The 70,750-nt window shown below is 42.5% G+C and overlaps 1 protein-coding gene across 6 annotated transcripts; it reads left to right on the top strand.

Moving 5' to 3' along the window:
• Positions 1-10,435: 10,435 nt before the first annotated feature.
• On the top strand, positions 10,436-65,860 carry limk1a (LIM domain kinase 1a). Of its 6 annotated transcripts, XM_048557242.2 has the most exons (16): positions 10,436-10,734; positions 11,132-11,228; positions 27,721-27,859; positions 28,826-28,935; positions 29,728-29,934; positions 36,891-36,996; positions 39,233-39,411; positions 41,480-41,654; positions 44,295-44,381; positions 47,374-47,505; positions 48,430-48,489; positions 50,470-50,535; positions 56,904-57,075; positions 58,091-58,146; positions 58,577-58,734; positions 60,195-65,860. In XM_048557242.2, the coding sequence occupies exons 1-16, from the start codon at positions 10,677-10,679 to the stop codon at positions 60,343-60,345; spliced, it is 1,953 nt and encodes a 650-aa protein (XP_048413199.1). In that variant the 5' UTR covers positions 10,436-10,676; the 3' UTR covers positions 60,346-65,860. The 6 variants fall into 6 exon arrangements, with proteins under 6 accessions (XP_048413199.1, XP_048413201.1, XP_048413203.1 ...); XM_048557244.2 differs by lacking the exons at positions 10,436-10,734; positions 11,132-11,228 and adding an exon at positions 18,042-18,228; XM_048557246.2 differs by lacking the exons at positions 10,436-10,734; positions 11,132-11,228 and adding an exon at positions 26,438-26,613.
• Positions 65,861-70,750: the final 4,890 nt, after the last annotated feature.

Here is a 70,750-nt window from a genome sequence, read left to right as displayed (position 1 = left end):
TGTATCCCTCTGCTCCATGCCCATTCATGTATCTGTTGAGATACATCTTAAATGATGCTATCGTGCCCGCCTCTACCACCTCCATTGGCAACGCGTTCCAGGCACCCACCACCCTCTGTGTAAAGAACTTTCCACGCATATCTCCCTTAAACATTTCCCCTCTCACCTTGAAATCGTGACCCCTCGTAATTGAGAGCCCCCCCCGGGAAAAAGCTTCTTGCTATCCACTTTGACTATACCTCTCATGATTTTGTAGGCCTCAATCAGGTCCCCCCTTAACCTCCATCTTTCTAATGAAAATAATCCTAATCTACTCAACCTCTCTTCATAGCTAGCACCCTCCATACCAGGCAACAAACTGGTGAAACTCCTCTGCACCCTCTTCAAAGCATCTTTTGGTTGGTGATGTTCCCATACATCTTTACCTATGCTATTCTGGCTGATAATGGTCGCATGTTTGAAGATGTTACTGAAGGCCTCACAGTACCAGGGACCCGGGTTCAATTCCACCCTCAGGTGACTGTCTGTGCAGAGTTTGTACATTGTCCCTGTATGTGCGTGGGTTTCCTCTAAGAGATCTGGTTTCCTCCCACAATCCAAAGATGTGCAGGGTTAGATGGATTGGCTATGCTAAAAATTGCTCCAAAGTGTCCAGGTTAGACATGTGTAGGTGAGACGTGTTCACCATGGGCAATATGGTGTAGGAGAATGGGTCTGCGTGTGGTGCTCTTTGAAGGGTCAGTGTGGACTTGTTGGGCCAAATGGCCTGTTTCCATACTGTAGGGAGTCTAATAGAAGATGTTATGACTGAGGTTGGAAGTTCCAGTCACACTCCTCCACAGATCATAATAAATTCTACATTTCGTTAGAGGGATGATATGGCCAATGCATAGGTCTCAGACTGTGCCTGGTTTAGTACTAAAAACAATCATGTCTCTTTTGTCAACAAAGAATAGTTGATTTATTACAAAATAAAGCAAAACCAACATGCAAAGATTATTGACAAAAAAAGGTTGAGGCTGCACAAAGAACAATACAATTTATTTCATAACAACCCAAATGTAACATGAGGCAATATGGGTAAGAGTCGAACTATGGTGATGCATGCGATATAACCCATTAAATTGCAAACGCAATCAAGATCCCATGGATTTCTCAGCAACCCATCCACAGACTGTGCTCCCTCAATTGGTACGATTGTGGGTCATCAAATCTCTTTAAAATTTCACAAAATAAAAACCAAAAGAACTGTGGATGCTGTAAATCAGGAACAAAAACAAAGTTGCTGGAAAAGCTCAGCAGGTCTGGCAGCATCTGTGAAGGAGAAAAACAGAGTTAGCATTTCAGGTCCGGTGACCCTCCTTAGTACTCAGAACCCGAAACGTTAACTCTGTTTTCCCCTTCACTGATGCTGCCAGACCTGCTGAGCTTTTCCAGCAACTTTGTTTTTGTTCCAGCTCTTCACAATTGATGACCTGGCCTTGAAATTTCCCCAGAGAGCCCCCTATCATGTACTGCCTCAATGATTGCTCATGTTCTGGGCTTTAACCATCCTTTCCTGGCATGATATTCCTCTAGATTCTTTGAAATTGCACTCCATCAATTATTAGCAAGTGTGTTTGCCATTTATTCACAAACAGCAAGCATCACAAAACCAATACTGCCTAAGGGTTTGTTTCTGTCTTTTAATCTGGCTCAGTCGCACAAAACAGCTACTGCTTGTGGGCTTTCAACCCTCACTTAAGCTCGTACTGTTGGTGGCACACAGCTTCTTCTGAGGCCCTACAACTCCAACAGTTAGCTGTTAAATCTAATTCCTCAAACAGCTCTTTTCTGCTTGGAGCTTGCTTCGGTCATTATCTGTTTTCTTCACCAGTTAACTGTGGCCCCAGAAATGCTCTTCAGTGGCTGTGCTGAGTTAAATATTGGAAACCTAAGAACCAGATTTTGATCACGTTCCAAAGGCAGTGTTGAATGTAACTACTACATTGGAACAGTTTAATGTAGCAATAAGCAGTGGAATTCAAATGTAACAATCCCTTGGGACTGTCAGCTTCTGAATATCACAATACTCATCAAATGCTGGTTCCTGGATCGAACTGATACTGCATAAAAGGAATGCTCTGCACCTCAGCCCTCCCCTTAGAAGAAAGGAAGCTACACCATGCTGAAGGTTTTTTATATTTGCTTTGAAAATACGAGTTTTTATCATAAACCTCAAACAAACAATTTATTACTGACTATAGATAGCCCTTTCATTTACGTGCTTACACGTCATATTTCCAAAACTATTAAATTTCAACTCAAACAAAAGTAAGTACATGTGACAAATAGGATTAGTAGGGTTTAAACTTCATTGCAACAACATAATTGACTATTAAGATCTTCTCTTACACTCCTCTCGATTTAACTCCGCACAGAATTTTCCAGCTAGGTTCACTACTACTTTCAGTTCTTTTTCCAAATTCAACTGCAGTAACTTCTCATCTTCAAGTTCAAATTACTTTCTTATGTGTTAACAATTCATCTCTTCCAATCAAAATTCTTTCTGGTTGTTTCAAGAATATTATTGAGATGCTTTTTTTAATGTTGAATTGGAGGTTTTTTGTATTGCTATTGGCTTTAATCTCTGATCACTTTGAGAACTTCCACCTTCTTCTGACCCCTATTCTGACGAACCAGAACAGTTAGTTGAGTGAAGATTAAAAACCTTGGCTAATGCCCCCCTGAAGTTTCAACATTAGAACAGCAATAAAAATTATCCAAATTTATCTTACTCCTTCCAAGCAAAGATGAGGTTCTCTCATTCTAGAACTTCATTTAATGCTTCAACAGATTTAGTCTTCCACATTACTCACGAGCTGTAGGCATTGTCAAAATCAACATGTTGAGAGATGGCAAGACACATTTTTGCAGGAGGTGGAACTTGAACCGAGGCCTCCTACCCTAGAAACAAAAACAGAAATTGCTGGAAAAGGTCAGCAGGTCTGGCAGGAGGGTCACTCGGCCTGAAATGTTAACTCTGATTTCTCTCCACAGGTGCTGCCAGACCTGCTGAGCTTTTCCAGCAACTTCTGTTTTTGTTCCTGATTTACAACATCCACAGTTCTTTAAGTTTTCTCCCAGTTCAGACATTGGGACATTATCACTGTGCCACAAGAACCTTTAAGAATGAAGAGTTGTCATAAAAACCAATGACATGGGCCAACACAGAGATTGAAACTGTGACCTTGGTTAGAACCTGGTTTTAATAATACCATCGGGCCTAACCATCCACAAACTCATGAACTCTATCCTTTCAATCCTACTTATCTCCTTTATTGATAGAAATGTTCTTTCAATTGGTCATTTAGTTTATGTTGGAAAGCATGTATTTCTGAATGTAACAAATTTCAAAATTATCTTCCTTAATCCGTTTGTCCAAACACAGACTTGTTGTTTTATTGTTGGTATGAATCAAGACATTGGGGCGTATTAGCCCTTTTTATCAAAAACAGAAGTTGCTGGAAAAGCTCAGCAGGTCTGGCAGCACCTGTGAAGAGAAAACAGAATTAATGTTTTGGGACTGGTGACCATTCCTCAGAGCTCATTTCCTAGTTAACTCACTGCCACATCTCTTCTAGTCATGCCCATCTAGAAGACGTTCTGCTCCTATTTCTGATGGGATTAAATAAATTTAGTTTCTAGCTCTCTTTTAGCTGGCTACACTCTAAATCTTACCTTCCACACTGCACATCTCATCTTTCTTTTCCTCCACATTGGATATTAATGTAAAACTTTTATTTCTCTTCTCATATTGAAGATCCATTAGTTCATTAGCCATGGCTTTTGGTTCTGCACTCAACCAACTGTTCTAGTTTGCCATGAATTCTGCTTCCAGTTCAAAACACTTCTTATTATATTTTATAGAGAATTGAAGCTTATTAAGTTCAAACCGAAGATCTATCAATTGAATTTGCTTCTACAATTTGGTCAATGAGACACTTTAAGTCCCTATTCAATTGTTTTACTGCCTGTGATTAATGCTGAAGTGTTCCCACCAGTTCACGTTTCTTCATTAGACCATTTTTTTCAAATTTGTCTTCCTTGTTGGAAAATTAATTCTGCACATTGACCATTTTCTCCTCTAATTGTTCATTATCAGCAATAAGCTTCTCCTGGTTAGCCACAGCAATTCTGAGGAGTTTGGCAAGATCAGCACGATCAATAAACTGCTGCAATCCAGTCACTACTATGGAACCACCTACACCGGCCAAACATAAAATATAAAATAAAAGATTCCAGGATGGTGGGTTTCCTCCCTGGCTCCAGGGTCAAAAACGTATTGGGAGCATGAGTGGCCAGTTCTACACATTGGTACTGACGACAAAGATAGACAAAGGGATGAGGTGCTATGCCGAATACAGGGAGTTAGGCAGGAAGTTAAAAAGTGGGATCTCAAGGGTAGTAATGTCTGGATTACTTCCAATGCCATGTGCTAGTGAGAATAGGAGTAGGAGGAGAGGGCAGATGAATGCATGACTGAGGAGCAGGCACAGGGGGGCAGGGATTCAGATTTTTGAATTATTGGGATCTCTTCTGGGGCAGAAGTGAGCTGTACAAGAGTGACATGTTGTACCTACACTGGAGGGGGACCAATATCTTAGCAGGGAGCTTTGCTAGAGCTACTCAGGATGGTCTAAAACATTGGCAGGGGGTTGGGTGCCTAAACAGTGGTGAGAGAAGAGAGAAGTTTGAGGCTAGTCCAGAAATTAAGGAGAGCAAGTTAAATTGACAAGGCACACGGGGCATGGTAGGGAATGAGGGAAGACATGATGAATTAAATTGAATTTATTTCAGTGCAAGAAGCCTGACAGGTAATGAACTCAGGGCATGGATGGAAACATGGGACTGGGAAATCATAGCTATTGCAGAAACATGACTGAGGGAGGGCAGGACTGGCAGCTCAAAGTTCCAGGGTACAGATCTCTAAGGAAGGAAAAGGTCAAAAAATCACACATCACCAGGTTATAGTCCAACAGGTCTATTTGAAGAGGCAAGCTTTCAGAGCCTCACTCCTTCTCACTCCTTTTTAACCTTGTCCTCCCCAGTCCAACACCGGCACCTCCAAATCATAGGAATCATAGAAGGGGAGGCAAGAGGGGAGGGGGACTGAGCGTTTTTGTTTAGGGAAAACATTATGGCAGTACTCAGAGAGGATATTCCTGGGGGATTGTCCTGTGAATCTGTATGAAGGGAACTGAGAAATAAGAAAGGGGTGATCACCTTGATGGGATTGTAGTGTATGACCCCCAATTGTCAGCAGGAAATTGAGGAGCAAATATGTAGGGCGTTGGCTGATAGATGTAAAAATAATAGGGTTGTAATAGTAGGGGATTTAACTTCTTAAACATAAGCTGTGACTGATATTATGTTAAGGGGTTTGATGAACAGGAATTTGTTAAATATATTCAAGAAATGTCAATCAATATGCACATGGCACCCCTACAGAAAGGGAAATTTGACCTTCTCTTGGGAAATAAGGCAAAGGCAAGTGACTGAGATGTCAGTGGGGGAGTACTTTAGGATCAGTGACCATAATTCTACTTGTTTTAAAATAGTTATGGAAAAGGATAGGTATGGTCCACTGGTTAAAGTTCTAAATTAGGGCAAGGCCAATTTTGATGGTATTAGACAAGAACTTTTCAGAAGTAGGCTGGGGGAGGCTGTTTGAAGCTATAGGAATGTCTGCCAAGTGGGAGGCTTTCAAAAGCAAGATAACAAGAGTTTTGCATCAGCATGTTCCTGTTAGAGAGAAGGGCAAGGCTGGCAGGAGTAGGGAGCCCTGGGTGACTGGAGAAACCATGGCTCTGAACAAGGAAAAGAAAGAGGCATATATCAGGTGCAGACAGCTGGGATCAATTGAATCCCTTGAGGAGTATAGGTAGTGCAGCACTACACTTAAGAGGAAAATTGGGTGAGCAGAAAGGGAACATGAGGTATTTTTGGTAGATAACATTAAAGAGAATCCAAAGAGTTTCCACAAGTATGTTAAGTACATCAATTGTTGGAGAGAGAAAGAATCTACATGTATTTGGAGAGATGACCCTAAAAGTTAGGGCCAGTCAGCAAGGCTTTGTGCTTGGGAGATTGTGTTTGGTCCAAATGCAGGCAGATGGAAACAGTTTAGCTTAGGAAACCTGGTTGGCATGGACGAATTGGGCCGAAGGGCCTGTTTCCACGTCGTATAACTTTATGACTCTAATTCCCATGGTGACAACTCAATTTACCAAGTCATTTTGTAATTGTAAAGAGTAATTGTAACATCTTCACAATTAATAATAATTTTGAATAATAACTTCAAAAGCAGTTATTTCCCTGAGTTTCTTATATATGCTGTCAACTGTAAGTGACACCATCCAATGTGAAATTTATCAGAGGAGCAAGAAAGTTGACATTCCAGGTTTACACTCTTCCTCAGTACTGGGGAGGGGGATAGGAGCTTGGAATTAAATAGAGGGGGGGGTGGGGCTGGGGGTGGGAAGGTAGTGAGATGGTGATAGGTGGATGGATGCAGGTAGGGGGTAGTAGGGATTGGTCAGTGGGAAGGGTCGGTTGGATAGGCGGGAGAGAAATTGATAGGTTGTGTCAGGTCCAGGAGGTGGGGATGAGAGGGAGGGTTGCACATGGGATAAGGCCAGGGTTGGAGAGATTTTAAAACTGGTAAATTCTATGTTAAGGCCATTAGGCCTGACGTGGAATATGAGGCGTTGTTCCTCCAGTTTGTGTGAGGTGTTATCGTGACACTGGAGGAGGCCCAGGATGAACATGTCGCCTGGGGAATTAAAATGGTTAGCAGCCAGAAGGTGTTGATGTTGTAGCGTTATGCGGTGCAGATGTTCCACGAATCGTTCACTGAGTCCGCGCTTGGTGTCACTGATATAGAGGAGCTTGAACAGTTTGTCAGCTTTACTAACACCTTACACCACAACCTCAAATTCACCTGGACCATCGCTGACACCTCCTCCCCCTTCCTGGATCTCTCTGTCTCCATCTCTGGTAACCATCTTAGCACCAACATCTATTTCAAAGCTGCTCTTTGAGCTGCTGTGTTCCTCCAGCTCCACACTGTATTGACTCGCTCCAGCATCTGCAGTTCTTGCTATCTCCAACCAGTCAAAGTTATGTTGTTTTACTTTCTCAAGTGGTTTGTACCTCTATTCCGGCTGCTTCAAACCTCAGGGGCAACTCATACGCATTGAGAGTAGTTTTTTGGATATCCTGTAAACTAGTCAAAACATGGCATAAATTTTGAGAGCTTCATCTTGCTCTGCATGAGCAGAGTCTGCTAATTATTTGTTATGTAATCTAAGAAAAACTTCAAAATCCCTTTCTTCAAATTTTGGGATTGTGAGGGCAATTTTAAACAAGTCTGGATTAGCTTCTTTGCTGAGTTCATTGAATATAATAGCAATTTATTGTCAAGTGTATAGTTACAAAAAAATGTGAAAAGTTTTATAAGTCACCAAACCACAGTGGCTAAATTAGTGACAGAAGTTATAAATAACTTCTAAAAAGTAAAAGTTTGGCACAGTTGAATTAACAGCTCCTGGTTACGCTGGAAAACTGGGCTGAATTCACCACACTACGATGAGAGGAGACCTCCAAGCTGGGCTGTTGGAAGACCTGGAAACCACTGAAGCAGACCTCCACGCTGGGGCAAGAATGCCACACGAGACCACACCAACCCTCCTGGACAAGACTGCCACACTGGGAGACCAGCCTGCCCAGTGCTCAGCCCATACTGCCGCTCTGGGCTGTTGGAAGCCACCTCGATTCTGGTCCTGGGCCAGGAGATACCTTCTGCTGAAGTTGTTAAAAGAAAGTAAGGTAGCATTAAAATGGAAACACTTTTTTGTACAAAAAGAAAGTAACACAGCTGGCGTAGATGAGTTCTCTGCTCCTGGGCTAAGAAACTCTTGTGTTGCGCTGCTATTCTGCTGCCATCTCAAAACTTCCTCAGAATCTTTTCTTCGTTATTCATACTTTTTTAAAATTGAAATGTCTTTTCTTCCTCTCTCTACCTCCTCCCTCTTTTTAACCCTTTGAAATGTTCTTTTTCTTTCCCTCTCATGTGCTTCCTAAGGGACCCATTGAAATTCGAGCTCTAGCCCCTTTTGTTCGTAGTAAGTCTTTGCTCCCTCTACCTTGTCTACTTCTTGTTCTGCACATCTCTTGGACTTTTCCAATTCAACAGCCAGAAAAATTTGGCCATTAGTTTTAGCATTTATTGTCTCTTGGCTTTTGACCTGAATTCAACTGTCAGGGCACAATTTTCACATCCAGTGGAAACTACCTTTAACTATTAAGATATATCCCAATCTGCTGTAAAAACACTCTCTCCAAAACAGGACATTGCAGGGTCATGGAGATATACAGTACGGTAACAGACCCTTCAGTCCAACTTGTCTATGCCAACCAGATACTTTATAAATCTAATCACATTTGCCAGCATTTGGCCCATATCCTTATAAATCCTTCCTTTTCATAAGACCCATCCAGATGCCTTTTAAAATGTTATAATTGCAGCAGCCTCCACCACTTCTTCCGGCAGTTCAATGCATACACACACTATCTTCTGTGTGAAAACATTCCCCCTTAGTTCTCTTCTTTACCTTTCCCTTCTCACCTTAAGCCTATACCCTCTAATTTTGGACTCCTCCACCCTGGGGGAAAAGACCTTGTCTATTTACCCCATCCATACCGCTCATGATTTTATAAACCTCTAAGGTCACCCCTCAGCCTCCGACACTCCAGGGAAAATAGCCCCAGCCTATTCAGCCTCTCCCTGTAGCTCAAATACTCCAGCCCCAGCTACATCCTTGTAAATCTTTCCTGAACCCTTTCTAGTTTCACAACATCCTTCCTATAGCAGGGTGCCCAGAATTGCACGCAATACTCCAAAAGTAACCTAACCAATGTCCTGTACATCTACAACATGACCTCCCAACTCCTACACTCAATGCACTGACCAATAAAGGCAAGCATACCAAATGCTTTCTTCACTATCCTGTCTACCTGCAATTCCACTTTCAGGGAACTATGAACCTGCACACCAAGGTCTCTTTTTCAGCAACTCTTCCCAGGATCATACCATTAAGTGTATAAGTCCTGTCCTGATTTGCCTTTCCAAAATGTAGCATCTCACATTTATCTAAATAAAACTCCATCTGCCACTCCTCAGCCCTTTCGCCAATCTGATCAAGGTCCTGCTGTACTCTGAGGTAACCTTCATCACTGTCCACTACACCCCAATTTTGGCCTCATCTGAAAACTTGCTAACTCTCCCTCCTACATTAGTACAATTTTACACTAGTATATATAGGAAACTCATGCTAGTACTTTTGCATAATTTATTGACCGCCACTCCAATGAGACATTTTTTTTCAATGCTGGAAGTAGGTCCCCAAATATTTGTTCTAACTGAGCTTGGAGAGATGTACCTATGCCTCGGTAATTACATTCATCCACTGGGCATGATAAATATCAATAATAGTATTTGGATTAACTTCAGAAACAAATTGCCAGGTTTCTTTGGTTAATGAAGGTTAATGGGTTTATTACAAAATAAAACATACCAAAAATGCAGATGACCAAACAGGTTTAGACTGTGCAAGGACAGAAATGACTAAAACCAGAGTAATGATACAGTAGAGAAGATAGCCATTTGACCCATCTTGCCTATGCTGACCCATGCAAGACACCTAGCTGCCCTTTCTAATCCCATCTTCCTGCACATGGAACAATGAAGCAATTATGGGTAACTGCCAAACCATGGTTAAATACTTCAGAGAACACATTAAACAGATGGGCGTGAAAGTCTTGTATTGAGAATGATAGTTATTTAATAAATTCTAATAATTGGGTGATAAGGAGTTCCTGCAACAACCAATTAAACACAGTGTCAGTCTTTAATTTGGTGATGTGCGCGAGGTCTTGCAAATACCGTGTCCATACCTCTCAAGTCTGACCTGTTGTATGCCATACCAATGTTAATATCGTCCCCCAAAACAGCAGCAACTGAACAAATTCAGGGGCGACTGGCTGCATCAAAGTTTCCCATTCATTCGATAAGCCAATCAGACATGGAGCTCAAATACCATTCACATGACATATACCTTTCAATAGATTGAGAGAAATATTTGTGGTTACTCACTGAAATGACTGATAAAAGGTAATTTCTGTAACAATGGTACACTGTCATAGTGCCAGATGATGAACCAAAAAGACTCTGTGAGTTTCAGTACTTTTGAAAATAAAAAAGAAAGCCCGCAGAATGCAATTCTAATGTGAAAGCTGATCATTTTGGGGGTGGGTGTTGAATTGTGCACAATAATACATAGGGTTGCAACGTTCTGAACTGTCTCTGGGGATGTGTGTGTGTGAGTGAAAGAGAGAGAAAGAGAGTATGAGGGAGAGAGAGGCGGCTGTGCTGCAGGAGTTGCATTACTGTGTAGTTTGCAGCGATCCTTTCATCAGGTCTCAGGATCAGCTGCCAGTTGGCCAACCTGCGTCTGTCTCACTCGGTGTCTGCTTGAGTCTAAGGGAGGGAGTACCACAGAGCTGTGGTGGTTGGATGTTCGTTTGGAGCTGGTTCCACATACTCGGCTTCACGGGAGGCAGGCTGTCGGGTCTGGATGTGGTTGATGCTGCTGTGCTGTACCTGGAGGGACGATCGGATGGGAGAGGAGGAGGGTGGGTTGTACTAGACACTGCAGCACTTCTGCCTGGTTTTAATTAAGGACTTCATTGTCCCGAGCTCGATTCAATTGCATGTTATCATTCGAGTTGGTTGGAAACTGCATTTTAGTATATTCCGCCAAGTTCATGCTGTTTGCATTTTTTTTGTCTCTGCCTGTGTGTTTTAGTGGGCTCTGTGCTGTATTGTCTGGCTGCAGGACGCAGGCCTTGCTGGGCTGTATTCGCTTGTATTGTGCTTTGTGTGTCTCTGTGCCTGCAGTTGGTATGGGCCCTGCGTTGTATTGAGTTATTCTGTGTGTCACTGGCCTGTCTGGATGCAGCAAAGATGTGCTCGATATTGGCCTGTGTGCAGTTGCTGGAGTGTGTGCTAACATTTTGTTTTGGTTTGCAGGAGGATGTTTTCCATGCTGTGCAGGATGTGGTCGCTCTATCTATGATGGTCAGTACCTCCAGGCCCTAAACACAGACTGGCACAATGCCTGCTTCAGGTAAGAATCCAGCCCCCCCCTGTGTGTGTGTCCGCGCGCGCCTGTAGAGCCAGTCTGTATCCTTGGACACATCAATAACCTTGGACCTTTATCCTCTGCTCATTTAAAAGCCATGGACTGGAAAGGTGGCTCGGTAACATCACCTCAAGGGCAATTAGGGTAACAATTGCAGGCCAAGCCAGTGTAAACCCATTCTGTTAAACATTTAACAAGGAGGACCCTCAGAACACTAATGGTAATTCCTGTCAAGTTGCCCACGTGTTGGGGGGGGAATAGTTGGGGGTGGAATATTGTAAAAGAATTCTAAATTATTTTTTCCTTTTTATTGATGTGTTACTGAAAATAATTTTTGAACACTGCAACATTGGAGTGGAGTATCATTGTTGTGGAAGTAGTTTGAATTAAGTGTCACAAATGTAATTACAGTTTTATTTCCAGGCAGATGTACAATAATTGTGTACAGTATTGTTAAAACAATACACAATGGATATTTGTGTACCTCCATGCATTATATATATTGAAATAAGTACCATTCGTCCACTGTTATTAACGTTCCCCATGCTATTCTTTTAACAAAAAGACAAAAATAAGGAACATTCAAAAGTTCTGACAGCATCTGTGAAAAGATAACATTTAAGGTTTCGACCTTTTTTTGTTCGAAATGGAATAGAAACACAAACAGATACTGCATGAGAAACCGAGCAAGTCTAGCAACATTTATGGACAAAAAGCAAACATTTCTGGCTCCATGAACCTTCATCAGAACTTGGAGCAGCAAACAAAAGATGGTCTATATGGTGAAGGCAGCGGGTGGGGTAAAGGTAGAGATTGAGCTCGGAGGAGGAGAAAGGCAGTTAGCCGAACAAAACATGGTCTATATGGTGAAGGCAGCGGGTGGGGTAAAGGTAGAGATTGAGCTCGGAGGAGGAGAAAGGCAGTTAGCCGAACAAAAGAATGGATAATGGTAAGCCAGTGAAGGAGAAAGGCTGATAATGTGGACTGTGAGGTGAAAATGGGTTGGAAGTAGCTCATGCGAAGACAAGGCCTCGGTGTGGGAGTTGATAAAGAACAGGGAGGAGGGTGCTGAGGCCCTTATTTTATTTTAGGTTTTGAGTAAGTGGAAGGGGTTGGGAGTGGGGTGTAGGAGTGGATGGTGGAACAAAAGAACTAAAGGATAGGTTGGTGACCGTCAGAAAATTGAATGACATTTGATGTACAGAAGCTAAAGAGAATGGTGATGGAACATGTCAAGAAATAAAATACCTCCAGATGAGGTTCGAATGGTTGGATAGTGATTTTTCGAAAAAAAAATGAAGCAAATTAAAGCTCAACTAATGAAAAATAAACATGAATAGAAATGAAATTGAGGGTGGTCTAGGCCCGAAACGTTAGCTTTTGTGCTCCTAAGATGCTGCTTGGCCTGCTGTGTTCATCCAGCTCCACACTTTATCTTGGATTCTCCTGCATCTGCAGTTCCCATTATCTCTGATCGAAATTGAGGGACAGTTCATATTTTAGAATTGTTGAACTCAATATTGAGCTCAATATTGAGGCTGTGGAGTGCTGAGTCCAGAGAGGCTGTGTTCCCCAGAAATCTGAAGAAGGTCTGGGCCCAAAACGTCAGCTTCTCTGCTCCTAAGATGCTGCTTGGCCTGTTGTGTTCATCCAGTTCTACATTTTGTTATCTCAGATTCTCCAGCATCTGCAGTTCCTATTATCTGTGTTCCCAGTTGTTTTGGGCTTGATTGGAAAGCTATAGCAGGCAAGGATAGGGAAGTCAGTGTGGGAGCAGAGAGGAGGAGAATCCAAGTGGGAAGTTAAAGCTCGGAATCATGCTTGCTCACTGAATGGAGGCGTTTCACAAAGTGATCACCCAGACTGCATATGCTGTCCACCATGTAGGAGAGACCACATCATGTGCATCAAATACAGCACACTGAACTGAAAGCAGTGTGTGTAAATCGTTGATTCACATTGAATTGAATTAGCTTTATTGTCACGTCCTCAAATGAGTACAGTGAAAACTTTACAACTCTCCACTTATGGAACCATCGTAGGCACAAGGGACCTAGGTCCAGATTCCTCAGTACAAGTTCTTAGGAGGGGATAAAAAAGAAAAATAAAGACTTAGAAGGTCAAGCATTGCAGACTGTAGGAATACGTTGGAAAATACAGAAATAAAATGTTCAGGACAATGGTCCTTCCAACCCAGTTTGAAGGATTGTTTGAGATCTTGGATGATCTGAAAGAAAAAAATGTCCACGCTGTTTGTGGAATCCTGTAACATACAGTATTGTCGAAGCAACTGCCTGTGGGTGAAACTGTAATTGTGTTTGGTATGGTAAACAATAAGGAGAATCACTTCAGACTATAGTATAATAAAGACAGGCTGGTCAGATGAGCTAAACAGTGGCAAATGGAATTTAATTCCGAAAAGTGAGGTAATGCATTTTGTGAGTACACTCAAGGCAAGGGGAGTCTACATTGAGAGGTAGGACTTTAAGAAATACAGAGGATCTGAGGGGCCTTGGTGTGCATGTCTGTTAGTTCTGTTGGTCCTTGAAACCAGCAGGACAAATAGGAAAAGTGGTTAAGGAGATGGAAACAGAAATTGCTGCAGAAACTCAGCAGGTCCAGCAGCATCTGTTGAGAGAAAGCAGCTTTATTGTTTCTAATCCAGTGAACTTCAGATTTGAAGTTTTATTAGGTTTTGTTTTGTCTTAGTGGTTAAGAAGTCATGTAGGATACTTGTCTTTGTTAGTCAAGGCACTTAATACAAGAGCAAAAAGGTTATGATGAAGGAGCGACCAAGAACTGCAGAGTCCGTTGCAGTCAGAGTCAATACAGTGTGGAACTGGACGAACACAGCAGGTCAGACGTTATCAGATGACCAAGAAAGTCAATGTTTTGGGACCCTTCATCAGGACTGGGGAGAAGGAAGGGAGCTGGGAAATAGAGGGTGGGTGGGGCTGGGAGAAGGTAAATAGGATGCTGGTAGGTGGGTGCAGGTTAGGGTTAGTAGGGATCGGTGTAAACACAAAATGTTGACTTCCCTATTCCCCTGAAGCTGCCTGACATGCTGTGTTGACTCTGACTCCAGTATCTGCAGTTGTTACTATCTGAGTCCTCCCAGCAGCTTTGTGGAGCTCCCCATTATGGATAGTGAGTTGAACGTGATAGGATGATGTGGGTCATCTTGTCGTGGGCAATGTTGCTGGCTGCTTCCATGATTTTGCCAGCGGTCAGGGAGGCAGGGGCAGTGACCTCGGTTCACTCTGTATGGTGACAGTCACAATAGAACCTGGAACATGACGCTGATGGGGAGCTGCAGACCAGTTCTGGAGGAATAGGTCCTGGCTTTGACCTGACCAGGTATCAACCACCAAGACCCCTCCCTGTCACGATAACTGGCATAGGCTGTGCATTCTCTGTCCTGCACACTATGTTGTTCCATCTGTTTTATTTAATTCTGTTCAGTAACTTGATATGTTCAATTGCTGTTTGTAACAAGATGTATTTCAGAATTGAATTGGATGGATGTTATTTATTCTCGCTGACCACTGTCTGCTTTGTATTGACACGCAAACACCCTGGGTGCTTTTTGTTTGTGGCTAAAAGTGATTTTTGAAGTTAGAGCATTGTGGGCTCACCTGTTTGCATCATGCTGTTTGATACTAATGCAGAGTTTTCGATTAGTGTCACGCTATTTCCAAATCAGTAAGACAAAAAAAAACACACTTACCACTACCTCAGGAACTCGCCACCCTATGCCGAGACACCACCCACGCCCTCTACCTCCTCCAGGACTTCCAATTCCCTGGCCCCCAGCACCTCATTTTCACCATGGACGTCCAGTCGCTATACACCTGTATTCCTCATGCAGATGGCCTCAAGGCCCTTCGCTTCTTCCTGTCCCGCAGGCCCAACCAGTCCCTCTCCACCGACACCCTCATCCGCCTAGCTGAACTCGTCCTCACCCTCAACAACTTCTCTTTCGATTCCTCCCACTTCCTACAGACAAAGGGGGTGGCCATGGGTACCCGCATGGGCCCAAGCTATGCCTGCCTCTTTGTAGGTTACGTGGAACAGTCCCTCTTCTGCACCTACACAGGCCCCAAACCCCACCTCTTCCTCCATTACATTGATGACTGTATCGGCGCCGCCTCTTGCTCCCCAGAGGAGCTCGAACAGTTCATTCACTTTACCAACACCTTCCACCCCAACCTCAAGTTCACCTGGGCCATCTCCAACACATCCCTCACCTTCCTGGACCTCTCAGTCTCCATCTCAGGTAGCCAGCTAGAAACTGATGTCCATTTCAAGCCCACCGACTCCCACAGCTACCTAGAATACACCTCCTCCCAATCATCCTCCTGCAAAAATTCCATCCCCTATTCCCAATTCCTCTGCCTCCGCCGCATCTGCTCCCAGAATGAGGCATTCCACTCCTGCACATCCCAGATGTCCACGTTCTTCAAGGACCGCAACCTTCCCCCCACAGTGGTCGAGAATGCCCTTGACCGCGTCTTCCGCATTTCCCGCAACACATCCCTCACACCCCGCCCCCGCCACAACTGCCCCAAGAGGATCCCCCTCGTTCTCACAGACCACCCCACCAATCTCCGGATACAACGCATCATCCTCCGACATTTACGCCATCTACAATTCGGCCCCACCACCCAAGACATTTTTCCATCCCCACCCTTGTCTGCCTTCCGGAGAGACCACTCTCTCCGTGACTCCCTTGTCTGCTCCACACTCCCCTCCAACCCCACCACGCCCGGCACCTTCCCCTGCAACCACAGGAAGTGCTATACCTGCCCCCACACTTTCTCCCTCACCCCCATCCCAGGCCGCAAGCTGACTTTCCATATTAAGCAGAAGTTCACCTGCACATCTGCCAATATGGTATACTGTATCCACTGTACCCGGTGTGGCTTCCTCTACATTGGGGAAACCAAGCGGAGGCTTGGGGACCACTTTGCAGAACACCTCCGCTCGGTTCACAATAAACAACTGCACCTCCCAGTCGCGAACCATTTTAACTTCCCCTCCCATTCCTCAGACAACATGTCCATCATGGGCCTCCTGTAGTGCCACAATGATGCCACCCGAAGGTTGCAGGAACAGCAACTCATATTCCGCTTGGGAACCCTGCAGCCCAATGGTATCAATGTGGACTTCACAAGCTTCAAAATCTCCCCTTCCTCCACTGCATCCCAAAACCAGCTCAGCCCGTCCCCGCCTCCCTAACCTGTTTTTCCTCTCACCTATCCCCTCCTCCCACCTCAAGCCGCACCTCCGTTTCCTACCTACTAACCTCATCCCGCTTCCTTGACCTGTCCGTCTTCCCTGGACTGACCTATCCCCTCCCCACCTATACTCTCCTATCTTCTTTTCTCTCCATCTTCGGTCCGCCTCCCCCTCTCCCCATCCCCCTCTCTGATGAAGGGTCTAGGCCCAAAACATCAGCTTTTGTGCTCTTGAGATGCTGCTTGGCCTGCTGTGTTCATCCAGCTTCACACTTTATACACTTGCCTCTTGATCAGTTTTGTCTTTGAATTGGACGGGGTATAGTGCTCGTTACGTGGACAGTTGTTTAGGGCAGATCTGGCAGTAGTGAGTCAGAGTTCAGGTTATTTGTAACACAGAAGTTAAAGCAGGCTTTTGATTTTTCTTTCCTGGATAACTTAAGCTTGACTAGGTTGAGATGCGTTGACTCAGCAAGAAATTGTGACTTGGATGATTTTAACTTTTGTGACTAGTGTAATAAACTTGGGCCAATTCACTGTCATATAAGATGGATTTTTAGGAAAATTTTTATATCTTTTCAAAATATATTTAAAGTAAACAGTGAAGATTGTAGGCAAATTGTTCACAAACCATTCAAGAACGAGTTTTTCTTTTGAAAAGGACCTTTTTTGATGTGTACAGGAGCATGATTTTGGGTAGAGACCTTGAAAGAGAAGCCAGATGATATTGTGGATTGATCACTCATGGGGAGTTTGAATTAAGTCATTTTGTAAACTTTTTCATCCAAATTGTCCATCGATTGATGTTGATACAACCTTTAATCTTACCACTAGCTTTCTGATGCTGGCTAATCTTGGTCTTCTGATTTTGGGGGTTTGTCAATGAAACAACAGCACTGAGGACATCCCCTGCTAGCTCTCAAATTCAAACAGCGTTGGCTGAGGAAGACAACTCTGGTGGAATGTATTAGAGGAGATTTCTGGTAATTCCTAATCGCCCATGATTCCCACCCCACCCAAATCTCTCACCAGTTTGCAGGATGGTCTTGCAATTCTTGACAGATTAGGAATCTTAAGCAAGCTAGCAAATAGAAGATAGGAGGGAATGATGAACTGAGTTGCTGGAGCTTCAAGCCCTTAAGGGGCTGCATATGGCCATTCGTCTCCTGCATTGAGTGGATTTGACAGAGTTATAGGAGTAATTTGCATTGGAATTGAAGACAGGAAAAGCAAAAGTGAATTCCATGGAGGAAGGAGACAGGTTGAGGTTGTAAAAGCTGTCAGTTTCAATATGAAGTTACATTATCACTGTGCATCAAGTTCACGTCCAGGTTATTAACTTCTCCAAACGAGTTCCTCCTTAATGTCATAAAACAAATAGTCACAGAAATGCAGCTGATGTTTCTGAGCTGTTTCGTTGAAGGAAGAAGTGGAGCTCAGCAATTGGTTTGCCAGTCACAGTCTGTACGTTGTGGGTTGCAAGAGGAAGTGGGCTGGCTTTTTCAGAGATGATCAATTCTGGCAAGTGTTGCAACTGCTAATTTTAGAGACGTGGTGTCAGGACAGGAGACTGTATAGTCTGCAAGCCCTGAGTCTTCCACTGCTTCTATCACCATGGAGTTTGTCAGCGCAGTGCTTTAGGAACTCACTGCAGCATTGGAAACAGGGACTTTGGAGTGGTGTGACCCACAAGGAGAGAGAATGCTGGCACGATGTTACAGAATCCACTCCTCAAACTGTGGAATTAGGTGAGTCGCTCAGCTTACAGTTTTACTCTCTGTCATCTCAGAAAACCAGTGATGGTGTAGTTAGGATATGGCGCTGTAATTTCAGAGCTAATGATGACTGTTCCAGGGACCATTCCTGACACATCACTGCAGTTGAGGGAATTTAAACTTAACTATGTAAGTCTGAAGAAAATGTTCTGTAATAATGGCCGTGAAACTTTTGGATATTTGTAAAAATCCACCTGATTCACTGATGCTGTTAAGGAAGAAAATGACTTCTTTACCCAGCCCGACCTGTAAGTGCTTCCAGAACATCAGAAAAGTAACTCTTTGTCCTGGCATGCAGCTCACTTGTTCGTGAGGTGTCTTGCTTTAGGGACTATTAGCAACAGGCAGTAAATGTTGGCTTAGATAACAAAGTGTGGAGCTGGATGAACACAGCAGGCCAAGCAGCATCTCAGGAGCACAAAAGCTGACGTTTTGGGCCTAGACCCTTCAACAGAAAATTGCTGGTGATCTCCACGTCCTGTGAATGAATAAAAATAAACAGTCGTCAGCAGCTTGGAGTCAATTTCAACTCATTAGTGCTTGACAGAGGTTACTTCTGGTAGCAGTTCTCCTCTGGGCATCCCATTTCCTCTTTCCTTTCCCATTTGATGTCCTCTGTTGTTGTACTTCGCTTTTCGAGAAAATGTGACAGAGCCTGAGGTATTGCCTGCTCTTTGTGAGGGTCTGAGCTGCTGTCAGCAGTAGCCCAGATGAGGCAGTGATTACATTTATTTCCAATACTTTAGCACCAGCATTCTCCGAGGAGAGCTGTACTGGAGGAAGTGTTTCGATACTACGTAATACTCGAGCTCATCATTGGCACCAGTGATTGACCTGTGCCCAATGGTTCAATACCCCAAACTTGCTCCATTACTTTATGGTACCTTGGCCAATGTTAAAGGGCTGGATGAACCCGCAGGCCGAGCAGGAAGGCTGACGTTTCGGGCCTAGACCCTTCTTCAGAAAAAGAAAATTCTGAAGAAGGGTCTAGGCCCAAAACGCCAGCCTTGCTGCTTGGCCTGCGGTGTTCATCCAGCTCTATGCCTTGTAATATCAAAAGCTCATGGGATTGAGGGTAACATGGCAAGTTAGATCCAATATTGGTCCAGTGGCTGGAGACAGAGGGTGACGGTAGAAGGCTGTTTATGTGACTGAAGGCCATTGCCTAGTGGCATTCCACAGGGGTCAGTCCTGGGCCCCTTTTATTGTTTGTGATATTCATAAATGATGCAGATAGGAATTGGGGGGAAACGGAGAATGAAAAGTAAACTTGTGGATGATTTAGCCAGGTGTTTGACAGCGAGGAGAAAAAAGCAACTTATTGGTCAGATGGAATTTAATCCTGATACATGTGAGGTGATGCACTGTACAAGAAAATAACAAGACAAGGGAATTCTCAATGCCACTAAAATCTGAGGAACAAAGGAACCTTGGGGTGTTTGTTGACTGTTCCCTGAAGGTGACTGGACATATTAACAAGGTAGTTAAGAGGACACATGCCTTTATCAGTCGAGACATAGATTATAAGAGCAGCATTATGTTGGGGCTGTACAGGACTTTGGTTAGGCCACAGCTGGAGTACTGTGTGCAGCTCTGGCTACTGCATTACAGGAAGGATGTGATTCTATTAGAGGGCGTGCAGAGGAGATTCACCAGGATGTTGCCTGGGATTGACCAATACAGCTACGAAGAGAGACTGAATAAGCATGATTTTATTTTACGTTTGGAGAAGAAAAGGTTGAGAGGGAACCTGATAGAGGTGTATAAGATTAAAGGGACGTGGACCAGGTGAATTAGGTAGCATCTTCTGCCCTTACTTGAAGGTTAAAACAAAAGGGGCACACTTTTAAAGGGAAAGGCAGGAACATCAGAGGGAATTTGAGGAAAATCTCTTCACCTAGCTGGTGGGGAGGATCTGGAATGCAGCGTGTAGGAGTGGTTAAGATGGGTAACCCCACACTCTTTAAGTCCCTAGATGAACACTTGAGTGTCACAATAGTCAGTGCTATGGACCTAGTGTGGGGAAGTGGGTTTAGCCTATGTAAGAGTATGTAGTGTCTTGGCAGTACAAGCTCAATGGGCCCAAGGGCCTCATCAGTACAGCATAATTCTATGACTCTAATACTTACCACCCCTTCTGATATAGGTGCTAAGGTTCATCAGCCATGAGTTTTCATTCCTGGGTTTTGGATGTCACTGGCAAGGCTTCCGTTTGTAGCCTCTCCTCCGCTGCTCCTAGGAACCCATCATGCACATTGTGTTCTGGTTCTCTAGTCACCTGGAGGCTAGACCAGCCGTAAGGCAGATTTGACAGTAATGAACTAGGTGGTTTTTGCCAGCGATAGTTTCATGGTTTATTGGCAATTAAGGAGAATAGCTTTCCATTCTGGAGATCTTAATTGGACTAGTTGCCTTTGTGGGGTTTGAACTGGTGTCCCCATAAGTCTGGTGTTCTGGATTACTTGTCCAGTGACATTACCACTGTACCATAGAGTCATACAGCATGGAAACAGATGCCAACCAGACATCCCGAATTAATCTAGTCCCATTTCCCAGCATTTGGCCCATATCCCTGTAAACACTGATGTTTTGGGTCTAGACCCTTCATCAGAAATTTCTAATGAGGGGTCTAGGCCTGGAACATCAGCTTTCCTGCTCCTATGATCCTGCTTGGTCTGCTGTGTTCATCCAGCTCAATACCTTGTTATCTCGGATTCTCCAGGATCTGCAGTTCCTATTATCTCACCCTCTAAAGACTTCCTATTCGTGTACCCATCCAGATGCCTTTTTAAATGTTGTAATAATACCAGCCTCCACCTTCTCATCAGGCAGCTCATTCCATACATGCACCACCCTCTGCATGGATTCTTTTTTAAATCTTTCCCCTTGCTCCTTAAACCTGTGCCCTATAGTTTTGGACTCCATCTCCCTGAGGGGCTGGGCGGAAGAGGCAGGTCAACCTTTTTCTGTTCACCCTATCCATACTGCTTGTGTGTTTTCCCCATTGTGGTCTCTCCTGACACTCTTGATCCTAGTGCCATCCAAAAATGATGGTGAGAGTGGGTGGAGGACCCACCAAGATGGAGAATTAGACATTTGACTCCTCATCCTAATTCCCTCAATGTCAGTAGCCAAAACAGATGTTTTCTTGAAGAAAACACTCTTATTGGTTAAAAGACAGTTGCTTCAATTTTGTTTTGTCAAAGAAGCAGATTTTTAGTTTTCGGTCACTTTATTCAGGGTATTAGAAATGGTATGCAGTTTGAAGGTTCTGTATCAACGAAGGAACAGAAGTGTCATCTATAGTTACCACTACAATGGGTAGTGATCCAGTGGGTAGGTCCTCATTGCTTAGGGGGGTAGGCAGTAATTTTGGGAATGTGATTTTTTGATCTGTTTTTGTGTCAATATACGTTATAGTAGTTGGAAGAAAAATAAATCTTCTCTTACAGTACCCATGTGGTTTCTGGGCTGAAACTTTCATCATCGATGTTTTGAAAGAAAAATCCAGGCTTTTGGTGTTACTAGCTACAGCACCAGTGCTATCATTGACTTTGACATAACCAGACTGCTTATAACATTGGCATTCCTATTCCATTCCAAACTCCACTTTAGATCCTGTATCCGCTCTGTTTTGATCATCATCTAACTCCATCACTACCACACAAGCCATGTTTGTACCATCTACATTTGCATCCTGCAGTCATGCCTTCTGTCACTTCCAATGCTCTCATGCAAATCCATTCCGATATGTATGAACCTCTGCAGTCTGTAACCCAGTGTAAGTGAAGCATGCTTATCACTGTCCTTTGTTAACCTGCAGTTTATTCGGTGAACCCATATGATCTGATTGAAAATTTCATCCTTGTGATTGAGTTTCCAGCTTCATCCAGCCTCAAGTGATCTTCCCTGCACTAGCCACTCCTTGGGGTTTTATCTTGTGTGTATACCCCCTGACCTTAGCTGCCTGGGTCAAGAACCCATGTCTTCCCTAAATGTTTATGCCTCCTCCTCGTGCACTGAGATCCTCTCTGACCGAGGGTTTTCCCCCTTAATATTTCTTTTGGCTTTGTTTCTGTTTGCTCATTCAAGCAGTGATTTCGGTCTCTTGAAATTCAGTTCAAGTATAATGTGTTTTAGTGCAATGCCTTTACTCACCCTCATTCTCCAGCGTGGTGGTTCCTCCTGTCTAGGCACTTAACTATCAAGTGATCATTTAATTGGTGCATTTTCCATGGAAGCTGAGTCCACATGTCAACCAATTGGCACAATCTTTTCATTAACATATAAAGGTTGTTTACCCTTAACATTTTGATATTTTTTACAATTTTTGTCCTGAGTAGTATCAGTTGAAAAGCTTTAACAAAATGTCTGTCTTTTTCTGCATTATGCATACTATTTAATGCAAAAATTCAGTTTCCATTCATATCACAATGGAAAGGGAAGTTCTTTAAGATTTTATTTGCCAAACTACTCCAGCCAATTGATTAAAATCTTAACATTGGGCAAAGAGTTAGTTGGAAAAGATATGCCCTTTTGAAAAAACTGGCAATTTAGGAGCAGTTGTGATAAAATTAGTCATAATGATGACATGAAGAGTAATCTTAAGGGAAAGAAACAAAATTAGAGAGAAATTTGAGCACGAGGTTTTAGTGTCTGAAGGTACAGCTGCCAAAAATAGGAAAAATTAGTCAAATATTGTAAAAAAAAATCAACATCCGAGGCATTGAGAGTTTAGGGTGGATGATAGAGATAAAAGGGATGAAGGAATGGGGCAATTTAACAAACATGGATTTTACATTGAGTTTTTTTTCTTGGAGAAGTAACAAAGAGGATTGAGGGCAGAGCGATGGACGTGATCCATATGGACTTCAGTAAGGTGTTCAACAAGGTTCCTCATGGTAGACTGGTGAGCAAAGTTAGATCACATGGAATATAGGGAGAACTGGCCATTTGGATACAGAACTGGCTGTAAAGGTAGAAGACAGGGTGGTGGTGGAAGGTTGCTTTTCAGACTAGAAGCGTGTGACCAGTGATGTGCCACAAGGATTGGTCCTGGTTTTGCTAAGTTTTGTCATTTACATAAAAAAGAATTACTCCTGCACCCATTGTCTATTTTATGGGGATAAGGCAGGAACAGGATACTGACTGTGGATGATCAGCCTTGATCATAATGAATGGTGGTGCTGGCTCGAAGGGCCCAATGGCCTACTCCTGCATCTAGATTGTGTCTGAAGTTGCACCGACCTCAATGCATTAAGAGATATACTGATGCAGTCTTTTCTTCTAAAACTAGGAGTTGTGTTATGAATGGGGAAAGATCTTATCAACTTTAGTCTCTTAATTCTGCAAAAACACCTCACAAATAGAATGGACCACAGAGGCCTATTTTGAGCATCTCTGTCTCACACGCTGCCCAGCCTTTTAAGGGAGGCCCCGCACTACCTGCTCCCATCGAGAACGGTTGTCCAGCCCAGTTTCTGGCTGGAGAGCTTGTATTATTATCTTTTTCCGAGATAATATGTCAGTCCTGATGGCCTGGATGCTCTGCCTCTTCAGGTATTTAGGCCGATTTGCGACATAAGATTCCGTAGCATTAACTGCTTCACAGCTAGTATGTTCTCAAACTTAATGTGCACTGTTTCCCAAGAAAAACTTCCTTGAATCTCAAAATAGAACCATACAGACAACAGTCAGGTAGTTGGCCTCGTAGTCAGGTCAGGTCTTCTGATCACCATTCGGATTTAGAGTTATCAATTTTTGATGAATTAGAGCAAATGTTTGGTCTTTGCCTCGTATAGCTTTTAAAATAAATTGCGTAGAGTTGATTTGAGGCCCCTTTTCTACATGAGCGTATACGTTTCTGTTCTGAAGTATATCCGTCTCAATTGGGTTTAGATTGTACCAGAGCTGTAGCTTCAGTGAGTGGGGTTCTTCGGCTTGTAGCCAATTATTTTCTGCTTCTGTCTTCGTTTGGATTCAGTTACTCTCTGTTGACTTGTTATGCTGTTACTTTTCTTTAAAAAAAAAATGTTCAGGACTGTTACAGGATTGCCAGTGTTTGTCACTAATTCTTAACTGCCTTGAAGATGATAGCACGTTCGCCTTTTAGAGTGGTTACATTTTCTGTCTGGTGCAAGTACATTTGAAGTGCTGTGAGTGTCCTAATTCCAGCTTCTTTGCGATAGTTGATTCGGCCGTGTGTTTCCAAGTTAGGGTGGTTTGGTTTAGAGGAGACCATGTGGGTAAATGGTGGTCCTATGCATCTGCTGGTCTTGTTCCTCTAAGCAATAGAGCTTGAGATTGAAAGGTGCTGTCCAAAAGCCTTGGTGAGTTGATGCAGTGTATCTTGTAGATGATATGCGTGGTGACCTAACCTCTTCATGCTCCTCTGTCTTCAAGTCTAACTTAGACCTACATGTGTGTGGTTTTTTTTTCTCTCTCTCCCCTTTAACCTATGCCTTCTAATTTTGGACTCCCACCCCCTCACCGTAGGGAAAAGACCTTGCTTATTCATCCTATCCATGTCCCCATGATTTTATAAAGCCCCATAAGTCCATCTCTAAGCCTCCAAAATACCAAGGAAAATAGCCCCAGCCTATTCAGCCTCTCCTTATTGCTCAAACCCTCCAATCCTGGCAACATCTTTGCAAATCTTTTCTGAACCCTTTCAAGTTTCACAACATTCTTCCTACAGCAGGGTGACCAGAATTGCACACAATACTTCAAAAGTGGCTGACTCACTGCCCTGTACAACTGCAGCATGACCTCCTATGCTGAATGCATTGACCAATAAAGGTGGACATACCAAATGCTGCCTTCTCTGTCCTATCTACCAGCAGCTCCGCCTTCAAGCAACAATGAACCAGCACTCCAAGGTCGCTTTGTTCAGCAACTCTCTCCACCTTACCATTAAGTGTATAAGCGCTGCCCTGATTTGTGTTTCCAAAATGCAGCATCTCTCATTTGTCCAAATTAAACTCCATCTGCCATGCCTCGGCCCATTGGCCCATCTGATCAAGATCCCATTGTACTGTGAGGTAACTTTCTTCGCTGTCTACTGCACCTTTAATTTTAGCGCTTGCTGAAAAATCCTACACGTGCTTAGAGCTGCACTAACAACCAATTTAATATTATTAGTCAGGCTTACAATGTAGCTAACTTGCGCTTGCTGTTAGCGGTATATATTCAGATGCAGGGGCCTTTTAAGCAGTGCGGCCATGCAGTCACTTGGAGACCCAACACACTGTGTCCCGCATGTAGAGGTCACTGTCACTGCAGCTCAGATCTGTGCAGCATGAAAGAAAATGAAGGAGAACAAAGGCCCTGTCTTCTGCAAACAGAACTTTTCAATAATTGTGAACCTTTGAATTAAATAAAACCTTAATGCCAGCTGTTTTCTGGTACATTCTTCTTTGCAATACCTTGACCAATCAATGTCCACTTGCCAACTAGTTGGATTTTTTTCCCCCCCTCAGGCAGTATGAATTGTTGTTCCCTTTGAAACTTGGCATTCTTGTATCCTGATGAGTGCAAGATGAAAATCTTCAAAAGTGGGCCTTGTTCTTTTTCTCTTCTCCCCCCCCCCCCCCCCGCCCAACCCCAGTAACATTCCAGTTCTGCATTACTAAGTAACTGTCTGTGTTACAGAAAGCAAATGGGCAAATACAAAGTTGTGCAGAATCTCACTGAAAACGGTTTTCCAAGACACACAAACCTTTTGTTTATCCTTTGATTGCTGTCAGTGAGCCGGTGTTAACCAGTTTGCCACTTGGTTTTAGATTCCCAGGGGCTCTGACCAGCCTGTCGTGTTTTTGCGCCACATTAGCCAGCTTGCTGAAAACAGTCAGCCACATCGAATGCACAAGTCTCCTGCAAATTCAGTGAAATTAATTAGACACAACCTTGCCTTGACAAGTCCATGCAGTCTGTCCTTGTTTAATCTGTGCCTTTCTAAATGATTTATACCATACCTCAGAAATGTTTACCCTGTAATTATTTGGCTTATCCCTTTCTTCAGAAAAAGGAAATGTATAAAAAATGAACGGTTTTCCACCACCATGCCTGTAGCCAGATAGGATTGACTACTTCTGTCCGTTCCTGTTTGAGTGATTCTCAGTGACTCTGGGTACTTACATAGTTGGCCAGCAAGAGCTGCTGACTGCAGACCGGGAGGGTCCGGGTAATCACTATGTTGACCTTGAAGATGGCAATTGGCCCAGAGGTCAGGGGGTCTTTGTTCCACCTTTTTGTTTTCCCCTCCTGAGAGCTCCTATGTCTGATGCCTGTGTCGATTTTACCCCTGAATTAAGTCGCCGTCTTTAGCCTGATAGGGTGCATCTGCCTGTCATACAAAAGGTAGGATAGATGCACAAGCTGCTGCCTGTCTTGCACCTCACAGCCCTGCAGTCTTCTCAAATCCCAAATCTACCCCCCCCCCCCCCCACCCAGCTCTGCTAATCCCAGATCCTCTACTGCTCCCTGTGTACAAACTGCAGCTGTAGCAACTGTGCTGTCAGACAAGAGGGGCAGGGTTAAATGAGGGTTTGCTGTCTGTGTGCTAACAATAAAACTTCGCCCCAGGCTTTGCTTGGCTTCATAATTACTGTGTCCAAAGTCATGAAACTCGAAGTAAACTTAGAATTTTTTTTCCTAAAAAAAAACTGAGCTTGGCATCTGATTTCAGTCTGAGAATTCTGGATAATCAAACCTGAGTGTCCAGTTCAGACTTCCACATCGTTCTGTCGTCGACTGTTGCCAGTTTAATAATTAGCTGTTAACTGCTTCTGGGACTTGTCTACCCTCCTGTTTCCCATGGAACAATGTTGTTTGCAAATGCATTCCTTTCACATCAGTAACTTTCCTGATGTCGTCACTCTGACTTGGATTGCAGTGTATGCTAGAATGTCTCGCCAGATTTGTAGCTTTGGAGAGATGCGCAGTGATGGGTACTAACACCAGTTTGCTATTTCATTACTTGGTGTCTGATTTGTTGACAACAACTGTGGCTCTTACTGCTTCTCTTGCCCCCCCCCCCCCATGTGATGTGGGCAGCACTTGGCAATGCCCAAAAGGTGGTTGAGTGTCTTTGCAGTGTGGATTTAACCGAACTGCTGTTCAGTGCATGCTTTGTGCTTTTTGTTTGTCTGCCTGAGAGTGGGTCAACAGGTCCGATGGCCTGGAAGTAGGTAGCTCATAAGTTGGAGGTTAGGAGTGCAGGAGCCCTGCCTGGTATCCTGCCTGTCTGCTACTGTTTGAGTCTCGGGTTTTGTTTATGCCCATCCCATCTGCAGCAGTGTCCTCCTCTGCTTAAGGCTTCTTTGCGTTTTTGAAACAAATTCAGTTCTTAAGAATGCGAAGAGGAGGAATTTGCAGAGATGTGGAGAGGAGAAGGGAGAGGCCTTCCTCTGGACTATAATGACTGTTTGATTGTACTTCCTGTGTTTTGTTTTTCCACCTGTACAGATGCTGTGAGTGTAACATCTCGCTCTCTCACTGGTATTATGAGAAGGAAGGCCAGCTGTACTGTAAGAAGGATTACTGGGCCAGATTTGGAGAGCTGTGCCATGGCTGCTGTGAGCGTATCACCAAAGGGTTGATCATGGTAAGTGTTCACGCTAAGAGCAAGCAATACCAACTAATGCCGAAATTGAAGGCTCCACCAATTAACAGAGCTGATCCTCCCTCCAGCTGCCTTACTAATCAGTCTCCAGACTTCCCAAAATAAGGCCATTCATGTGAATTTGAGGTTTGTACATTGACAGATTTAATGGAATTTGTGCAGCTATCTTGGGAGTAATTCGCCAGAACATGATTGAATGCGGCTGTACAGTTTTGAAGCTGGACTGAAATTAGATTATTAACTTGGGGTGGGGGCTAGGAATGCCTGGTGTATTCATTGTGGAGAAAGTACCTACAACCTCGCAGCTAATCCTTAGGACCTGTAGCAACCTCCCAAGTTGCAAGAATTAAACTGGATCTGAGCGTGTATAATTGGGGGCAGAATGTAAAACTCAGCAAGTGATACTGCCTTGAGCTGTGCGTTCCTAGTCCTCGGACAGTACAGTGCAATGTGGAAATAGTTCTGAGATGGCCAGTGAAATTATCAACTTGGCTTTAAAACAGTGGTAGTGAGATGAAAAGTTGGAAGCTGGTAATTGCCTGCCAGAGGTGAGTGAGCTGGGGGTGGAGGGCTTATGTGAAGTCCTTTTTAAAAATGATTAGTAAGTTGAATCCCAAGAACACTGGACCATGGAGCGAAATGTAATAAAGGGAAGATGCCAAAGTAGGTTAGGTTTGAGGAGCCGGCAAAGAACTGTGTGTAATTCTGGGGTGGGGTATGAGCGGAAAATTTTAAAAACAGTCATTGAGGTTGTGGGCCTTTGGGATTGGTAGAATAAACCCAGCGCCTGCACGAGTTTATTATTGGCAGCTGTGACAGGAAGGTGCGCAGCTCCTGCCTCACCAGCAACATCTGTGTCACAGCCTGAACAGCTGTCATCACCTTCAACAGTGCTATGTGACTGCTGGATGTGTCTGTTTGCACTATCTTTGCTGGCTTATCTTCCAGGTCGCTGGAGAACACAAATATCACCCCGAATGCTTTGTGTGCCTGAAGTGCGGTGTATTTATTGGAGATGGAGACACCTATGCATTGGTAGAACGCTCCAAACTCTACTGGTAAGAATAGAGTTTGGGGATCAGACACTTTTTTGACCTGAAAGTCTGTCTTGTTATGCTTGTTATTTTGTGATAAGCTGATGATGGGGGTTAATTCTTCTGAGCTTGATGATTGTAAAATTGTTCCGTTTGTTAGTTTGACTGTAATAGAGCTGTATTCGGTTAGATGCCAAAGAAACCGTCAAAACAGTCTCTGGTTTTCCATATTGGAGGACGGCCCCTTGTACAGCGCTCTTAAATAATTGCTGAAGTATTGAACACTTCCTTGGTAGACCGAAACGTGACAGTGTGGTTCCTGTACAAGTTGGATAAGTCATACCTCTGTGTACGTAATTTGTTCCTGGCCTTCAGTCCATCAGCGTTAGAGTTGTTATTCTGTAGTCCTGACCATTCTCCTAAGTCTGTGCTTCTGAAACTTGTACTGTCCTCACTGCGACTGAGTATCAAAATGTACCAATTTTCTTCATTCTGCCCTCTCACTAATTGACCTAAGGAGGCATCATAGCTGTTCTGATCCACTCCTTCTCTGTACTGTCTGTCCAGGGAGCTGAGATAATTGATCAGCAGTGTGTAGTAGTAATGCTAATTTTTGTTTTAATTTCCCTCCCTCTCTTTCCAACAAGATCCAACAAGATTAGTATCCTAGCGTAGATCAGGTACTGATGATGGAATAATTTAGTTTGCAGTTATATTGGCTGTGTCTCAGACGCTACTAATAATCTTTTCTCTCAGTTTGGTAACCATCTAAGATTATGGTTTTACACTTCACCTTGTTGTTTGTCTCTCCTGCAGTGGTTGCTGCTATTACCAGACGGTAGTTACGCCTGTCATTGAACAAATCCTCCCAGACTCTCCCTGCCCTCAGATACCACACACTGTGACTTTGGTTTCAATCCCAGCCTCCACGGAGGGAAAGCGAGGCTTCTCTGTGTCCATCGATCAGCCCTGCAGTCCCAGAAGTTCCTCTTCGGAGCACGTGCACACCGTACGGGTCAAAGAGTAAGTGAAGATGATTACGATATAATGGGCAAGGGCACTTGTCACTGCCTCATGATGGGTAAGATGCACCTTCTTGGTTCACAGCCATTCTGCAGTCAGCTATTTGCAGCAGTAGGTCATTAGGCTGTGGCTTGTTTCCTTGCTGCAAGGAGCTGGTTTTACATCGAGGTGTCGTTCCTGCAACACTTTAACTGTGTACGTCAGGACCAGTGGACGCTGACGAATGTTGGGTCAGGCAGTGAACGAGTGATGTGGTTGCTCAGTATTTAGCACTGCTGCCTCTCAGCGGCAGGGACCCAGGTATGAATCCAGCCTTGGGCAACTGTGAAACTCCACATAGACATTCTCCCCGTGTCTGCATGGGTTTCCTGTAGGTGCTCCGGTTTCCCCCCCTCAGTCCAAAAATGGGGCGGTTAGGTAGAAGGGCCGTGGGGAATTGCCTGTAGTGTCCAGAGCTTCAGGCTAGGTGGATTAGCCAGAGGAAATGCAGGGTTAATTGGATAGGGTAGCATGTTTGATCTAGGTGGATGCTTTTCAGAGGGTCGGTGTGAATTTGATAGGCTCAATAGCCTGCTTCCACACTGCAGGGTTTCTGTCGCTCACTGTCATTCTTTGTCTGTAATGCCATGCATGTAGACAGTGGTCCATCGCTGGACCTTAACAGGTCTGAGCAGGGATGTTGAATGTAGTTATACTACCATCATGCAGCTTCTGATGTGTTGTTGGTCTCCAGATGTTGCTTTATCGTTGACTGACTTGGAGAGACCCTGTCTTGAAACTGATTGATTAGCAGCTGGAACATGTGGCTCGTAGTGGCTTCGTCCAATAAGACCGAGACTCCAGCTGTCACATTTCACTGTGGAAATCTGTATTTGTGAAGTGAATGCTGGCCCTACCAGATCTGAGTAATATTAAATACTTAGCAGACAGTGGAGGCACTACGAGAGCTCAAAGTAGCAGGCTTCTGAGCTATTTGACAGGATTTAACAGCAACTTCAGATTATATCAAGTTTTTCTGGAATAGAATGCCATTAATTTTTATTAACAAATTGGTAACACATTCAAGTGTTTGTTTTGAATAATGTCAGATAAGTGGACACTAGACAAACTGCAGCAATGCAGCTGGTTCAGGGTGAGGCCAAGTGTGGCTGTGGTCTTTGGGCTACTTTGGGAATTGTTACAGTGACGAGATTTCTGACGTACTCTAGATGGTGTAAAGGGTGACAACAGTCAGCAGAATTTCTGGAGGTGGTGGCAGAAATATTCTGCATCAACCTTGTGTGTTGTTTGTTTATCAATAAGCAAAAGATCTGGTTTTGAAGGGTTAGTAATCGAATTGTACTGTTTGTTTTGTGCATTCTAATACATGTGTATCCTTTTTGTTTTAATGGCTTGCTGAACTTATAGATTTCCCATAGTGATTGGTCATGGGAGGTCTGTGCTCTTAATCACAGCTGGCAAGCATTTTGATACAAGCTAACATTACTGCTGAAAATCATTGTTCAGTATTCCTGATGGCAAAGTGACCCAACTACATCTTGAGACTATTACACAGTCAGTGATGGAATTTTCTTTAAATTAGCTGCTGACTAAATCCTGTCTCTGGTCAGGTCAGAATTTACGTTATAGAAAACACTGAAAATTGTCTAAAAGATTAATAAGGAGGGGAAAATTCAAAAGCGAATGAGAAGTCGTGAGAAATATAAAAGTAGCCAATGTTTCTGTAGATTTTAAAAAAGGAAAGTGTTAACAAAGTGACCAACAAGTGTTGATCCTATCGTGTTGGCAGCTCACCAGCTTGTCAAGGGCAACTAGGGACAGGCCATAAAATGCTGCCCAGCAGGCAATGCCATGTTCTGTGAGTGAATGAAGAAAAGAGAGTGAGTCTGGGAAACTAATGTTGGGAAAATAAGGAAAAACTGAAAGAACTGGGGATGGCTGTTTATCAGAAACAAAAATGCAACGTCTGTGGAGAGAAAAGAGTGAACGTTTTCAGTCCAGTGACCCTTTCAGAGCTGATGATCGCTAGGACTAGGTTGGTATTTACGTAGAAGGTAGGGTGGGGGTAGGAGTGAATGATAGATGGAGATAGAGCCCGAAGACAGAGAACGACAATTGGACAGACAGAGTGGGTAAAGGTCAGCCTGGGAGAATGATTAGCTGGTAAAGGGGACCATTAGTAACTATCAGTAAGTTGTGTGTGATAGCAGCCCCTTGTGATAACCAGGCCTGGTGTGTGGGTTAGGGGAATGACATGGGGGAAGGTACTCAAGTCCTAAAATTGTTGAGCTGGATGCTGAGTCCAGAAGGCTGCAGAGTTCCCAAACTCAAAATGAGATACTGTTCTTCCAGTTTGCGCTAAGCTTCACTGGAGCACTACAGCAAGCCTGAGATACAGGTATTGGCCAGGGGATAGGGTGGTGTGTTGAGGTGGCAGGCAACTGGAAGCTCAGGGTGTTTTTTGCCGTTGCACAGTCTACATTAGGCTCCCCAGTGGAGAGGAGGCCACATTGTGAGCAGCAAATACAGTAGACTAGACTATGCAGAGTGCAGGTAAAGTGCTGCTTCACCTGGAAGGTATGTCTGGTGTCTTGGAGGGTGCAGGAGGAAGTAAAGGGGCAGGTGTTACACCTTCTGTGGTTGCAGGGAAAGTGCCTTACGGCTGCAGGGGAGGGGTGATGGGAGTGGAGGAGGAGTGGAGCAGGGTGTCCTGGAGGAAACAGTCCCTGCAGATGGTGACAAGGGAGAGGAGGGGAATATGTGTCTGGTGACAGCAGAAATGGCAGCTAGTGGTCTTCTGGATGTGAATGCTGCTGGGGTGGGTGGACGCATGGAGAAGAGGAGCTCCTTTGTAAAATGACGAAAGGACAGTGAATTGAACAGTTTTGCATCGGTCCTCTCTCTATAGAGGTTACAAGGAACAGCCCAGAACTAGCTGTAATTCAGATGGAGAACAGAAGAAAATTATCACCAGGGAAGTGATACTGAGCAAATTGTTGGAGTTGCAGACCCACTGATCCTTATATGTCAATGGACTTCATCTGGGGTCTTTTAGAAGAAGTAGCTATTGAGATATTTGTGGTATTGATTTAAATTTTCCAAAATTCTGTCGATGTGGGGAAGGTTGCTTAGAATGGAAATAGCGAATGTAACCAGTCAAAAAGGGACAGAGTGGGAGAGCAGGAAACAACAGGCCAGCTCACTCCTCTGTCATAGGGGAAAATGTTGGTAGCTGTAATTAAAGTTGTTATAGCAGGGCATTTTGAAGTGCGCAAGGTAATCTGGCAGATTCAGCTCTGTTTGTGAAGGGGAAATCATGTTTAACCAATTATTTGGAGTTCTTTGAGGAAGAATGTGTATCGTGGATGTACTTGGATTTCTGCAAGGCATTTGACAACGATTATTGCAGAAATTAAAGAAATAAATGACTCTGAAAGGATGGAAGATATGTTTGTTAAATTTACTGAAGATTCGTAGGAAAGAAAGTTATGAAGAGGACGTGAGGCTATAGAGGGATAGAGATAGGTTAAGGTAGCAGCCAAAGATCTTTCAAATGAAATGTTAGAGAACACATTATCTCAATGGCAAGAGATTTTAGGGCTGAGATATAGTGTAATCTGAGAGCCCTAGTACATAGTCATACAGCTCAGAAATCCTTTGGTCCAACCAGTCCATGCTGAACATAATCCCAAACTAAACAAGTCCCACCCGCCTGTCCTGGCCCATTTCCCTTCAAACCTTTCCTTTTTATGTACCTCTCCAAATTTCTTTTAAATGTTATAATTGTGCCCACATTAACCACTTCCTCAGGAAGTTCATTGCACACGCAAACCACCCTTTATGCTTTAAAAAAAAAATTGCCACTCATTCAGATGAATGACACAACGTTGGTCTACAGGTACAGTAAGTAATAATTAGGAAAAGTAAAATAATGTTATAAATGAAATAATTGATAATATTAAAAATATATATATAAAATAATTATTGAGGGTAATAAGTGAATCTAAAATTAGGGAGGTTATGCTTCAATTGGACAGGATACGATTGAGACTGCATCTGGAGTACCGCGCAACATGTTGGTCACATTTATTTAAGGAAGGATAGAAATATATTGGAGGCAGTTCAGGGAATGTTTACCAGATAAATACCAGGAAAGGGGGGCTTTTTTTTAATGAAGAAGGGTTGGACAGGCTAGGCTGTTATTCGCTGAAGTTTAGAAGAGTAAGTTTGACATGTAGAAGGTTCTGAGGGATTTTGACACAACTAATGTTGAAAGAATGTTTCCTCCTTTGGGAGAATCTAGAACTAGGAGTCACTGATTTTAAAAAGTAGGGGGTCGCACTTTTGTAAGAGATATGGAACTTCTTTCCTCTCTGGCAATTGAGTCTTTGGAACTCTTCATCAGAAACATTAGGAACGGCGACCTTGACTATTCATTAAGGGAATAGCAACTTGATACCAGAAAGTAATCTTTCAGTGATGCTTCCCAGGTAATCTGATATCAGAGCTTTTTAGTTACATGAGTAGATCGATAGAGGTAGGAAAGGGGAATAAAGGCAATACGCAATGAACAGGTGAGTGTAGGAGTGGCACCATAGTTCAGTGGTTAGCACTGCTGCCTCACAACGTTAGGATCCTGGGTTCAACTTCACCCTTGGGTGACTGTAAATGTGGAGTTTTCACATTCTGCCCCTGTCTGTGTGGGTTTCCTTCAGGTACTCCGGTTTCCTCCCACAATCCAAAAATATGCAAGTTAGGTGGATTAGCCATGGAGAATGCAGGGTTACAGGGACAGGGACAGGGTAAGGGGTGAGATGCTGTTCATTGGGTTGGTGTGGATTTGATGGGTAGAATGGACTGCTTCCACCCTGTAGGGATTTTATGACCGGGAAGGTTAGATAAATTGTGAGAAGGAGCACAAAACCAGACGTCCCTGATTTTGACAGAATGGTTGGATAACATGTTAAATAAGGCTTTTGGGATGCTTTCCTTCAATGGTTTTGATTATAAAAGCCAGGTTGTAATGTGGGAAATGTATAAGATACTGGGTTAGTTCATAGATGGGGTTTTGTGGCCAGTTCTGGTCGCCACATTAAAGGAAGATTAGAGAGGAAATTCACATGGATGTTTTCAGTGCTCTAAACTTGTAGCTACAGGGAAAGATTAGATAGGCCAAGATGAGGGCTTGAATGAAATGGACAGGAAGATGTGTTTCCCCTGATGGAGAAGTCAGTTATTAGGGAGCGTAGATTCAAAGTGATTGGTAGAAGGGTTGGAGGGGATATGAGAAAATGTCCTTTCCACTCGGAAGGTGGTAGGAGTGTGGAATTTACTTCCAGTTTGGTGTTTGAGGCAGAAATCATTCCTCATTTAGGAGGAACCTGGATCTGCCCATCAAGTGCTGAAAGGTATGGACCGGGTGCTGGAAAAGTGGGGTTGGAATGAGCGGCCAGTTTATTCAGAGGCAGAGATATGATGGGCTGATTGGTCTCTGCGCTGCAGCTGTTCTGCAGCTCAATGGAAATGACCAGTTCTTTGTAATGATCAGTCGACTCAACAAAACCTGCAAACTTAACTCCTTAAAGTCCCTCAATTACCTTCTTCACAACAGGTGGGATGGCCAAAGGAAGTCTTACTGCAGGCACTAACAAATACCAGCCATCACTAATGAAGCAGAATGGTAGATGCCAACTATATAATGTGCGAAGTTGGTGGGAGGGGCTAATTTGTATGGCGGTGGGGGGAATATGAGAGATTAGGGAGTAGAAAATGCCATTGTTTTATTGGAAGCAGATGGGAGAATTACTTTGTGTGCAGAATGAAGACATTAGGAAGGTTTCCCTGCTTAGGTGAGGGCAGGGGAAGATGGTTGAAAGATTTGGTAGAGGTGTGTTAAAGTGTGTGTGTTAAAGTGTGTGTGTGGTTCTAAATCTGTTTCCATTGATGGAGACCAAGAGAGCACAGATTTAAGGTAATTAGCAAAAGAAGCAAGGAGACAGTGGTAGCGTTTCACACTGAATGGTTAAGGTCTTGAATTTGCTACCAAGGAGACTGATGGAGCCGGGTCTAATTGAGGCATCCATGAGGGAATTGGACTATTATACAACAAGGAAAAATGTACAGTGTTGTTGAGAGAAGACAGTAGAACAGCATACGGTAAATTGCTCCTTCCAGACAGCCAACACAGGTCAAATGGTGTAAGGTGCTGCAACAAATCTGTAGTGTGTACCTTAATTTTATTGTGCACTGGCTGCCAAATGTTTTTTGTGTGTTCCCTTGAATAATTTTCACAGCTGTGCACAGACTGTTTCAGTACATTGGAGGGGACGTGTGTCTTGCAGCTGTGCACCTTAGCAGGAACGTTGGTCATTGACTATGTTTAATAGCTGGGAATGCTGAGGAAGTGTCTGAACCACTGAGTTAACTTGGTATTGGAATCTATCAGCACAGTTAATTACTTTATATAATTGTCTAATTTACCTAGGTTAATTTCCTTTTCACAAAATGGTTCATGTTGAGTTGTTCGCGGTGAATGTCAGAATATAGGAGTTTCCTGCTTTTAAGAGAATGAAGTTATGATTAATGCAGACATCTTAAGACTCCTGATGACTGTGGCCACTTGCCTCTTGGTTCCCTTTTTCTTTTGGGGAGTTAACAGCCTTTGGATGATGTATTTTCCAATATTATGCAACATTGGTTTATCTCTTGTAAGTATATAATGTGTGTCATTGATCTTTTGCGCACAGGCTAGTTGGTATAATTATTAGTTGATTGGAACATGTTTTGAAGATGCGGCTGTCCCATTCTGAGAATAATTGGGTAGACTTCATGACCATCAGTATAAGCAATTGTAAAAGGGTTTGTGGTACCTTTTCAGGTACCAGTGGATTATAGTTGTGGATTTTGTCGCTCCCTTCTCCGAAGACCTCATTACTACGATACCCTTTGTCTTGCAGAGTTGATGCTGGTTGCATCAGTCCAGATGTGAAAAACTCCATTCACGTTGGTGACAGGATCCTGGAAATCAACGGAACACCAATCAGGAATGTGCCTCTGGATGAGGTAAGCTGTGAATCAAATGACTACCTTTGATCTGTAATATTTTAATATGCATGTGTCAGACTGACTGAGTCTCTTAATGTAACTGTCCAAAGTTAAATAAGAGAAAGGACATATGTATATGGAAGATTAGGAGAATCAGCTTCGAGAGGAGGTGATCGCCTAGTAGTTTTATCTGTAGACCATTAATCCAGACACCCAGGTAATGTTCTGTGATCCTGGGTTAGAATCCTGCCATAGCAGGTGGTGGAATTTGAATTTAGCTTTTGAGAAAACATCTGGAATTAAGATTCAAATGATGACCATGAATCCATTGATTGTTGGAAAAACCCATCCGGTTCACTAATGTGAAGGAAACTACTGGCCTGGCCTGCATTTGACTTCAAACGCTCAGCAGTGTGGTTGACTCTGAATTGCCCTCTGGGCAAATAAGGATGGACAATAAATGCTGGCCTTGCTAGTGACACCCTCATCGCTTGATAGAATTAAAACATAAACAATAGTGATGGTGGTGGGGAGGCCAGTTGTCCTCCGTAAGTAGAATGGTCATAATCGGTGAAGAGCTCCTCTTCCAATTATAGACTGCTTCTCCGTTGCTTATGCTGAGTCAAAGAAACTGCTTGAGATTGGAGGAGCAGCAAGCAGTTTTGAAAGCAAGCGTTGGTAGTAAGGGAGTAACCGGGAGAACTAGAGCACCTAGATAATAAAATGTGAGGCTGGATGAACACAGCAGGCCAAGCAGCATCTGAGATGCTGCTTGGCCTGCTGTGTTCATCCAGCCTCACATTTTATTATCTTGGAATCTCCAGCATCTGCAGTTCCCATTATCTCTGAACTAGAGCACCTGTTGGCTGGAGATTTCATTATGAACATAGCAGACCCTTTTGATCCCTTAGAGCTTGTCCCATCATTCAGTGAGATCATAACTGAACTGCTTATGGCTTAACTCCACGTTCCTGCCTACCCCCAATTTTAAACTGACAAGTGAATCAATCTACCTACCTCTGCCTTAAAAGTTTGAGGGAGCCTACCTCCAATGCCAGCAGAGCTTTTGCCATTAGCTGTGCTTTTAGTCTGGCTGGTGTTGGGAGAATGTGGGGGAGGAGGTAGATGCAAAACACAGAGGATAGTTTTAAATCTGATAACAGAAATATACCGCTACCTGGAAGCTAGAAATATCACAGAGGTAATGAATTCCTTGCAAATGAATGTAGATTATTTTACGTATGGATAAGCCCAAGAGCTACTGTATGGGGAAACATGTAGTGGATGTCAGTGTAATGAAACTTGTTAGTTGTTGAATTTAAATTGGAGATGTACTAAAAGGTAGTAAGTGCCTTGTTAAAATGTTCCAGCTTTGAGCATATGTAATGGAAACACATCAGCTATGACTCACCAGTCTGTGAAATTCATGTTTAGGATAATGGCTTTTTATGTGTGGGAGTGTCAGTTATTTTTGGCGGGGAGGAACAAATCTTTTGCTAATTTATGCTTGTGTTCTTACGCCATTTTAAATACTGCAGAGACTAAAATATGAGCTTTGCTTGTGTGTTGTGGCTTAAATGGAGGATTGCTAATTAGAGGTATTGATGCATTCTAATTTGTTTGAGTCTAAATACTCTATGTTGATGTGAAGGTATAGTCAGGTGACTGCATCACCTGATGCATAAATTATTGAGAACGAGAAAGGAACTCCTGGACTTTGGGGAGAGTGGGTTTGAAAGGCAGAACCATATCTTGGCCCCTAAAGTTTCCAGTGGGAAATGCCAACTGTGCATGATGGAGAGAATGGACAATGTGAGTTCTCTACTGATTCAGATGAGGTGCCAATCAGTTAGGCAGAAGTAAACTGGAAGTAATGAAGTTGAAGAGAGGGGGTCTCTCTCTGTTGGAAGGAGAAACGGGGTCTCAACAACCATGTGCAGTGCACTGAAATAGGAAGAAGCTGTGAGTGGTGGCATAGAATGGGAGGGGGGATCGTGTTTCGTAGGGCTCACCTGCTGGATAAAATGGGCTAAGGCAGTCCTACATGTTTGGGAGAGCAGCATAGTAGACAATAGAAAATGTCATGTGTGGAGCGAGCAACTGCCTGCATAGCAGCAAGAGGAGTTATACTAGCAAATTCAACTGGAGGGCGAGGTGATCTGTTATAAAATGGTCCTGACGTTTTTCCTTGACCACATCTCCATCCTGTGAAAGGTTTAATATATTTGGATTGTGTGATGTTTGACTTGTGCAGATTGACCTCCTGATTCAAGAAACTAGTCGCTTGCTCCAGTTAACCATTGAACATGATCCCCACGATATGTTGCTGGAGGACCAAGCAGAGACCATCAGCCCGATGTCTGATATTTACAGCCCACGGAAATTAAGTGTCCCTAATGGAGAAGGTAGCACGGTCAAAAAACGCCCCATCATGTAAGGATGCTTTATAGTTTGTACTGAATGTCCACTTGATCTGCTGTTTCTTAACATACACCATTCCATAATCTGATCTTTAAAAATGCAGCAAAACACAGTACAGAAGGAGATGATTTTGGCCCATCAAGTTCCTGCTGGCTCACTGAAAGATGCATACATGATTAAGAATTCTCCCTTGCCTGTTATATTGACCCATTCAGTCCCTCTTTCAATTAAATCTCAAACTTGGCAGTGAGGAAGCATCAAGCAGTAGATGGATACCTCCAAAGGATTGGGGGAATTAAAATGATGTGTTCATGGTCATAAGGCCATTCTTCTTCTCTTTCACCATTGGTTTAGAGTGTAATCAGCTGTTTTCCTTCATTCTGAGAAGTTGTGTTGATTTGGCACTGCTACAGCCCTTTACTGTTGAGGGAACTGAAAGGGCTGAACATCAGCTTAGAACAGGAACCTGTGAATTTCCCGTTGCTTTCTCAGTTCTACTAAGTAGAGTTGATCATGTGTAATCAAAACACTTTCTATTTTAAGAAAAAAAATTACAAAATGATTTTAAAACCTCTCTGACATGATGCCGGGTATTATTGACTTTATTGGGAGAAAAGTGCAGACTTCCGTAGAAGGGAATTCAGGAATATTTACTTTTGTATGAGATTTTGTAGGAGTGTCCGGCTGTAGTAGTTTGGGTATTAAAAATCCAGTGGAAACCTTTGCAATGGAACGGAGAATTACGTAGAAAAAAAGGAAGCGACAGCATATAAACAGCTGTCCAGACTAATTCCATTTCCCAGCTCTTAGTCTGGAGTCCTATAAGTTCTGGGACTTTGGGGTTTCTGCCTCTGCTACGTGTTCTTGTCAGGCAGCGAATTCCTGATTCCCATCACAGTCACAAGAAATAATTCTCCTCAACTCCTTTCTAATCCTTCTACCAATTACTTTTAAATCCACGCTCCCCTGGGTTTAATATCACTGCTTATGATTATCATTTTTAAGGATCCTAATTAAATGCCTCCACTGTTGCAAAGCAAACAACCCCAGTTTGTCCAATCTCTTCTCAGTTAAAATTCTACATCCCTAGCAATACCTTTAAATCTCTTTTCAACCCTTTCACATATAGTCACATCTTTCCCATAATTTAGCGATCAGAGCTGTGTGTAGTGTTCGGCTGTGAGATGTTTAGTAGAGGTACGGTATAGTAAACTTCCAATAGCCTTTTATTAGTGGAAGCATAAAATTTATGCTAAATGCAATACATTGGGCCTGCCCAACCACCATTAGCGATCTGTGGATTTGCACTTTTTTATTGCGTCATGCGATTTTTCCCAAATGCATTTATTTGTGCCTCCTGTGTATTGAATTGATTTCTATTCTCCTTCAGGGATATTATGGGTCACTTTCAGAAGGTTCCGGGTGCTGGGAGTAGAATAGTGGAATCTTTAAATTCTGAGGCTGTTCTCTTGGTCTCCTCGGGGTCCCAATGTGCAGCTCCCATCTCTACGGCAGAAATGACTAACTATCTATCTGGTTTGTCTTGATCCCTTTCTGTTACTGCATTAAACCTAACCGAATCGCTGCAACCAAAATGCTGTTGCCCCTGCCAGCTGCCCAGTTTAATTCCCTAAAACTAAATGTAGAACTGTGGTTTTTCTTGTTGGATGCTATATACGATCTTAAAATGCACTCAGCAGAACTTTTACTGTGGAATATTTCGGTAACCTCTATTTGCTTTTTCTTTTAATTGTTTAGAGGTTGGATAAAACAATATGCTCAACTTTTTTTCTCTGCTCATTCAAGCCCAAATTCATCCCAAATTTTTTTTTGCCAAGTCACTGTTTTATCTGGCCTGTAATGACACTTGGTTGAAGCAAAGCTATGTTGCACAAATGACATGAGCATCAGGTATCTGTACCTCTGTGGTAATTGTGTTACTTACTACTCCTGGTTGACGTCTTCCCTTTGTTTAGTAATTAGTCATTTAATCTAATAAAACATGGAGTTCATTGAATTTGGTTGATTAGACCATCGTCAGTATCAGTTGGTGTGACAGTTGGTCTTCCTTCATTTCCAGAAGAAGCTGCAGTATTGACAAGTCACCAAGCACTGGATCACCTGCCTCTCAAAAGAAAGATTTGGGCCGCTCAGAATCTCTGCGGATTGCCTCCAAGATGCATCGTATCTTCCGCCCTTCTGACCTGATCCATGGTGAAGTGCTGGGAAAGGGCTATTTTGGGCAGGCTATTAAGGTATACTTTATATAAACCACAGTTGTCCTTGACAAATATGATATTTGTCTTTAAGTGACTCCAGGAGGCAACAGGGGAATGATTATGGATGTCATTGATATGGATTTCCATGAGACATTCTAAAAATGTGCCTCTAAAGAAATTCGAAGCCGAATGGTAAGCTCATGGAATTGAAGGAAATCTGTTAACTTGGTTAGGAAATTGGGAAGATATTTTAAATAGCTGGATGTGACCGGTGACATTCACTAAACATCTGGACTTTAGCTTTTCACAGTATTCAATTAATTACTTTGAAAATGATTGAAAATGACATCCATTTAACTGGCATATGGCAGCACTGTAAATAGAAGTTGAACATTACAAAAGTTAAGTTAATGCTTACAATTGCGGCAAATTATTTCTTCCAAAAGAATAGAACTGAGCCTTTTCTGAATGGTGTGAATCTATAAACAGAATCTGACGACTTTAAAATCTTTGTAAATAAATCCTCAAAATACCCTTTACTATAAGAATATAAAAAGCAGAAGCAAGAGTAGGCTGTTTGACTGTGAATTTGCTCTGCTATTCCATAAGATGATGCATGATCTAATCACATGTTGCTGTCTTGCTTCCTTCAACACTTAGCTTTTCAATCAACAAAAGGAGCCAACATCAGCCTTGAACGTTTTTGATTACTCCTTCACTACTCAGTCACTGAGAATGCTAAAGATTAACAACCCTTAAAGAGGAGAAATTCTTCTCCGCTGTGTCTCAAGTGGGAGCTGCCTTATTTTGAAACTGTGCTGCTTTATGTAAGATTGCCCCATCCTCTAAGCATTTACCTTCAACCTTGCCAACACAACTCTAGAATCCTGTATGTTCCAAAACCGTCACCCATCTCGCTCTTCTAAACTCCAATGAGTATAGCCCATCCACATCAACCTTTGTTTCATAAGACAACAGCTTTCATCCCAGGTATCAACCAAGGTCTCTCAACTGGTCCCAACATAAATATTTCCCTGCTGGAGACCAGAACTGCATGAGTACTCTGGGTGTAGTATCAGTGGTGCCTTGCATAATTGTAGCAAAACTTACTCGCTTTTGCATTCTCTGTCTTAGTTTCAATCAAGCCCAATTCCATTTGCTTGATGCACCTCCAAGCTGGTATCTTGGCTCTGAAATGAGCACCATCCAATCCCTGTATTGCAGCATTCCATTGGCCCTCTGCATTCTTAATGATATTCTGCTTTTCTAGTATTCCTACCAAACCCGGAAATGTCATGTTTTCTGACAGCATGCTCCACCTTCTAAATTTTAGCCCATTCCCTTAGCCTGTCTTTACCACTCTGTGTCTTTATCACACGCTGTCTTCCTAGCTGTCTTTTTATCCTGAGTACATTTGTCTGTATTACACTTGGTCCCTTCGTTGAAGTAATTAATACAGATTATATATAGTTGTACCATCAAAACTGATCCCTTTGGCACCCTACTCAGAGAAATTTACCAATGTTCAGTTTGAAATTGACCCATTTATTTTGACTTCCGGAAAGGATTATTATGAAATTGACAAGACTAATAGAATGCTAATTGTTAAGAGCTGGAGGACTGGAATGCAAGGGAGTGTAGAACTAATCTGTTTCTGCTCTACAGATGCCTTTTTTCAACCGCACTTGAAGCACAGAGCAGCTCTGTGCACAACGCATTTAGAAGGGTAGATTTGTCTTTGAGTGTGTTTTTGGGGAGGAGGGGGTGCAGTGGAAGAGAGAGAGCATATTTGTTTAGATTTACCAGAATGATACTTAGACTTCAAGTGTTTAGTTATATGAAGAGACTACTTAATGTAGGATTTTATTTCCTGGAATTTAGATTTTTAAGTGGTGACTTCATTGAAGCCTACAAGATATTATATTTGGAAACCTGGTTCACAAACAGATGATGCTGGATCAGTTGTTTTAAATCTGAGATTGATATTTTGTTATTAATCATGAGCATATAGGTCCAGGCAGTTATGTAATTAGGTGCAGAACTGCCATATCTCATTCAATGACAAAGCAACCTCTCAGGGCTAAATAACCTATCCTTTGTTTCTACTGACTTCATGCACACCAGTTGAATACCACATTTCCAACACCACAACAATGACATCTCTTCAAAAGTGCTTCATTGACTTAAGCACTTTAGGATATTCAGTGTTACCTTCGCAAATTCTCTAGGTTCCAGCAGGGTAGAGAGTGCACATGTAACTCCATTATTTAGGATAAAAAAATGAGAGGGAGTGTGAAAACTGGGGAATTTAGACCAATTAACCCCAAACATTAGTAATGGGGAAAATACCAGTCTGTTCTAAAGGATATGAGAACGGGCACATAGAAAATATGCATGGAAGTAGACAAAGCAACATAAATTTATGGAAGGGAAATCGTATTTGACAAACCTGCTATAGTTTTTTTGAGGGCAAAATTAGCTAATCATCGAAGGGAGATCCAGTGGATCTTTAGTTCAAGGTGTTGTTTGTGAACAATATTCCTGGCCATTTTATATGTGCATGTTTTAATCCTTTAATCTACAATTGGAATTCTTTTGTGGTTTGGAGGGACTCGATGTAGTAGTTTCCACCTTGCTTTTTACATGTGCTTTATTCCTTTATTTCCTTTTGATCAGGTGACACATAGAGAAACAGGAGAGGTCATGGCAATGAAGGAACTGATTCGCTTTGATGAAGAAACCCAAAGGACTTTCCTGAAAGAGGTGGGTAAATAAGACTTTCATTCCTGTGCCTGTGGTCTAATGTAACACATCCATAATCAATGCTGTATCATGTCCAGTAGAGTGAATAGGAATACTAATATGTACATTAATATACTGTTGGCCTAATTAGAGCAGTTACTGATACTTAAGGTATGGCACCTACATTAAGTGTAAGAATGAGTTCACGCCACCCATGTACCTTCTCATCTCAGTGAGATAAGTATGTAATGAGTTAAACATGTTACAACCAAACAGGGTAACGAAACGTGAGGCTGGATGAACACAGCAGGCCAAGCAGCATCTCAGGAGCACAAAAGCTGACGTTTCGGGCCTAGACCCTTCATCAGAGAGGGGGATGGGGTGAGGGTTCTGGAATAAATAGGGAGAGAGGGGGAGGCGGACCGAAGATGGAGAGAAAAGAAGATAGGTGGGGAGGTAGGGAGGGGATAGGTCAGTCCAGGGAAGACTGACAGGTCAAGGAGGTGGGATGAGGTTGGTAGGTAGGAGATGGAGGTGCGGCTTGGGGTGGGCGGAAGGGATGGGTGAGAGGAAGAACAGGTTAGGGAGGCAGAGACAGGTTGGACTGGTTATGGGATGCAGTGGAAGAGCTGGGCTGGTTGTGTGGTGCAGTGGGGGGAGGGGACGAACTGGGCTGGTTTTGGGATGCAGTTGTGGGAGGGGAGATTTTGAAGCTGGTGAAGTCCACATTGATACCATTGGGCTGCAGGGTTCCCAAGCGGAATATGAGTTGCTGTTCCTGCAACCTTCGGGTGGCATCATTGTGGCACTGCAGGAGGCCCATGATGGACGTGTCATCTAAAGAATGGGAGGGGGAGTGAAAATGGTTTGCGACTGGGAGGTGCAGTTGTTTATTGCGAACCGAGCGGAGGTGTTCTGCAAAGCGGTCCCCAAGCCTCCGCTTGGTTTCCCCAATGTAGAGAAAGCCACACCGCGTACAGTGGATGCAGTATACCCTCCCCCTTACAACCGAACAGGGATAGTTTGTGATGTAACTCTAAGGCAGGGATGAGGAATGGAAAGTGTATGAAGGTCATTCATTGATATTTTGAGTTTAAAGGAAGTAGTGACCTGGTCAGTGTGTTTATAGTAAGTGGTTGGAAGAACTTAATTGGGCCATTATAACTGTGATAAAATAATGATCAGGAAAGGCTGAGATGGAGTCAGTGCTACTTCTTGTCCTTGTTTCATTCTTCATTACTCTTGTGTGTCTTTTGATATATTGGATTTAGTTGTACGTGTGAAATTGAGACCAAGGTTAGAATTTACATTGACAACGTGTGTAATTTATGTATTAATTTGAGTTTGTAATCCATAATAGTGGCTTTTGGGTATTAGCTTTGTTCATCTTAAAAAGTGGTCACAAAGTCCTTCGGTAACAATGTCCTTGATCCAGAATGTGTCAGAGAAAGTGACTACAAACCCTTGAGGTATTAATGGAAGGATTTTTTGAGGTGATGTCAATGACATGTACAGGAAGCTTGTAAGGCAATTAAACTTGTTTTCAGCTTAGAAAAATCTCTGGATGAGCAAGTTTATTTTTTAAAATTCCGTTCAAAAGTAGGTTATTCAGTTCAAAAAAATCCCAGTGTTGTGTTTAGGCTAGTTTAATTTGTCTCCCAGAAGTATTCATGGAGTAAGTTATCTCAACAGAAGGGTAGTTTGTGAAACTTCGAACTGACCTAACTTTTTTCTGGTTCGGAACTGAGCAAGTTTAGGCTCTGAGTTGTTAATGTGTCCAGACTGTCAGATTTAGAAAGGTCTTGTTCCACTGTCCATGGAAAGAAGCCTTGAAAGAATCTGTTAAGTAGAACTGTAAAGAGTTAAGATGAGATTTTGATTCCTCTGGACATGAGTCTGTGTAACAGTGATAGGGAAAATTAATTTAACTGTGCGATCATTCTAACTAGATAGATTTGGAAAGCTCTTTTTATTTCATTTGTGTAATGAACTTTGGTTGTTAATAAATATTTGCAGCCATGTGTGAAATGTGTATTTGTAGCTAATCACCATGTTAACTTAATTGGTCGTATGATTTTATCAGTCCAGATTTCATTCTGGGATATGACTTGCCCAATAATACCATGGGCTAGGATTATTTGAGTGAATTTTCAATGAACCATTGTTATACATCTGCTGGATTGTGTAATATTTTATATGCATACAGTATATAAAATAAGATTTTTATAGTGAATATCGACCACAAGCTATCATAGTGGAATACCGTGCCCTCTGGTAAATTATACTGCATGGAATCATGGAATATGATTCCTTCAAGCCCTGGTGTCTATTCTGACGTTTAAAGCAACAAAGTGAATTAGCATAAGAAAGCATTTTCAAATTGAGGTATCATTGTTGTTGGTAATGTCACTGTGTTTGGCCCTTCTTGGAATGTTAAAATCTAAGGAGCAAGATAATGGTGGCCCTGAGTGTCTGCAGTACTTTGGGAGTTTTCCAAAACAGCTATATATAAAACTGGCGCCCAATAATCTTTTTGCCTCCTGTTGATGTCCAGTTAGAATCATCCCCTATTGCTGTAAGGAAAGAGATGTTTTCTGAGGGTGTGGTGCCTATTTGCAATTTCCTCACCTCCAGACTTCTGGCAGCTTTCATGTTTGGACAACGCCAACATATTGGTGATGTTCAGCTATATCAGCATCCACTGAGCTCTTCCTAGGCTGCGTGGCTAAGTTGCACAGAAATAGATTTGGTCAATAAATGTTTAATTGGAGAGTGCTCTTTGAATCATGTTTTGAGAGCATGTTATAAACTAAATGCACTTTATTCGTTGTTTAAGCACAGGACTGAGAACTAATTGGGAGAGCTTTTGTAAAATGATTGAGTATCACTCTAATAGGGCATGAGATGAATGAGTCAAGTGTGTGAAATTGAATGAGAATAGAAAGTGTGCTATGTTATACTTGGCTCTTGTGTGGGTCATCACCTAAAGCTTGCCTTTTATTTCTGTAATCAGGTTAAGGTGATGCGCTGTCTTGACCATCCGAATGTTCTAAGGTTCATTGGTGTCCTTTATAAAGATAAGAGGCTAAACTTCATTACAGAGTATATCAAAGGAGGGACACTGAGGAGCATCATCAAAGATTTAGTAAGTGATGACAGAGCAACCACAGTCTTTGTGAAGATGATATGCAATATTGCTGCAGGTTAGAACTACCATACAGTGAGGATCTGTCTCCCAGCGAGGGCTTCACTGAACCATTTGCCAAGTGGTTTGCAATGGTGCTTGTCTCAGAGAATGCTGTGTACTTTAGAAACACCATTCAATGGCCAGGCAGAGGCAGTTTAATATTATTGCTAATGCTGTCATAGAGGGGCAGCACTGTGTGATATATGGGATGATTATTTAATTTTCTCCTGCACATGTTGCCTGACTAATTTAAAGACCGTATCACTGATGTGCCTGTGAAGGAGGGCCTTTTTAAAAGGAATACTGTACAGTTATATGCCCCATTACGTCCATGAGCAGGGCTGGGGGTTTAATGCGTGTGTTTCCCCTGCATGCCGAGGGCCTACAGCAATGGGACTAATGCTTTTATAGGTTGGGTGCAGGCTGTCATGTTTGGTGCTCGTTTTACAACTGAAAAATGGATGCGTTGCATGTCAATTTCTACTGTTGCTAACACTGCAGTATATATGAATGATGGGAGTGGGAGTAAATTGCTTGGCCCGCAAAATCTGTCACTCTTCCACATATCAGCCCTATTCACTGTCAACACCTTGTTTCCATAAACACATTGAATCCTTCTCAAAGTTCTTCAATGTTAGCTCCCTCTGTAAATTTATTACCCTATCGTTAACACATTCCTTTTTCTTCCTTTCCATCGTATGTCTAACTTTAACACTTCTAACTTCTGCTCCTTGTGCTTACACTTTTTTTTTGCCGTGGCCTGACTGACTGAAGTAACTGCACTTGGAAGAAAAAGCTGTTCTTCTATGGGAATTGCTTTCTACTGATGGCACGTTGAAAGATATAAAATTAACCAACTGGATCTCTCTTTCCCTTCACCAGGACCGTCCATTGCCGTGGAACCATCGTGTGAGCTTTGCTAGGGACATCGCTGAAGGGATGGTAAGCTTCTGGCTCTAGTGGGAGATTGAACAGAACTGTACACAGGGCTCTGAATTCCAGTCAGTAGCACAAAAGGGTACAGCTAAGTAACCAGTTGAAGGGAACCTGATAATTGTAGCATGTTAGAACTTTCATCTAACACGTGGCCGCAGCCTCCAATTCAATATTGTTATATTGTTGTGGGCTCTGTAACTGTACAGATTCTAGTTCAGTCGTTTATTGCTATCACGGTTTGAGACAGAACACGTATGATTGGCACTGTTGAACTTTGTAGCCAAATCCATTCTATTCATGGTTTTTAGAATCAAAATTGTGACTCCGTCTGTGTTACCATCCGGTCTAATGGACGAGTTCCTTGTCCCTTGCTCATGTCTGTTTATTTTAAAAATTTCACCAAAAGATTACTGTCAGTGACCTGTAACAGCAAGCTTGATGGCTGAGAGATTTGCTGATTGTATCTTTGTGGATCGCTTGTCTGTGCTGTCAGTTTTCCTGTGGGGCTGTGCCTTCAGGACTCACAGCTGTCCACCCTGTTTATGCCCTCGATAGATCTGTCTGGGGGCTGCAGCTCTTTTTTTTTTAATCAATTTGAGGAAAGGTGAATGTCCTTGACAGGGCCAGCATTTATTATAGACTCCTAATTGCCTTTCAGAAAGTGGCAGTGAGCTGCTTGCTCTAAATGCTCCATGTGTTGGTCAGCAGACACTCAAGTGTCATTGGATTTGACCCGGAAACAGTGAGGGAATAGTGATTATGGATCCAGGTCAGGGTGGTATGTAGCTTGGAGGGGAATTTGTAGGTGGGAGTGCTCGTGTGTATCGGCTATCCTTCCCTACTGAGGTAGTTGAGGGAACCTTGGTGACTTACTGCAGTGCATTTTGTAAATAGCTTGACATTGCTGTCGCAGTGTCAGTAGTGTACAGACTGAATGTTGAGGATCATAGATGGAGTGCCAGTCAAGGGGGCTGCTTGTCCTGGATAGTGTCGGGCTTCTTGAGTGTTGCTGGAGCTGCAACCGTCAACAAACATTTCCACGTCTGATTTTTACAATGGATTGAAATTCATTGAAATAGCTGCTGATGGACAGGTCTAGGATAGAGATGTCCTGGACTGAGGTGACTGACCTGCAACAACCAAAACCATCTTCCTGTGTTCCAGGTATGACTCCAACTAGTGGATACTTTCCCCCATCGACTTCAGTTTTGCTTGGGCTCCTTGATGCCACACTCAGTCAAAAGGATGTCACAAGCTGCCACTTTTACCTCTGCTCTGGAGTTCAGTTCTTTTGTCTGTTTGAACTAAGGCTGTCATGAGGCGCGGAGTTGCAGAGTGGTTCTTTCAGAAACTGGTTATTCCTTTGCAAGTGCTGCTAGGTAGCAGTTTCGATGACCCCAGATCAGTCAGAGTGATCCGGCAAAAGCCACTGTTTTCCCAATTTTGGCCCAAGCGCCAGATCAAAAAAGAGGAGTTTGCAGGGTCGACAGGGCTGTTTTTGTCATTGGTTTCTGGTGCCTAGGTCATTGCCAGTGGGCCATCCTGTTTCGTTCCTCTGTTTAGACTTTGTTGCAGTGTGATACAAATGAATGGCTTCTTTGGCCATTGGAGGGTATTTGAGAGTCAACTCCATTGGTGTCTGCCTGGAGTTACATGTATCCCAGATAAGGTAAGGATGGCAGATTTCCTTCCTGAAAGGACATTGGATAACCGTGTCGCTTTTACTACAAATAACAATGGTTACATGATTGTCAGTAGGCTAACTTTGTTTTCAGTTTCAGGTATTTACTGAATTCCAATGTCACCATTTGACATCGTGCGATTTGAGCCTATATCCTCAGAACATTAGCCTGGGTTTCTGGATTTATAGATTACTTGACCAATAGCATTTCCATTGTGCTACAACCTCCTTGTTACTGACTGAACTGAAGGTGAAATCATGACATGTTAATGCTCTTCACTCTTCCCTGTTATCTCTATTTTCAGTCCTATCTGCACTCCATGAACATTATCCATCGGGATTTGAACTCTCACAACTGCCTAGTGCGTGAGGTAAGCATCAGTGAAACTGGGAGAGGTGGGGCTTGCTGCAGGCACACTGCAGATTCCAATGGCTTGGCAGGGCTGGTTATTTTGTTGAGGAGATGAGTGAGGATCTGTCTGGGAATGGCAGCTTCCTGTCAGGTGGCAAGGTGACCTGGGTCCCCTGCAGCAAAGCCTGGACTGATGGTGATTTCTGTCCAGTTTCCCAGCCTAAATTGGGGCAAGATAAGTTGTGGGAAGGTGCCATGAGAGAGGGTGGTGCAGACAGCCCTAATCCCTTGTGCCTGTCTCTTCAGGGGGTGCTGAATATGGCAGTAGCATACTTTTCTCTGCAGTGGCTGCCTCACGCCCCAAGGGTAGTGCTTGCAAGCTGTGTAACTTTCTTGACAAGCCTAAGGGTTGCAGCTCAATTTGCTGCTTCTCCTTTTCCCAGCAGCACAAATGCCGTGTCCACATTGAAAGCCGTTGTGTTTCTTCGGTCTGAGCTCTAGGAATTAGGTCACCACCTGGGGAGATCGTCCCACCAGTTCACCCACTTCACCAACACCTTCCACCCCAACCTTCACTTCACCTGGGCCATCTCCAGCACATCCCTCACCTTCCTGGACCTCTCAGTCTCCATCTCAGGCAACCAGCTTGAAACTGATGTCCATTTCAAGCCCACCGACTCCCACAGCTACCTAGAATACACCTCCTCCCACCCACCCTCCTTCAAAAATTCCATCCCCTATTCCCAATTCCTCTGCCTCCGCCGCATCTGCTCCCACGATGAGGCATTCCACTCCTGCACATCCCAGATGTCCAAGTTCTTCAAGGACCGCAACTTTCCCCCCACAGTGATCGAGAACGCCCTTGACCGCATCTCCTGCATTTCCCGCAACACATCCCTCACACCCCGCCCCCGCCACAACCGCCCAAAGAGGATCCCCCTCGTTCTCACACACCACCCCTCCAACCTCCGGATACAACACATCATCCTCCGACACTTCCGCCATCTACAATCCGACCCCACCACCCAAGACATTTTTCCATCCCCACCCTTGTCTGCTTTCCGGAGAGACCACTCTCTCCATGACTCCCTTGTTTGCTCCACACTGCCCTCCAACGCCACCACACCCAGCACCTTCCCCTGCAACCGCAGGAAATGCCACACTTTTCCCCCACACCTCCTCCCTCACCCCTATCCCAGGCCGCAGGATGACTTTCCATATTAAGCAGAGGTTCACCTGCACATCTGCCAATGTGGTATACTGCACCCATTGTACCCGGTGTGGCTTCCTCTACATTGGGAAAACCAAGCGGAGGCTTGGGGACCGCTTTGCAGAACACCTCCGCTCGGTTTGCAATAAACAACTGCACCTCCCAGTCGCCCTCCCATTCTTTAGATGACATGTCCATCATGGGCCTCCTGCAGTGTCATAATGATGCCACCCGAAGGTTGCAGGAACAGCAACTCATATTCCGCTTGGGAACCCTGCAGCCCAATGGTATCAACGTGGACTTCACAAGCTTCAAAATCTCCCCTTGCCCCACCGCATCCCAAAACCAGCCCAGTTCGTCCCCTTCCCCCACTGCACCACACAACCAGCCCAGCCTGTCTCTGCCTCCCTAACCTGTTCTTCCTCTCACCCATCCCTTCCTCCCACCCCAAGCTGCACCTCCATCTCCTACCTACTAACCTCATCCCACCTCCTTGACCTGTCCGTCTTCCCTGGACTGACCTATCCCCTCCCCACCTGTACTCTCCTCTCCACCTATCTTCTTTTCTCTCCATCTTTGGTCTGCCTCCCCCTCTCTCCCTATTTATTCCAGAACCCTCACCCCATCCCCCTCTCTGATGAAGGGTCTAGGCCCGAAACATCAGCTTTTGTGCTCCTGAGATGCTGCTGGGCCTGCTGTGTTCATCCAGCTTCACACTTTATTATCTTGGATTCTCCAGCATCTGCAGTTCCCATTATCCCAGTGTACCATCTGCTGGATGGCCTGTGCCTCTGCTGTGTCTGTAGGAGCTCACATGAAGAGAATGCTGTGCTGTAACTGCCTTGAGACAACACTGCAATGTCGCAGACACTGGGGCGGGTTTAAAAAAAATGGCACAACCTCCTCTTTCTCCATCTGTCTGTGTGCCAGTAGGTCATGGCTATTGACCGCACCCCTGTCCTGACCTGTGAAAACTGCTAGACTCCATTTTAGCCCAATTTGTTGGAGAAAAATTGAAAATAATTGATTAGTTTGAAACCACTGAAAAGGAGATAAATGGTTTGAATTTCAAATGCTTCACTTTTAAAAAGTTATTTACGAAGGCTTGGCTTGTTTCTTGAAATGGAAGGTTTTGTTTTCATTGTATCTTTCTAATAATAATGTTTGAATTTATGTGTAAATAATATTTTACTGGAGTAGATAAGAAAGGAGAAGTTTCTCAGCTCTTAGACAAAAAAAACCGTTGTTAAGGCTAGTCATGTATGTCGTACAGCATGTTGTTTAATGTTACAGTTCAGATCAGAGAGTTTCCCAGTCACCAGTGCCTTGTGCAGGGCCCAGAAATGGTTCTGGCTTGCAATTACTTTCCAACTACGAGAGGAGGCAGCCTGCTTCCAATTCCCGTACTTCCAAGTGAATCCCTCCAGAGCTGGCAGTGTGTGCGCCATTGGAGCTCAACATGAGAGTGGTGTTAGTTAAACTGAATGCCTCAGCTCAATTCTGGTGCCCTCCCTGCTTTCCTATTAAGTGACTAGGCATTTGGGGCCTAGTCTGCATCCAATCCAGCTGCTTGTGGGGTAAAAGCAGGAAAGGTCTTTATTAGTTAACTCTGCTGCTTGGCATATTTTAGTGGTCATTTTTAAATTTTGCTTTTTAAGTTCAGTTTATTGCTTTGAATTCTTTTTCCATTTTCCTATTTTTACAAGTTGTTTTCTTCATGCTTTAACGACTCTTGTTATATTTGTGTCAAATGCTGTGCCAAATCAGAGATCAGGCAGTCGTTACTGGCTTCCCTGCTGAAAGGGAATGAGTTCACAAAAAGTCTGATTTTTGTTTTGTCGAAGTCTGGGGAAATAAAAGGGGTTACTGTTGCTGTAATAGAAGTAGGATATGCTAAGGCATCTGGCAACATCTGTGCAGAGAGAAACATGACTCTTTTGTGAGATCTCATGCGGATCATAGACGGGAAATGTGGACTCAGTTTCTCCCTCTACAGATGCTCCCTGGCCTGTGGAATATTTCCAAAATTTCTACTTGTATTTCAGATTCCCAGGAGCTGCAGTTCTGTGAATATATAAACAGTAAAGCAGTGTTGGACTTCCAAGTGTAGCTAGTTTCAATTGAAAGTGAGAAAATATTGATGACTCTGTGAACTAATTACTCTCTTTAAAAGAAAAGTCCATTTGTCTGGATAAAAATTGCACATTACTGTCAGTGAACTGGTAGATGTTAAATTACTGGAAGGTTTTACACTTTTAAAAAAAATTTAAAAGTGAAACTAGGAGATGGCTGTCAATCAAGTTATGTCACTGATTAAAATATTCTTACTTGTATTTGGCGTTATTGTTTGTAATGCTTAAAGCTTAAGTCATTTGGATGTTGCTGTCTGATTGTTGAGCCAAGTTCAAAGAAGTGGTGCTGTTTATGTATTGTGAATGGCCAAGTTGTGCAATTTTCTGATAAGGCTGAGGCGGTAAAGTATATCAAACTAAATCATCTGCTTTTGAAGGACTTTGTGAATAGAGGCACAAAGTGTTCCAAAATCATTGAAATTCACTTTCAGCCTGTGCAAAGTAATTCAACATTTCTGTGACTGTGCCCCAATTCTGAGGCACAAAGATGTGAAGTGTTTTGCGGAATGTTCACGGGAGATGTGCTAGCTTGAGGGATTACAGGGTAGGGGTTTTACTCCTACCTCGGAGTTCGATGAAGTGTATAAATTAACAATTAATTGAAATAAATAGAAACTGTTTCCAGTGGTTGACAGATCAGTAATCGGACACTCCAGATTTAATTTTATTTAAATTGATTAGACAAAAGCATTAGAGGCATGAGGAAAATCCTTTCCATAATAGTTAGGATTTGGCAAATGCTGTGACCTTTAATTGAGGCAGATACAGGTGGAATTAGTGTTTAAAAGGAAAAGGGAAAACATAACTGTTCCCCTGTTGCTTGGCCTTAAACACTTCGCACTTAGCAACAACAGCCCTTGTAATCAAGTGGCTGACTCTATTTATCATTATTGTATCCACACATCTGTCTTCAGAGTTTGAAGACAAATGTCACAGTATAAACTGTTTAGATGGTGATATCCAAAACTGCTTTAAAAATATTCACTAGTTTACAAATGGTGGGTTAAAATGCATGAAACTGAAATTGTTGACTTTGTAGATGAGTAGCAGTAAGGAGCACTTTTTTTCTGACATCCTGATTGAATTGTTTTTAATTTTAATGGAGGCAGAGTTGCAGTCACTAAGATAAGCTCATTATAGTTATGGATGATGAACCACTGGGCCAGTTTCATTTACTAGATCTGTGCCTCTTTCGGCTCAGATCCATTGGGCTGGGGAGTGCATTAGTTTAACCCTATTTCCTCTTGAAAGCCTTGTGTGATGATCTGTTGAAAACCAGAGTCAGGTTTGGCTGTGACCATCAAACAATTTGGATAAATAACTGGAGGGGAAGTTTGAACTTGTCTTGAAAAGAACCAGAACAAATCCATGCAGTTGAATGCCGTCCTTCTGTGTAGCACTGTGACAGAGGCTGCTGGGGGGTAAAAGGATGAGGGGTGGACTAAGGGACACAATTTTTGAGAAGCAGCAAAGACACAATTTTTCTCCCTGTTCTGATTGCAAGGCGCCTTGAAGTGGGGGTCCCAGTCTTCTGGGGGAGTGGCGGCAGTGGGGAACATAAAAAAGTAGGAGTAGGTGTAGGTCATTCAACCCCTCACGCATTGCCTCGCCACTCACTAAGGTCATGGCCCGAAGCCTCAACTCTTTTCATGCAACTCCTCGCAAGCCTCATTGCCTCCATTTCAAATATCACCTCTTTTTAAATACTTTCCGTGATCCAGCCTCCACAGCACTCTGGGGTAAAGAATTCCAGACTTTCACTACCCTCTGAGCATTCACAACATCCACCCTGTCAAGCCCCTCAGAATCCTGTGCATTTTGATAAGATCACCCCTCATTTCTCGCAACTCTAGTGAAGAAAGGCCTAAGCTGTTCAGCCGTTCTTGATACTTCATCTCACCTGAATCCACCTCCTGAACCTTTTTTGAACTGCATTCATTGTTAAATACAGAGCCCAAAACTGTGCACAGCACTGCAGACATAGTCTCGTTAGCACCTCAGACATTTATAACAAGACTTCCCTATTTTCAACTTTTTAATGCCCTAGCAATGAGGGCCAAACTTCCATTTGCTATGTTAATTACATGCTGTATCTGAATGTTAGCTATGTTTTACACCCAAGCACCCTAATCCCTGTGCACTGCACTTTCCTGATGTCTCTCCCCAATTAGATAACCTCCTTTTAATTTTTCCTACCAAAGTTGCATGACCTCACATTTTCCTACATTAAATTCCACCTGCCAAATCTTTAGCTGTTCACTCAACCTTTCTATAATCATCTTGCAAATTCCCCATATCCTTTTGTAACATGTCTTTCCACTACTCTTTTTCTTTATATCATTTGCAAATTTAGATACAAAACCCTCTGTCTCTCCTCCAGTATGTTATAGAATAGAAAATAATTGAGGGCCTTGGACTGATCCTTGTGGCACTCCACTACTTGCGTTGTTTGAACGTGGAAAAGACTCTAATCCTGGTTCTGTGTCTTCTGTTCATTAACCAATTCTAAATCCATTCTATTACTTTACCCAATTATGAGCACTTCTGTCTCACGCAATGAACTTTTACGTAGTGCCTTTAATTAAATTCCAAAACAATTACATCAATTGGTTATCTTTTATAAACTCTGCATGTTATATCCTCCAAGAACTCTAGTAAATTTGTCAAGCATGATTTCCCTTTCACAAAACTATGTTGACTTTGTTAGGTTTTCTAAATATCCTGCTCTTTCATCCTTAATAATGGACTATAATGTTTTCCCAATTACTTGCCTATAGTTTCCTGCTTTCTGTCTCCCTCCTTCCCTTGAACAGAGGCGTCACATTAGTGGTTCTTCAGTTTGCTGGACCATTCCAAAAATCCAGTGAGTTCTGGAATATTTTGACCAATGCCTCAATTATCTGTCCAGCCATTTCCTGTAAAACCATTGGATGCTGGCCATCAGTCTCTGGTGACTTGTCTGATTTCAGTCCCATTAGTTTTATCCTTGGATGCTGGTCTCTATCAGACTGAGATTCTCCCATCAATTTCTGTCTTGTATTTCAGAACAATACTGTAGTGGTTGCTGATTTTGGACTGTCAAGACTAATGGTTGATGACAAAAAGCAGGCAGACAATCAGTCACCAGGAGACCTATCCACCATGAGAAAGCCGGACAGAAAGAAACGTTACACTGTGGTGGGAAACCCTTACTGGATGGCTCCAGAGATGATAAATGGTGAGCACACAAATGAGGAACCGCCTCTTCTTCATTCCTATCTTCTCATCCTTGGGCCGAAAAGAGTTGCTCGGATTTAACCGTGGAAGCCCCATTATGGCCCGACCTGTGAGCGAGGCAGAGAATGTCATTAAGCTAGCTGGTTGTGGAGGACATCATCATGTTATTCCGGTAACTTGCATGAGTCAACACTTGCCAGCACAAGCCTGTGGCTGGTGATTAGGGATCAGCTGATTTAGTTTTGCCCCAAGCTAGCACAGTGGAGCTGCTGCCATTAACAAAAAGACAAATTGCGCCCAGAGTTTGAGTCTGTTTGTGCAGCAGTACTGGCTGGCTGTACCCAACCAGTACTGAATGAAAGCATCCCACCCGTGTTTTAAAGTGATCTCATACTGTTCATAGCAGCTGTTATCGCTGTTTTTGTGAAGGTTATTTAAGGACATGGTAATATTCTGGCCAGCTCAGAGCCTCAATGAGAGGAAGTTCTCATCTGTCTTCTCTATCTGAGGTTATAGATTGTAAATGTGGTGTCCCAAGCGGTGAATTTTGGGGAAGTCTGCTGCTGGGTTTGTGCTATCTAAGCTCTATTGAAGTATTTTTGCCACTACGTATGAGCCAGATTTCTCTGAGCAGCTCCTCCAACAACTGGTGAAACAAATGCAAATGCTTGGGCCTTGCTCTAATGCCTTCTGACTGCAACCTCAACCTCAGCCTCTTTGTGTATGTGTGTGTAAGTGAGACAGAGTAGATGTTCAATTAGTTTATTAGAACCCCTATGTGTTTGTTATTGCCAGTGAAAATTGCCCAGTGTTCAGCAATACTCCTTGTCCTCCACACTGTCTGTATTTATACTGCTGTTTGAACAGTAGTACTCTGATCATCAACAGTTCTTAATTTGCATTCTGCGCTGCACAATCAAACTCTGAACAACTCCTCCTTTTTCTGATTTTTTTTTCACGATATTTGCTTGATTTGGCCTCAACTGGTGATTAACTGCTTTATTTTATATTCCCAGGGAAAAGCTACGATGAGAAGGTTGATATCTTTTCCTTTGGGATAATGCTGTGTGAGGTAAGAAAATGAACTGAGTAGCTGCTACTGTCAACTGCTTCTTAAAAACTAATGACCAGGAAACCATCTTCATAGACAATTTCTGAACCAGCAGCTCAGTAAATTCAGAATGTTACATTCATTCTTCTTTCTGATTGTTGCACTTCATTCTGCGTGTCATTATATTGTGTTGGCACTGCAACAAAGTGATTGAGGGCTGGGATATCAGACACAGGCCAATGAATGCCATAAGCCTGGTTCTGCCATTTACTGTATATTTTCCATTAGGATTAGACATAATCTGTAAACTGAGAGATTACTGTGTGATCAAGCAGTAAACACCAAACCCAAATTGTGAACTGAGTATCTAGTGTAAGACAAAGGCATAGTTTTACTAAGGTGATGATGTCAGCTGTTCTTGTAATTTGTTGATTGTTTTTAAAACTTCCAGCTGATTGGTAGAGTAAACGCAGACCCAGATTACCTGCCCAGGACAACAGATTTTGGATTGAATGTCCCTGTTTTCTTGGATCGATACTGTCCAGAGGAATGTCCTGCTGCCTTCTTCCCAATTGCAGTCATGTGCTGTGACTTGGATCCAGAAATGAGGTGAGTCTGCCACAAAGATTTCTGGGCAAGGTTTGATGTGGAAAGGCTAATGTAAGAGGACGATAATGTAGATGCTGGGAACCTGAAATAAATGGGTAAAACAATGTTGGTTGGCTGACTGTTGGGTATTTTCAGAACTTTGGATGGGTTTCAATGATACTGCCAATCAGCTGCTTGAGTTTGCATTGACTCCAAAGTTGCCTAAAAGATTTTTGTGATTAGTAAAAGGACTTTTGCAGCACCTAAAATATATTATGGACCAGTGTTCTAAACAGCAGTGCTGCCCGTAGGAATTTCCTGGGCAAGAGAACAATGTTCATCTAGTCTACCCTCTACCAACTTGATTGTAACATAACTTTAGACTGATTAGTTGACAGAGAGAGATTGATCATTAATCTACAACAGGTTCTGACCTGACAACTGGGGTTAAAAAAATATAAAAAAAATCAAGAAACACAGAATCCCCTACAGTGTGGAAACAGGCCCTTCGGCCCAACAAGTCCATGCTGACCCTCCTGAGTATCCCAACCTGACCCATACCCCTATAAACTCACCTAATCTACACATCCCTGAACACTAGGGCAATTTAACACGACCAGTCCACCCAGCCTGCACATCTTTGGACGGTGGGAGCAAACCGGAGGAAAGGCAGGCAGACACTGGGGGAATGTGTGAACTCCACACAGACGCTCGCACGAGCATGGAATTGAACCCGGGTGCTAACCACTGAGCCACCGTGCAGTGAACTAATTTTAATAATCTTGGCTGTCGATGTGGTGTATGGTTAGCGTAGTTATTTCTGGTTGCATGACAGCCTCTATCTTGAACTGTTAACAGTTATATCGTTAGCACTGATATTTTTAGGAAATTTAATTTTAATCAGTGGTATGAGCATCCTGGGCCAAATGGCCTGTCTCTGTCTGGTAAATACATTACAATAAGGAGACGGTGCAGTAATATTTTGGAAAAAGTTATTTTTTACAAGTTAATGTCTTTAGCTAGATTTTATGTCTGCATTAAGTACACAGCATTGTGTTAAGATCAATGAATTTTTGCGAAAGTATAGTTTTAGTTTTGTCCATTTTCTCATTCATTTGGACCCTCCCTTCCCTCTAACCACCACAGATAGTCTCAAACTCCATTCATTCAGCAGCCACTTTGGGAGTGACCACTTGCATTTTAGGGGGAGCCCGGTCAGCAGCGCCTGGGATTTACGTAATTAAGATAGGCAAGCTTGATATTTTTTCCTCTAAATGTAGTTGGGAAGAGTTTGACGATCGCCCTGGTATTCAATCAAGCCAACCCGGGATGTGGGTAAATTTTGAGTTTTTTTGGTTAATTCACTCCAACCATATATTTCAACTCTTCTACAACAAGATCTCCTGGTGCCCGCTTTACTGCTGTAGTAACCAGCCCATTCTACCACTCCTAATGCTGTTTGTTGTTTTTGTTTTTCACAGACCATCCTTTATGAAGCTGGAACAGTGGTTGCTAGCGCTGAAATTGCATGTGGAGATGCACCTTGCTCTCACTTCCGACCTTGAACAGATCAATCATTCCTTCTTCCAGAATCATTCAAGAAGCAAAGAGAAACTTCTGGAAGCCATGTGAGCTGGTCCAGCTGAACCATTACCATGTAATCTGCAAGCATGCTGATGTTCAGCTGACCACCTTCACGTAATCTCCCATTTCATCAGCGTTCTGGGCACAATCAAACCTGCAAGTACTCCAATGTACTGTTTATTATTCTGCGGGTAGACCCTTCTGCTTTAACATTTCACCAGACAAGACTCAACTCATGTAAATAGCTGGTCACCTCCAGTAGGATACAGGAAGGACATGGCAGTATCTAGGGTATTGATGTAAATGGTATGCCCACCATGGTTAACTCAGTGCTCATGCACCTTACACATGATTTGTATATAAGTGAATGCCTGCAGTTAGTGGCAGGATAGGATTTCTGTCTGCTCAAACTCTGGATACAGAAGAACTTTGTACAATGGGAATTTGATTGGTGCTGTCCTGCTCCTAGTAGGCCTGCACCCTCAGCAGAAGACTGCCTCCAACTTAGCAATCTCACTAGTAGAGGCAGGAAAGGATGGTTGTATGATAATTAGAAAGTTTCACCTTGTTCAGTTGTTTAGGGTCAGGGGAATGAAGCAGTTTAAGCCCACACCAGGCAAATTGTGCACCCGAGTTAAAGCTTCATGGTAGACAGTATAAACTGAAATGTCGAGTTTCCATTCCAAGTGCTAATGTCCCTTATCTCAATGAGCACAAAAGTAGAAACTGGTTTGACACAGCCAGCAGGAAAAGAAATCTATCTTATGTAGTTCATTCCAACTTGAATATTTTGGTGATGGAAGAAACCACTGAAATTTCAGACAACAGTTGCTCCCCATCGCATTGACAAGCTCCTTAATCTGAGGGGGGAAGTTCAGGGCTGGGGTCTCTCATTAATTTATTTCATCAGGGTTTGTAGTCATGTGGCATGTGTTGAAGAGCTGCTCAATTAAGATTCCATTTCTTTCAATGGAATGAGAAATCAGTTATTAAAGAATTTCAGAATGAAGACGCTGTTGTAGGAGCGTCCAGCATGAATTACTGTATTTGAACCAAATGTTGTACATCATTCTTAAACATTCACTCGGATTGAGTCTCTTCTGAGCTCCCCAGCTTCAGCTAAAATCGCCATTTGCACGCTGTTCAACATCTCTTAACCTCAACAAAAACTTCTTCACTTTTTCCCTAACAAACATATAAGGCTTTTATCATCTGATACACAAGCGTGTCTGCGTGAGCCACGTTTGAACTAAGCATTTACATGGCGGCTCCCCAGTTATTTTCAGGAGAGCTCTGTAATAATCTCTCCTTTTCCTCATCAGTCTGTAACACACGCTTACCATTTTTTGGTGTTGCCACATTAATGTTGCTCCATGCTTGTTTTCTGATTTTTTTTTTTTTGAAATTTCAGGTCCAGCCCTTTATTAGTCTGGAGCATCTTTGACAATTTTAGTGTTAAATTGTAAGATTTCCAAGACCTCCATTTCGAGTTGATAGCTAGTTAACCCGTAAATCTAGTTTCATTCTGAAACTCTCATTCCTTCTTTTTCCCCCTACCTTTCACTGTAAGATGACCATGTTGTCTTCCTTTTTGTTGTACCCGATTTTTCTTCTCCCTTTTTGAAGCATTTTTTAACACTTTGTTAAAGGGTAACCCTTGGAAATATTTTAAAGTTGGTTTTAAGTGGACATTATATGTGCAGCTAAATCAACTGGACCATCCAACACGCAGTCACTGCTTTTTCTCTGGTCCCTAGGTTTGGGTTTCTTCAAAAACAGGGATGCAACAACTCAACTTCCAGTCTATTGTTTCTTGGCAAATGTTCATTTGTTCTTGCTCATTATGTTACTCTGAACTCTAATTGGCTGAATATCTGCAGAGCCAAGTGCACAAACCTCAGACACAGAAGACTGTAGTATAATCATTGGGAAATTCTTTAGAACCCCTCCACAATTGAAAGCACTGGTTCCTGGGCCAGGCCTTGCTTTTCTAGGACAGGACCACAGTCTACAGCAAATTTGGTTCATGATGTCACTTGGTGTAGCACGAGGCATTTTGTTGACTGCAAATAAATAACCTGTAAATGGGGATGAACTCAACAGTGAAGTAGACGATTTCTGCCTCCCGTTTTAAATCTGGTTTCAGGCCTAAAGGCCCTGCAGAAGAATGTAGGATATTTTCCAAATATTTTTATAGATGGTGACCTGAACTGCAACACAAGTGGTTGTCTAGTATCATCATATGTAGACAGTCAACATTTCCAAAAGGCATCAATTCACATTGCTTTCTCTTTTTTAAAATTTCTCTTTGTTATTATTTTTGCTCCGTCTTTTGCTTAATTATGCTTGTCAGACTGTTCAGGTAGCATTTTCACTTTTCTACATCAGATTTACATCTGTAGTGTTGCGGATTGTATTTATTTGAGCTTCCACGCCAATTGATTTCTGCCTTTTCCCCTCCCTCTTTGTTTTGCTCTTCTGTTTGTATCCTGGTGTGTGCTTTACATTAGCGAACAAAGAATAATCACTCTTTCTGGGTATCAAACACATTCAGTCTTTATTGTGGGCACAAAACTGCAAGTTACTTTACCTTGCTCCTGAAATGTAACGTCAGATGCTGTTCCCCTTCTTGGAACTTGGGTGTTCATCATCCCAAGAATGAGGAGTTGCATATCTCTTGTTTGCAATAGCAGAAATGTTTCTGCAACTCAGTCTTATTCTGACAGCACAAAACTGACCCTAATAATGATTCCACTCTGACCAGTTCAGGAATTGGAAAAATTGTGAGATAATTCAACTGAGCAAGAATGTTCTGTTCCGAGATTTGGAATGAGACAGAAGGTAGAAGATGTATATGTGACCTTTACCCCTCACCTGGCCTATGCTACAGCCAACGTGGTCAATCATGGACTATTACTTGGGAGGGGCTGCAAGCTTTACTCTGCATCATGACTGCCCTGTACCTGACATGTAAGCTGACATTTGGTAGCCAGTGTTCCATTCCAAGCACGAATAGCCTCACTATTCCACACTACGCCAAGATTCAGCAAGATTGAGACCTACTCAAAATTCTTCAGCTAATGAAGTGATTGCAGCATTGGCTTTTCCTTCTACTTTGTTTACCAGTAGCTGAGGACCTGAGTATTAGTCAATCCTGGGCCACCCATCAGTAGAAAAAAATTTGCAAACTGCCCTTTATATCAGACAGGTTCTGTAATGTTAGAATTAATCAGCAGTTTAATCAGAATCCTTTCTTCCTGCTACTCTTCACAACCCAACAGAGCAATGAACTTTGAGTATGACCATTCCCGTTGCATCACACATAAGGCTATTACTAAACATAAGACAGACTTTCAGATGCTTGTGGGCTTAATGTCAATCTATGGTGATGTGTGATTTTGAATTGCCAACTATCTGTTGACTTTACAAGGATTTGCAGCTTGTATAAATTAAAATGATTGCTTCAGGAGTGATTAGGGGTCAAGCCATAACCTATTTGCTATGTAGAGTGTACCAGAGAGTTGCCACTGAAGTTTTACAAGGCATGAAAAGATTGACATCTCTAGTCCCTATGCAGACCTGTGATCAGTTAGCTGGTTTTTAGAAAATTGGCATTGCATATTCATGTACTGCTGTCTTCATGAAGAGCCGTTTCGTCAATAACTAACTTGATTTAAATTTTTCAAGTACCTCAGGATTCACATCATTAAATATTTCACAGTTCAGTGACATGGGTGTACTGTGTGAAAGCTCTGGAACCTATCAGTATAGCGTCAGTTGCGTGACAAATGTGGGGGCTCCTGTAAGGAAAACATAACTGTTCCTCTGTTGCTTGGCCTTAAACACTTTGCACTTAGCAACAGCCCTTGTAATCAAGTGGCTGAATCTGTTTATCATTATTGTATCCATGCATCTGTCTTCACAGAGTTTGAAGACAAATGTCACAGTATAAACTGTTTAGATGGTGATATCCAAAACAACTATTCTAAAAATATTCACTAGTTTACATATGGTAGGTACTGAAATTGTTGACTTTGTAGATGAGTAGCAGTAAGGAGCACTTTTTTTCCTGACATCCTGATTTAGTTGTTTTAATTTTAATAGAGGCAGAGTTGCAATCACTAAGATAAGCTCATTATAGTTATAGATCATGAACCATTGGACCAATTTCATTTACTAGATGTGCCTCTTTGGCTCAGATCCACTGGGCTGGGTAGTGCATCAGTTTAGAATATTTCTTTTTGAAAGCCTTGTGTGACTGACTATCTGCTGAAAACCAGAGTCAGGTTTGGCTGTGACCATCAAATAATTTGGCAGCAATATCTACCTGGAATGGCAAAAACTTGAGTGAACTAAAAGTTTGCCTGCGCCTGAGAATCTGCAACCTAGAATGTCCTCGTGAGAAGGGGAATATTTATGTACATTTGCAATGCTTTGAATTCAATATCCAGATTGATAGAGAACAGTATACTGTCCCAAATCCTGTGCAGTTTAGTCCAAGCCTACTTGCCTTTTATGTGCAGTTGGGTAAATAACACACCGTCATGCAAACTTAGAGTCTCCAGAGTTTTACAATCAATTCCCATGGTTAGAATGGAGCTTTGTTTTTGAATGAAAACCAGATACTTTCAGTCAAAATAAGTAAAAGGGATGGAAATGAAGGGTGTATCTCAATTTTAAGATACTTCAGAAACTAATATACTTTAATATTGTACTTCTTCAAATTACTGAAACATTGTCAAAGTGGACAAATGTCTGGCACAGTCTGCCACACAGACCAGGTGAACAGCCCCTGATCTATGCTGAATTACTGGTTGGAAATTATGACTTGGCCTTGATGCTTTTGGCTTGAAAATGGTGAAGAATTTAAGCAGGACTCCTGCTCCTGAGTTCCACTTGGCATTTCCTGCTGCAAGGAGCCTGTGGTTGGAACAAGTTTGAACTCAGTTTCAGTGTCTTCCATGATTAAGTAGCCTGTTGGCATTCGTTGCCTACATTTGTCTGAAGATTGACAGTTGGCAGATGTTGGTGCCTTCAGCAGTCAAGGTGTAAACTTTGTTAACAGTAGTGGAATGCTTTCTGCTATTTGGTGCCAATTTTGCCTTTAAACTTCACGCAATAATATTGTTCAGTGCTGTGCTCAAACAAAAGCCATGAGTTAATAATACAGTAATTATGTGCAAAGTTTATTCATTGTAAACTCATGACACCAAAGCCTTTGCTGTCAGAGTGTAGAGGACCAAGTGTGGCATTGAGAAACCTGCAGTGCGAGCTGAACAGACTCACCCACTAAATTAATCTGTGCCTTGTTTAGCCAGAGCTCTCAAGGACCAGTGGTTGGTTTATGTTGTTTACAAAGTCAAAACTTGCATTTTCTATCATTAATTTATTGTTTCTGTGGATTCAGTCATATAATTCCAGTGTTTAATTCCTAGTGTTTTATTTTGAAACTGTGAACATAGTGCACTTTACACATAGGAGGGTGACTATGACAGCAAATCTGTGAAGTATTGTAACAGGAAAATGGAATAAACCAGCTTCATCTCAATGAGCAGCTCTACCACTTTCTTGTACACCCTGTTTTTTTTGAAAAGTATCTAAAAAGGACACTAATCAGCCAGGCATCTTGTTCAATCTGCAGTGACTCCTGCTGGAAATCGTGAGTATGAGTGAATCTGTGAATCTTAAATATATTACCAAGAATGATTACATTACTTCACCACAGTCCTCATGAGTAACCAGATAATAAGCAAGCATGGAACTTTAGCTGTCAATGGGACAACATTAAGCAGAAAAGAATAGGCAAAGCCATATTCTGTGATGAAGGGTCTTCTTTTGAGCTTTGGGCTGAGGCGCACAAGGGATAGAATAAGAGGAACTTCATTAAATCAAACAGCATGTGGATACTTAACACTGACATGGGATATCCAAAGTGGAAAGTATTCTAGTCTCAAACTTTAAATTTGGCTGAACCATACTTGACCTGAATACACATCCTGCAAATTTTTGCATAGAAAAGGTCCAGAAAAAAGCCACAATATAAACAAACAATGCAGATATATTCAGTTCTGCCATTAATATTTAGAACCTATGATTAAACAGCATCCTCTGGTGGTGAAAAATGGCGAGGAATTGTTCCAAAATAGATCGGATTGTAGTTTTCCTGTTCCCCCAATTGAATTATTAGAAAGTTCTTAGTTAATATTTATTAATTAACTCAGTTATTTTGTGTAATGACTGGAAATTATAACAGCAGTAGATCTGATTTTTTTTCCCCCGATTATGAAATGGACATAACCATAACGTAATTGGTATGAAACGAGTGAGATTTGCATTTCAAGCATTTTCACAATGTCAATGCTTTACAGTCAATAACCCACTTTAAAATATTGTTACTGTTTTAACGTGGGGGGAAATGGCAACAAATTTTTGATGTGTGGATGAGCTAAGTTCAGGTAATGCCACTTGTAGGGATTTTAGCAAAGTTTTTGACAAGGACCCACATGGGAGAGTGATTTGAGCAGGTTAAAGCATGTGGAATTCAGGGAAATTCTGAGATGGACCAGAAACTGGTTTAGTAACAAGACAAAGTGGTGGAAGGCTGTTTGAGTGACTGAAAGCCAGAGTCCGTTATGGAGTGGGGGCCAAGGGCATCTATATATGATATTGGAAGGATGTTGAATGAATACTTCTCTTCAGTCTTCACTCTGCAAAAGGAGGCATAAGTATGGATTTCAGAAAAAGGGACTGAAGAACTTGTATAGTTTGACATAGGAAATGGGGAGGTATTAGAAGCTCTGTCGGGCCTAAAAAAAAATAGAGAAATCCCCAGGCCTGATGAATTGCATTCCAGGCTGCTGTCGGAGGCGAGGCAGTAGGGACTCGGGCACAAAATTTTAATTTCTGTCTGGCCACAGGAGAAATGCCAAAGGATTGGAGGATGGTTAATGTGGTTCCACCTTTTTAAGAGGGGTGGTAGTGATGAACCAGGAAATTACAGATTAGTGAGTCTCCATCAGTGTTAGGCAAACTATTGGAGAAAATTCTGAAGAAACAAATTAATATCCACTTGGAAAGGCATGGGTTCATTAGGGATAGTCGGCATAGCTTTGCCAGAGGGAGGTTAGACATGACATAAATTTGTTAGAATTTTTTTGAAAATGTGATCATGCATGTGGGTGATAGAAGTTCTGTTGATGTAGTTTATATGGATTTTAGCCAAGCTTTTGACAAGGTCCCACATGACAAGATTAAACCATGTGGATCTGAGGGAGACTTGGTGAGATGTATCAGAAACTAGTTTAGTAATAGGACATAAAAGAACAGTGGTAGAAGGCTGTTTGATTGACTGGAGCCAGTGTCCAATGATACACCACAAGGATCAGTACTGGAGACCTTTTATTGTTTGCTATATACATATATCTGAAAATGTTGGGGGAATGTTAAGCAAATTTGCAGATGACACCAAGATTGGTAGAGTGGTTGGTAGTGAAGAAGATGGTTGTAGGCTACAGGAAGATGTAGATGGGTTGGTCAGATGGCCAAACCAATGCAGATGGTTTTTAACCCTGATAAGTGTGAGGTGATGGACCTTGTAAGAATAAACAAGACGAGGGAGTATTTTCATAAATGGCAGGAGAGCATAGCTTAGAGGAACAGAGTGATCTTTGGGTAATTGTTCATTAACCCCTCAAGTCAGCGGTGCATGTGAATAGGATCATTAAGATGACACATGGGACACTTGCTTTCATCAGTCATGGCGTAGAGTATGAGAGCAAGCAGGTAATGTTGCAGTTATACAGAGTATTGGATAGGTCACAGCTAGAGAATTCTGCAGTTCTGGTCTCTCCACAGGGAGGATGTGGTTGCACTAGAGAAGTCTGAGGATATGGGGAAAGCAAAATAGATGAAATTGAATAGGAATAATTTATGGATCAAATGCGAATCAAGTTGAAGATTTAAAACACTATATTTTGAGTTGGTTTAAAAAAAAGTCAAAGCTTTTTTATTTTGTAATTAACAGGACAGTTTGCAAGATTATCAATCTAAGGGGAAAACCAACAGTTTTATTCTGTTAGAGTTTTGATTGGTTATCAGGTGGACCTCGGTAGAAATATTGATTGGCAATTAATTACCAAGGTTAGTTTAAATCTTAAACCAGCCACATTTCTGGTCAGGGAATTACCCTAAGAAATTAATTAGCAATGGTTTTAACCTATTTTGCTGAGCTGAAATAGGTGCTCTGTGTGTGTGTGTTTTTGTTTGCAAATAATAGTCCTGTTTCTTTTAATATGTAGCTACCCATACTTGCAAATGCACCATGCTGTGATTCCAACTGACTTTAAACTGGTTGTCAAATAACATTTTTACATTTCAGATTATTCAGCAAATGTTATCCAGTTGCTGCATTGTGTCTCATGTTAGACATTGTAGCAGATTTTTGCATATGTGAACTGGTTGGGTATGAAATACATTCAGCGAACTGGGAGGATCCTCAGGTTTGCTGAAATTAAATAAGCTGGGGTTTCAAAAAAAAATTACGGTATTAAACGTCAAAGAGATGAAACTTGAATAATATAAATCCTTCCTATTGATTTAAGGTAGTTGGTTTTGAAAAATACTCCTTTTCCACAATAATTGAGGCATTAAAAAATGATTAGAATTAAACATTTTTAAAAAATGGTTACAGGATAACAAAACATCTTAGCAATGAGTCAGTTAATTGTGAATAGAATTCAGAGGTGGAGGTTTCATATTCTGCATCACCAAGTGTTGGGAAAGCCTGCACGTATACAATGGTAAATACCAAAAGCAATTTCATTTTTGAAATGAAACTCGACTCTGAACTCCGCTTTCTGGCTCCCAAACTAAACATAGCAGGAAATGAGTGAAGTGACAGTAAATGCATGTCTGGGCCAACGCCACATTTAATCATAAAGTTAGTGTTTGTGTGAACTAGCTTTAAAATTCATAATAAAATCTCCAAACAGATGTCGGCTCTTTAAGAAAATGAATAGAGCTTCAGGAAATCCGGTGAAGATCATTGAATGGGATCTCTTGTGATTGCAGTGAGCAATGGTGATATAAGAAATTGAGCTGTCAAGAATTTAGAATGTTTTCATTGGTTTACCAATGTTACTATTAGCAAATTAAAATTAGGTTTTGGTAGTTTTGGGCTAGCCAGGAACCAGCATCTGTCAGACGATTATCAGCTACCTTCCACATGATACAGTTGCATCCTAAGCACAAGGCAACGAAGCTAGTAATCACCATCACTATTTCATTGAGAGAGGTTTCTTAACTACAGTTTTAAGTACAGTTTTTAGTCACTGCAGAGTCTTTTGTAGTAGCCAGAAGTCTGAGTTCACTGCAACATGCAGTTATATGATATTCAGACATTTATTCTGCAAAGCCTCTGGCAATATTAACAGGGTCTCAGTAACAACTGGTCTGCTTCAAACAGGGACTCTGACTAAAAAGGAGTAAGGGTATGCAAGATAAAGTGTTTTAATAACCAGTCCACAGCTATGGTGTTTGTGAAGAAGCTAAGTACAAAGAACAGTCCCAATACTCCTCATTGCTATAAAATCTTCCTATGTCTGTCAGCCCAGATGAGTAAACTAATCTCAGTCAGGATGGCAATGTGAATAGGTTGATAGAGCACTGGGCCAAGTTGGGAAAAGTCAGCCAGCTTTAAATGAGCACATGTAGCATAATAAATAACTCAACCAAGAATTTCAACATCTGGGCTTAATTAAAACTGTGTAACTTATTGTTTGAAAACAGAATGTTTTAGTTCCAATAGCAATGGAACAGATACAATCAACTCCTTCCTTTTTAGTTTGGAAGTTAAAAAAGTACACACAGCATCTTTGTTTAGGCTGCTTTACTGAAACAGAGTCAGACAGCACGGAAACAGACTCTTTGGTCCAACTCATTTCTGCCAGATGTCCCAACCTGACCTAGTGTCATTTGCCAGCATTTGACCCATATCCCCCTTAAACCCTTTCTGATCATATACCCATCCAGCTGCCTCTTAAATCTTGTCATTGCACCTGCTACCTCTACCTCCTCTGGCGGCTCATTTTCATACACATACAACCCCTGCATGAAAACTTTACCCCTCAGGGCTCTTTGTTTAAATCTTTCCCCTCCCACCTTAAACCTATGTCCTCTAGTTTTGGACTCCCCACCCCTGGAAGTAGACCTTGGCTATTCACTCTTCCATGTCCTTCATGATTTTATAAACCTCTGTAAGGTCACCCCTCAGCCTCTGCTCCATGGAAATAATCACAGCCCACTCAGCCTCTCCCTATAGCTCAAACCCACCACCCCTGGCAATGTCCCTGTAAATCTTTCCTGCACCCCCTCAAGTTCAACAATATCCTCCCGATTGAAGGGCAACCAGAATTGTACACAGAATTCCAAAAGTAGCCTCAATAAAGTCTTGTAC

The sequence above is a fragment of the Stegostoma tigrinum genome, chromosome 27, assembly GCF_030684315.1.
Source record: "Stegostoma tigrinum isolate sSteTig4 chromosome 27, sSteTig4.hap1, whole genome shotgun sequence".
Taxonomy (NCBI): domain Eukaryota; kingdom Metazoa; phylum Chordata; class Chondrichthyes; order Orectolobiformes; family Stegostomatidae; genus Stegostoma; species Stegostoma tigrinum.
This window is presented reverse-complemented; position numbering and strand designations above follow the sequence as displayed.

What these genes read in the sequence shown, in the direction of transcription:
- limk1a (XM_048557242.2), top strand. Translation starts at nt 10,677, where the DNA reads ATGTGGTTGATGCTGCTGTGCTGTACCTGGAGGGACGATCGGATGGGA. An exon ending in AAAGGACTTTCCTGAAAGAG is followed by an intron (nt 44,382 to 47,373) that starts GTGGGTAAATAA and finishes TTCTGTAATCAG; the next exon opens with GTTAAGGTGATGCGCTGTCT. An exon ending in TTGGGATAATGCTGTGTGAG is followed by an intron (nt 58,147 to 58,576) that starts GTAAGAAAATGA and finishes TAAAACTTCCAG; the next exon opens with CTGATTGGTAGAGTAAACGC.